The 72,089-nt window shown below is 45.0% G+C and overlaps 1 protein-coding gene across 1 annotated transcript; it reads right to left on the bottom strand.

Annotated features, from left to right (window-relative positions):
• Positions 1–29,487: 29,487 nt before the first annotated feature.
• On the bottom strand, positions 29,488–55,558 carry LOC309393792 (cytochrome P450 2J5-like; the record flags this gene model as incomplete). The annotated part of the gene is made up of 9 exons (XM_081956289.1): positions 29,488–29,776; positions 33,371–33,512; positions 38,716–38,903; positions 42,569–42,710; positions 45,465–45,641; positions 46,981–47,141; positions 49,878–50,027; positions 51,478–51,640; positions 55,541–55,558. 9 exons carry the CDS (start codon positions 55,556–55,558, stop codon positions 29,586–29,588), a joined length of 1,332 nt encoding a protein of 443 aa, XP_081812415.1. The 3' UTR covers positions 29,488–29,585.
• Between the last annotated feature and the right edge of the window lie 16,531 nt (positions 55,559–72,089).

Raw genomic sequence — 72,089 nt, 5'->3', positions numbered from 1 at the left:
TGGGGGTGAACAATTGCCCCCGGTGGACAGGGCGCGCAATTTGGGCGTCCTCCTAGATTCCCGGCTGTCGCTGGATGATCATGTGACGGCCGTGGCTAGGGGGGCGTTCCACCAGGTTCGCCTGGTGTGCCAATTGCACCCCCTACTAGAGCGGGACGCCCTTCGCACAGTCACTCATGCCCTGGTGACTTCCCGCCTTGATTACTGCAATGCTCTCTATATGGGGCTCCCCTTGAGATGCACCCGAAGGCTACAGCTGGCTCAGAATGCAGCCATGCAGACAATAATGGGGAGTACTAGGTACTCCCATGCAACACTGCTCCTGCGCGAGCTGCACTGGCTGCCTGTGGCTTTTCGGGTGCGTTTCAAGGTGTTGATTGTCATCTTTAAAGAGCTCCATGGCTCAGGACCTAGTTATCTGCGGGATCGCATCCTACCCCACACATCCCTGCGACCAATCCGCTCTCACAGAGAGGGACTCCTCCGGGTACCATCTGCTAAGCAATGCGGGTGGGCGGTGCCCAGGAGTAGGGCCTTCTCTGTGATGGGCCCAACCCTCTGGAACGACCTCCCCCCCGATATTAGAACTACTGTTGATCTCCGCTCCTTCCGTAAGAAACTCAAGACCCACTTGTTCAAATTAGCTGGCCTGGCCCAATTGTAATTGTAATCAGAAATATAGTATAATCTAATCCTGACCTTCCTGGATGGCATTTTAAATTTTTAAATTTTAGGGTTTTTAATTGGTTTTAATTGGTACTATTTTAACTATCGTTAGTTTGGTTATTGTACAGACTGTGTGTTTAAGTTGGTTTGTCTGGGTTTTGTGTTTTGCTTTGTTGTCCATTGTATATTTATTGTCTGTACACCGCCCCGAGTCCCTTCGGGGAGAGGGGGCGGTTTATAAATTTAATAAACTAAACTAACTAAACTAAACTAAAAAAATGTGAAACCCACCACTGGTACGTGCAATTTATGCATTAAAGAATCCAAACCATTCTACAGAATTTTTATGTAAACAGTTGTCTATGTCTCAAACCCTCAACCCGAATGGGAAAACTGTACTATTAATGACGTAGAAAGCCTCAACTGATATGGAGAAAGTGATGCAACATTTTAAGAGCGTTCTTAACACCTTTTTAAATTCATCAGTGGCTACTGACATCCTTACTCTTTCTTAAGATTCCTCCTTGCATCACATATAACCATGATGGTGAACCTATGGCACACATGCCACAGGTGGCACGCGAGCTGTCAGCCAATTCAGTTCCACCATGCGTGCGCACCTCTCACCGGCCAGCTGATTTTCAGGTCTCTGCCGCTCATGCATGGGTGGGTGGGGGGGTCACACACATGCACGGGGGTAGGGACAGCACAGGGGGTGCAGCTTCCCCCTCCCACCGTCCATTTTTGGCCCCAGGAGGCTTCAGGGAGGCCTGCTGGGCCCAAAACAGGGCATGGGGGGAATTGCGTGCACATAAGCGAGGGTGGTCCCTTTTGGGCCCCAGGAGGCTTCAGGGAGGCCTGCTAGGCCCAAAACGGGGCATGGGGGGAATTGCATGCACATACGCGGGGGTGGGTGGAGCGTTGGGGGTTGCGCACGCATGCACAAGGGAGGGGATTACATTATGGGTGTGGGCATGCACGCAGGCACTGTCACGTGCACACACTCGCTTTCGGCACACGAGGACAAACAGGTTAGCCATCACTGTCACATAATGTATAATAAAAACTTCCAAGATGAAAATCATAATGTTAATTTAAGTTGTGTGGCTGCCTATTTTTGTCCACATTGAGTCAAACCTGCTGAATAGGATGCTGCAACATTTTCCTTGCCTCTAATACAGTTGATAAATACAGGACAATGGCTCTTCTAAAACAACCTCCTCTAATTTCCAGATATTTTAATCCAAGCCTTCTGACTATTGTCACGTTGATTTTGATGGGTAGAACAAGGCTGCGTCAATAATTATCCACCGTTTTGATTATGACTTACCCTTTTCTTTAGTTGCAGTTGAAATGTAAGTTGTGACTGGGCGATCAACAAAAGCTTTGGAATGGTCTATCAGTACTTCTTTCACGGCTTGGTATCCACAGAGAACTATGCAGTGATAACTCCCTGCCCACAAGGAGTAGATATTCCCATATTCCTTTGCCAGCTGAAATTTGGAAGAGAGAAGAGAACAAATATGAGCCAGCCGTGTGGAGCAGCTACCAAAAAAGCCAACACAGTTCTAGGCTGCATCAACAGAGGGATAGAATCAAGATCATGTGAAGTGTTAATACCACTTTATAATGCCTTGGTAAGGCCACACTTGGAATACGGCATCCAGTTTTGGTCTCCACGATGTAGAAAAGATGTGGAGACTCTAGAAAGAGTGCAGAGAAGAGCAACAAAGAGGATTAGGGGACTGGAGGCTAAAACATACGAAAAACACTGGCAGGAACTGGGTATGTCTAGTTTAATAGAAAGAAGGACTAGGGGAGACATGATAGCAGTCTTCCAATATCTCAGGGGCTGCCCCAAACAAGAGGGAGTTAAACTATTCTCCAAAGCACCTGAAGGCAAGACAAGAAGCAATGGGTGGAAACTAATCAAGGGGAGAAGCAACTTAGAACTGAGGAGAAATTTCCTGACAGTGAGAACAATTAATCAGTGGAACAGAAATTGCCTCAAGAAGTTGTGAATGCCCCAACACTGGAAGTCTTTAAGAAGATGTTGGATAGCCATTTGTCTGAAACAGTATAGGGTTTCCTACCTAGGCAGGGGGTTGGACTAGAAGACCTCCAAGGTCCCTTCCAACTCTGCTATTGTATTATTGTATTATTGTAAGTCTATATTAATACACATAGCTGCAGATCCAGTCCAATTGCTTATTTCTTGCCTTCTCATTTTTGCTTTCTATTTGTCAGCCCTGAAGCCATTTTGGGAGCATCTTCAGGATTGCCACAACAAGGGCATTTGGAGCTGTGAGCACATAAGGGAGAAGACACCTATGGTATTATCTAGACAGTGTACTAAAAAGGAGAGACATCACCCTGACAACAAAAGTGCATATATGGTTTTTCCAGTTGCAATATATGGCTGTGAATGTTGGACCGTAAGAAAGGCTGAGCGCCAAAAAATGGAGGTATTTGAACTCTGGTGCTGGAGAAGATTCCTGCCAGTCCCTTGAATTGCAAGGCGATCTAACCGGTCAGTCCTAGAGGAGATCAACCCTGACTGCTCTTTAGAAGACCAGATCCTGAAGAGGAAACTCAAAGACTTTGGCCACCTAATGAGAAGGAAGGACTCCCTGGAGAAGAGCCTCATGCTGGGAACGATGGAGGGCAAAAGAAGAAGGGGACGACAGAGAAGGAGGTGGCTGGATGGAGTCACCGAAGCAGTCGGCGTGAGCTTAAATGGACTCTGGGAGATGATAGAGAACAGGAAGGCCTGGAGGAACGTGGTCCATGGGGTCACAATGGGTTAGACATGACTTCGCAACTAAGAACAACATAGCTGGGGATATGAGCCAAAACAATATTCTTTATCATGGGAGCCAAGGACACTCTATCAGGTGTTGAAGAGGCATGGACCAGATAGTGACTGTGACCTGGTTGGCCCATGATGGACGTGTGACCTGGGGCAAAGGACTTTGGGGTTTTGATTTGGGTGGGGAAAACCTCGGTCCTTCAGAGTCAGTTTTTCTTTAGATGTGCCAATATGACCTGCCTAATAAATCTATACTTTGAAGAATATGTCTGCCTTGGAGTTTTGATTCCATTGGGTGTATTAACTGGAACCCTGACACTATTCTTGCAAAACACCGGTTTGCACCATTATGGGCCATTTAAAAACAAATTCATGCAAACCCCCACCCCACCCCCCAGCATCTTTTTGATTTCTTAATTTTCATCAGTGTGGGTAACAGTAAGAGTAGAACAATATTAGGACCAGGTTCATTTTTTATCAACAGGAGACAGTTGGGATAAAATGATCCACCAGAAAAGGCGCAGCCTTGGGATTTACCCAAACACCCTGGGTTTGCCAAGTAAACTAAAAGCCATCTACAGGTAGCCTTTGACTTACAACAGTTCATTTACTAGCTGTTTGAAGTTACAAGAGCACTGAAAAAAGTGACTTACAACCATTTTTCACAACTGTTGCAGCATCCCCCTAGTCTAGTGGTCAACAACTTGTGGCTCTGGAGCCGCATGTGGCTCTTTCATCTCTCTGCTGTTGCTCCCTATCACTGGTCAATGCCACAATTTTGAGAGGAGCTTCCGGTTTGGGGGGAGGAAGTACAGCGCACCAGGAGGAGGGGCGGGTTTTCCAGTTGGCTCCACAATTGATACGGCTTTTGGTTAGGATAGGTAGAGGAAAAAGGATGCCGCATTAGGAAGAGACTATGGTGGGGGAACCGGACTTCCAGTCAGCTCCAGAATTGAACAGGGGGCTTCCGGTTAGGTCCTTTGTGGCTCTTTGAGTGTTTAAGGTTCCCGACCCCTGCCCTAGTCACATGATCAAAATTCAGATGCTTGGCAACTGACTCCTATTTATGACTATTGCAGTGTCCCAGGATCATGTAATCACCTTGCAGCCATTTGTCCATTTTCAGGATCAAAATATCTTTCCGTTTTTGTCCATAGACTAGTCTTGCTACCATCAACATCAATGGTGCAATTGAGCCGGTTTTATCCGGTTCGGGTGAACTGGTAGCGGTGGTGGTGAGAGGCTCCGCCCACCCACCCGGATGTCATCACTTCCCGTTTTGCTGCTCTGCGCATGCGCGTGCTCACATTTGCAAGCCGGTAGTGAAGGTAAGTTGATATCACCCCTGATCGACATGTATAGCATCAAAGTTCCAATTTTTCCCCCATGTCTTTTTCCATTAAGCCCAAAAGAAAAGACATTAGTTTTATCTTTATATTCACTTTAAGAATTACAATTTAAAAGAAAATTTCTATGATGTGCCATTGGTATTTAACTCCAGACAAGTTATCAAAAATGTATAAATGTATTTCAAATGAATGTGGAAAATGTAAATGTAAAAAGAGGAGTTTTTAACATTTATGGTAGACATGTGACAAAGCAAAGAAATATTGGAGTAGAATTCTGTATTTTAATACAGAAAATGTGATATCTTAACTTCTACACTAAAATGGCTTTGATGTAGAAAACCCCAAATATATTGAGAACATTGTCATTCTCATGGATTGGACAAATAAGAACAGAAATATGAAACGCAAATTTTAGTTGCGTTATTATGTCTTCTTCTTTCCCCAAGAAATGATTCTTAACAAAACTCTTCTCACATGAGAATTTCAAAACTGGCTCTGGAAGTTCCCTGTAAAGGTAAAGATTCCCCTCGCACATATTTGCTAGTTGTTCGTGACTCTAGGGGGCAGTACTCATCTACGTTTCTAAGCCGAAGAGCCATCACTGTCCGAAGACATCTCCGTGGTCATGTGGCTGGCATGACTAAATTCCAAAGGTGCATGGAAGGATGTTACCTTCCTATCAAAAGTGGTTCCTATTTTTCAACTTGCATGTTTACATGCTTTCGAACTGCTAGGTTGGCAGAAGCAACGGGAGTTCACTCCATTATATGGCGCTAGGGATTCAAACTGCCAAACTGCCAACCTTTCTGATTGACAATCTCACCGTCTTAGCCACTGAGCCACCGCATCCCTCTGGATATGGGTATGAGGCAAATGGGCAGGGACCCAATACTTAACCAATGGTTCTTGAATTATGGCTTGTCCTCACAGAATAGATTGCCTTGCTCCTACACTGCTTCTGCTTAAGCATTATACCTATATTCACAGCATCATCATGGCACATAGTATAGAAGAACGATTTGTACCAGAGATCAGCACACAGAGTCACTGAAACACAACTTGTTTGCTTCAGTACTAAAGAACCAAGAGTAAAGAGGCAAGATTAACCCAGATATTGCATTTGGGTTAATCGATGGTGCAACCATGGGGAGGAAGATCTTACTTTATTGCTAGAAACAACCTTTGGATTCCTGTTCATAGGCAAAATAGAAACAAGGACAAAAGAAAGAGATGGGTTTTAAGTAGGCGTAAGAGGGTGTGACAGGAGAACATGTTCTTTTATCATAATCTCTTAAAAACTATTCGTAATGCTGAAGCATGGATACTTTGAGAACAGTACAGCCAGCAAAAACAAAAACATTTTGTGCATGTCCAGACCTTTTTAGGTTTGGCATGCGTGCGAGCAAAAAATTCTGGGCGCTGAACCAGCAGTAATGTTGGCAGCTGCCCACACCTGGCTGAAAGTGATGGGACAAGTCATAAAAGAAAAATCAACACACCAACTTCAGGTATGTTTTATGACAGTGATGGCTAACCTTTTCCGGATCGAGTGCCCAAAGCGTGCATGCGAATGCATGCACATATTCATGGCCCAACCGCCCCCAAATGCAACGCAGGCACACCCCTGTGCATGCACACACACACACACACACACACGCAAATCTTATTTTTTGACAGCACGGTAGCTCGGTGGTTAAGTCACGGGGCTTGTTGGTTGGAAATCTGACAGTCCAGATTTCCAACCAACAGTCCACACAAAGGGGCGAGCTCCTAGACATTTGAAAGCAAGAAGAGACCTGAAGACCAGCTGTCCAGCGGGAGGCATGCGTGCCTGCACGGCAGAGCTGAAGTGGGGTGACGGCTCGCGTACCATCAGAGAAGGCTCTGCTTGCCACCTCTGGCATGCTTGCGATAAGTTCACCGTCATGGTTTTAATGACTTCCTCTTCCTTCCCAACAATTAATTCTGACAAAGGACTCAGAAACTCTTTTCTCCATGTCAGCCTGAAAATTGGGGGGCTCCCTGGGTATCCCAGCACTGGATTAAAAGCAATATGCAAGGGCTCAATTCTTAGTAATGCACTACCCTCACCAAAGAGATAGGATGGTTCCTATCTTTGCTTGCTCTTTAACAAACCATCTCCTCCTGCAGCCGAGCCGCCCTATGGTGCCCTTCCACCATGGCCGTACAATGATTCCCAGCTGCCCGGGGATTTGGTTTCTCTGGACGCCGCCTCCCGGCCGTCCATGTTGGAGGACTCCCACCTCAGTGGGCGGGTTCCTCCTGGTTTTCCTTCACCTTTGGCCTTCCCCGAGTCAGGCCAACCTTACCCGGGGAGTTGTTCTCCATGCCCCGTCTCAAGCCCGCCTTCGGCCACGCCCCCTCGGCCCTGCCTACCTGTTGCGGAGATTCCACCTTCTGCAACAGGCCTTCAAGATGGCGCCCGGAGCTCCACTCCCTTGCAGGAGGAGCTTCCACGGGCACCTCCTTCCCCGCCGGCGACTCCAGCAACTCTGAGGCATTCTGGGTGGGTCCAGCGCTGCCCAGCTTACTTGCGTGAGTACGCATGTGCTACGTCCGCACATGCGCCCTCACTGGGGGGGAAGGAGTGTAGTGTCCTGGCAATGACGTCGGGAGTTTTCCCCGAGTCAGCCAGCAACAGCAACAGCCAGGTCGCGTCTGATTGGTTAAGACGCGGCCTGGCTAAACGCGGGCATCTCTCTGTTACTTGATTGGCTATCCTGCCTGACAGCTCCATATAAATAGCTGTCAGGCAGGATTAGCCGCTGATTCTCTCCTGTATTTGACAGCTGTTACTTCTGTTAAATAAACCAGTTGAATTTGCCTCACGGCGTCAGTCTGCGTTCTTGCCAACTTAACAATCTACTGTTCTCCTATGGTTGATTAATGTTTTGCTTGGAGTAAACACCCAAACCGGTCAGTCCTAGACTGCTCTTTAGAAGATGAAACTCATGAGAAGGAAGGACTCACCAGAGAAGAGCCTAATGCTGGGAAAGATGGAGGGCAAAAGAAAAAGAAGGAGATGACAGAGAAGGAGGTGGCTGGATAGAATCACCGAAGCAGTCGGCGTGAGTTTAAATGGACTCTAGGGGATGGTAGAGGACAGGAAATCCTGATGGAACGTTGTCCATGGGGTTGCGATGGGTCGGACACAACTTCGCAACTAACAACAACCAACACCCAAATGTGCTTTTTCAGGAGGCAACTGGATTTTCTTGTTTTTTTCTTTTGAAGACATTTCGCTTCTCATCCAAGAAGCTTCTCCAGCTCTCACAGATAATGGGGAATGGAAGGATTATCCTGTCAGAGCAGGATAAAAACCAGAGTATGGTTTTTCTAAAGGGCAAACACCTTTTGTTAAGAGACTGTTGAACTCTGATGAAAAACTAATTAAGAAGGTATATAACAGTGATGGCTATCCTTTTTTGGCTCGGGTGCCGAAAGCACACACGCGTGTGCAAATAGAGTGTGCATGGGTGCCTGCACTCATAATTCAATCCCCTCTGCATGCCCCTCTGCCTTCCTGCATGACCCCCCCACTGATACCCCCCCCACTGCGCATACATGCACGACTGTCCCCCACCCCATTTTGGGCCTAGCCGCCTCACTGCAGCCTCCGGAAGCTACAAACAACCCGCAGTAGGCCTGGTAGGCCCGTTTTTTACCCTCCCCAGGCTTCGGAGCCTTTCCTGAAGCCTGGGGAGGGTAAAAACGGCCTCCCCCGGCCCTCCGAAGGCTTTTCGAAGGCCGAAAATCAGTTGGCCAGTGCGTACATGTGCACTGCAGCTAATCTATGGCAACGGCTCACATGCCCTCAGAGATGGCTCCATGTGCCACCTGTGGCATGCAAGCCATAGGTTCGCCATCACGAGTATATAACTAAATTTAAAAATGGAGGATGAACAAATGAAAGATACAATAGTACAATGGGGGGGGGGAACCTTTGGCTACAACATAGAACTAGAGAAATGGCAAATTTTATGGGAAAGAAACCATAGATTAACAATGGCAACTTCTTCTAAAGAAAAGTTATATGAAATGTTTTATAGAGGGCATTTACCTCCTGCTAGGCTAGCTAAAATATTTAAAAAGAAGTCTAGCAAATATTGGAAATGTAATTGAAAAAGATGGGCACATTTTATCATTTGCAGTGGACTTATGTTAAAGCAAAAAAAAAAAAAATGTGGGCAAAAATACACGGATGGATAGAAAAGATAATAGGAAAACATGTAGATTTCAAACCTGAACTGTTTTTATTAAGGATGATATCAGAAAAAATTGAAAAGATAAGTATCTATTTAAAATTACATGCTTTAACAGCAGCGAGGATTAACTTTGCACAATATTGGAAAAATGAAGAAAACACCGCAAGGCGAAGAGATAATTAAGAAGATATTAGATAGTGCAGAAACGGATCGACTCCCATTGAAAACCAAACAGAAAGAAGACACAGAATATTATCAAACATAGAACTTATTTTACCAGCGGTTGGGGAGGGAGGGAAAGAGGGTGGAGAGTAAAATGGCATCTGTATTGTTAAGCAAATTAAATACCCAGATTAATGATGTTTATTAAGCACTAAGAAATGTAATAAATAGAAAATTAATATAAAATGTATTTTTAAAAAGAAAAGAAAGTCCTGTTGCCTCCTGAAAAAACAGCTTTGGAACAACCATGACCTCGATGACTAAGAATCGCTATAGACTCTTGGGGTAAACAGGACACTCCAAGATGACCCAACAGATATCATGCTAGAGAAATGCAACTATACCTTTGGTTTTTCTGCCTAAGCCTTGCTTTTCTCCACATTAAATTTCATGCTGTTGGATTTGGGTCGATTGTTCAAGCCTGCCAAGATCTTTTTGGATCTTGAGCTTGTCTTCTGGGGTATTGGCTATTCCTGTCAGCTTAGTATCATCTGCAAATTGGATCAGTTCCCCTCATCCAAATTCAATGGTGAAAAGAGTAAGGTTCTACATTTAGGCAACAAAAACGGAATGCAAAGGTACAATATAGGTGGTACCGTGCTCAATAGTAGTAACTGTGAGAGGGATCTTGGAGTCCTAGTGGACAACCATTTAAATATGAGCCAGCCGTGTGCAGCAGCTGCCAAAAAAGCCAACACAGTTCTAGGCTGCATCAACAGAGGGATAGAATCAAGATCACGTGAAGTGTTAATACCACTTTATAATGCCTTGGTATGGCCACACGTGGAATATTTTCATTCAGTTTTGGTCGCCACGATGTAGAAAAGATGTGGAGACTCTAGAAAGAGTGCAGAGAAGAGCAACAAAGAGGATTAGGGGACTGGAGACTAAAACATATGAAGAACGGTTGCAGGAACTAGGTATGTCTAGCTTAAGAGAAAGAAGGACTAGGGGAGACATGATAGCAGTGTTCCAATATCTCAGGGGTTGCCACAAAGAAGAGGGAGTCAAGCTGTTCTCCAAGGCACCTGAGGACAGAACAAGAAGCAATGGGTGGAAACTAATCAAGGAGAGAAGCAACTTAGAACTGAGGAGAAACTTCCTGACAGTTAGAACAATTAATCAGTGGAACAGCTTGCCTCCAGAAGTTGTGAATGCCCCAACACTGGAAGTCTTTAAGAAGATGTTGGATAGCCATTTGTCTGGAATGGTATAAGGTTTCCTGCCTAGGCAGGGGATTGGACTAGAAGACCTCCAAGGTCCCTTCCAAGTCTACTATTGTATTGTATTGTATTGTAAATCATTTATGAAGATATTGAAGAGGTCCAGGCAAGATGTTTTCCTAAGAGTCAATCCAAGCATCGTTTGATATGCAGCCCCCTCCTTCTTCCAGCTGGGTGACCTTAAGGCAGCGTCTCGAGGGGATACAGCACTTACTTTCGGTTCCCTGAAGCTTTTCCCCCTCCACACAGTTCATAGCCGTCACCACAAAGCAGTGAAGCACAAACAAGCATAAGGTGGCAACTAGTGGTGGGTTCCTGGTCTCATTTCAACTGGTACGGTTGTAACGGGGCCCGGCTTCCTCCCAGCGCGCACATGCGTCTAACCACCCAGCGACGCCTCTGCAAGCCTCCGCGATGCTCCAGCTGCTCGACGGAGCGTTGCGCAGGCGCTGTATACGCTATGCACCGGCACGGAAGCGCCAAAGGGTTTAAAGACAGGTAAGGAGCATGGGCAGGCGTGTGGGCCCTCCAGAGCACCATACCGGAACGATACCCGGTGCTCTGGGCAGGTCCGGTACGCCCATACCGGGGTGTACCGCCTGAAACCCACCACTGGTGGCAGCTGACACCTTGCTTCTCATTGGATTAAATAGCGCAAAAGACATACCTTTCTGAAAGTCATCTCCGTTATGGAAGTATCAAATTGCCGCCACATGCTTCCTATTACAGGAAGTGGAAAAGGCCCTGGTGGGTAGCGTTTCAGTGACCAGATCTGTTTCAGATAGGAAAGAATCCGGCGTGGAATCCAAAGGATCAGACGAATCAGAAACTTCAACATCCTTCTGCCTTCCCCTCTCCAGCCCTATCATCCGCTGTAGAGCTTGGGTCTGGAATGCTTTTCCCTGTCGGTCCGTCAACTTCAGAGACGGTAGTTCTTATATTTTTGCTACCAACTTTTCTGTATTCTCTCCTAGTTAAGAATCCTCCGCTGTGTGAGTCAAACTGACTTCTGGAACAGGCTTTTCATTTCTTTATGAAGCAAATAGAACACGGTATGTTAATAGAACAATAAAAGGGTTAGTCTTAAAAGTCACAATTGCTCAATACTAAATTTGCAGAGGAGTATCTAATTAGGGATGTGTTGCGGCAGACTGTGACAGGAAACCTCAGTCAGCCAAACATAGGACGCGAGACCACAAGGTAAAAGAGAAACAGGTTTTTTTAATGATGCATCAGAGTTCAGAGCGTTTAACACTGCAAAGTCTGAACTGTCCTGGGTAGGCCAGGACAGAACTTTAATACCCCTTCAGACATTTTGGGGGTTCCATAGGCGTGTTTGTCCAAAGGGAAAAAGGAAGGTTAAGGGGAGGTACATTCGGTCAAGGGGAGGTACATTTTAGATTCATCATCATCACAACCTTTACAGTAAAATGTTACAAATATGCTCCTTGACATTTAACAAAAACAGAAGTGAATTTGTTGACTGCAAGAAAAGAGAAGTTGAAAATGCTAACATTATACAGAAAAACAGAAAAACAGAAATAATGTGTTAGCCTAGGCGATCTCTACATAAAGGTGAGTAAAATGCTAAATGCCACTTCCTTATTTCTTATCTTACCACATCTGTTTTTCTCTGTGCCCTTCCATAAAGCGTTTCTTAAGCTATGTGTCACTAAGATGTGTAATATTTCCTATGCCAGCTACAGAAGTCCTTTTAATATGCAGACTTAATTAATGTTTTTATGAAGAAGTTCTATCAAGGAGTCTAGGGGCTCCTATACCCTTTAAATGAGGGGGTTATTTACCTGCTGCCTCATTCCCCCCTGTTGAAACTTCACCTGTATGTGATAGCTTACTGGGGAGTTTCATAAGCACCGTTGGGATCATCCCAAGTACGCCAGAGAGGGGGCTCCTCCTTTTCTTGCCGGAGCAAGGTGACATACTCACCTTCCAAGTCACACAGAGCTAAGGCCTTTACAGAGGCCCTTTTATCGACCAGAAGTGAGAGACTGTTACTAATGGTTCTCACAAAAATGGGGAGAATGCAAGGCAGAATAACACATCCAGCAGCAATTAGGCCAATCAAAGCCACTATTGCCTGCAGTCCAGGGAGTTTGGGAAACCAAGATCCAAAAGCTGAGGAGAAATCAAACCCTTTCCAATCCTGCCCCTCAAAGTGGGTGAGCTGCCTCATTTCAGTAGTCAATTGCTTTATAACTGAGCCAGTTTCATCTATTTGGAGACAACAGTTGGTCAGGTTAAATTTTCCACACACCCCACCTTCTTTAGCCAGCAGATAGTCCAGGGCCAGCCGGTTCTGATATACAGCGGTCCTTAGTTTATCTGCTGTCGAGGCCAAAATGTTAAGTGACTTATCAATCCTTTCACCTGCTAGGTCTAACACTGCCTGGAGCCTAATGATGCGATTCAGCATATATATAGGAGTGCGATACCCCCAGGACCCATCCTCAGCCCAAGTGGCCTTCCCATAGGTGCAAACAATACGTTCCAAATCCCAGAATGTTTGTTCTTCATATTGGGCCAATTCTTTACAAGGGAAGTTGGAGAATGCATGTTCGGAGTCCCTCTTCTTCCTTTGAAGCCCTATGTGTTCATATAGGGGGACCCCTAAAACTTGGCGTTTTTGGATGGGGAGTAGGAAAAAAGAAGGTTTTATCCACCCCAGAACACATGACCCAGACCAATATGATGGCAAGACCTCATAGGCAGTGTTGCCACAAATCCAATACATATTTGCAGGGGCAACCCATGGGCCTGGGAACTTAGGGTTGGAGGTAATGAAAGGAAGGAAAGTGTTGTTGAACTTTGGAGGGGCTGGCAAATCGGATGGCGATGTCCATTTGGTATAATTGACATCCCACGTACCTAGGCATATCAGATGGCCCACCGGGAATGACCCATTCCGGACAAAGCAATTTCGTCCCACCAGGTTTGTGGTGAGCGTCCAGACTATGCCCGATGGATCAGTTCTGATGGTAATATTGCCATCCCGACTCATGTTGTTATATACTTCGGGGCTAGTTTCCAAAGCTTCCCATGGCCACTGTTCTCCCATGTTAGTTCCACCACACACAAAGCAGTTTTGAACTGCGAGGGACTTTGCCACAACCTCAGCCATTTCCACAAACAAATTGACTGCCTTAGTACTTAGAGGGAGAGGTTCTTCCAACTCTCGAAGGCTGTCATAAACTGACCATCCAAGAGACTTTATTTCCCCATCATTCTTAGTCTGGAGGCGAATGGTGATATAGGTAACAGGATCCCTCCCTGACCCCTCAATCCCAATACCATAACTAACCTGAGGGGGATGGTCTCGAGACACCTGGATCGATACCAAATTACTACCGGGGATCCTTTCAAACTTGACAATGTGCGGACAACCAGAATGTGTTCCCTGGCCTGTGTATTTGCATACACAATCCCAACCTGTACATACCATTCGGTTGTCACAAGGGCTGAAGTCATCAGGATTGCCCTTGTGCGGGTCCAAATTTCGTGGACATAGGTATTTGTGTGCAGATTGATAGACATTTCTCCAGCTACTGTCCCCACAGGTAATATGGACCGCTTTGTCCATGGCAGCACACACATCAAAGACAACAGTCAGGGGTTGCGTTCCTTGCTTCAGGGCTACTGTAGAGTTTAGGTAATAGAGCCATGAGTGTTCCTGAGAGGTAAGGCCGAGGCCTGCCCAAACAGAAACATTCATCCGCACAGGGAGTTCTGGATTATAGCACACCAAATCAGTTCCCTGCAAACAGTAACTGTACATGGTGCCATTGGAGGTGCACCCTGTGGCCTGGGGTACACAATGTGGAGGGGCCTCAGTGTGGTAGATCAGGGTTTCAATGGTGCGAGCCCCTACCCATGCCTTTTTCATGCAAGGTGTGCAGCTGTCCAAACCTTGGGATTTTGGAAGGTAGCAGATGATACCAGTGGAGCCCTGGCATCTTTTGTATACCTGGGGCTTTAGGGGGACCTGAGTACAGTTTCTAATGCCAGCCCGACCCCTACATATTTTTACCTGAGGGTGATCCTTCCCAAAGGTGCAGTCCGGCAGTGAAGCAGTTTCAGGTGAAGTACTGCACTCTTGGGGCAGGCCCAATTTAAACTTAAAAATGTTTTTTCCTTGGCCCGTCATGCATGAAATGCACTGAGGGAGCTCCTTGGGTATTACTGTTAGATTTGAGTTAGCCCAAGCTTTCTTGACCTCATCAAGTGAGGCCCTGTCTGGTGGACCTGCATGTTCCCCCTCCGTCTCTTGCACGTGGTTGCTCATGAAATTGGTCAACCAGGCTGACATGTGTTTCTGAAGGGTGTGGGGGTCCTTTTTAGTGGATTTCTTACTAGTAGGTGTGACTTTGGCTCGTTTGTGTCTGGTATGTCTGATACCAGAAATTGGTACCTGAGTGGGCCTTAGCAAGTGGCACATAATGGATGAGTTGTAAATATCATTGGGGGCCCATTTTGTACCATTGGGGTCTATTCTGCATTGCCAAAAGTTAGTCTTTTCATACTCACAAGGGGAGAGCCCTTCTTCCTTATGGCATTCGGGGAACCAAGAATCACTATGAAGGAACTGTTTTCCCCCTGGACCGTACACAAAACACTCCTCACAGGGTGGAAAGGGGCCCGGCCCCATAGTTTTGTATACGGGGCGTGTCCCATTCCCCCCTGTTGGAGGGTCAACTGACTCGGGGAAGCCCTCCGGCAGAACCAGAGGAGGGTCCTGGGCACGCAAAAGTCGGTACAAATACATAGAGTTAATTACAATAGAAATAAGAAGAAGAACGACTACCACCCAGACGGTGGGCATAAGGCCTCGTCTGATCCAGGCCGTTTGGCGCAGGCGCTGGGTGGCCTCCATCGAGCTATTTGGAACGTCGGGATGAGCGAAGAGTCCATGGGAGACGTCGTAAGTTGCCCGTGCGATGGGTGATCACGCCTGGTAGACCACCTGCAGGGGGTGGAGAGCGTTGGTCACCTGTCCGTGGAGAGACAGCGTCCCGAGTGTCGTCAGGAGAGGTGACAGTCCTCAGGTCGGGGTCCCGATGACGACGCAGAGTGAGCTTCAAGGGATCGTGTGGGTTGCTGGCAGCGTGCCACTGGGAAGTTGCTGCCAACTTAACTCGCGACCAATGGATCCACGACTTGATTTCAGCAACCTTAACAGCAAGGGGAGAACATATGACAACAGTATATGGTCCTTTCCACTTGGGGCCCAATGGTTCCTTTTTCCAGTCCTTGACCCAGACCTCCTGGCCAGGGTGGAAGAAGTGGACCGGAGTGGTAACAACATGTGGCCGACAGGTCAATACATATTTTTGCAATTGGAGGACTATGGCATTCAGGGCTTGCAATTGTTTAATTTTAATGGAGTCAGCTATCTGAGCGGTCGGGTGCAAATTAGGGGCCAAGAGGTTGGGGACCCGCCCATACAACAGCTCGAAGGGTGAGAGACCAAGACCCTTGCTTGGAGCACAGCGAACCACCAAGAGAGCCATAGGCAGGGCATCTGGCCACTTAAGGTGGGTTTCTTGGCAAATTTTAGCGACCTTGTCCTTAATAGTGCGGTTCCGTCTTTCGATAAAACCGCCAGATTCAGGATGGAACGACGAATGCAGCTTCCAGGTGATCCCTAAGATAGAAGCCACCTGTTGCGTGGCCTTATGAATAAATTCCGGGCCATTGTCAGAAGAAATACGAGACGGGAGGCCATAACGAGGGATTATAAGACACATGAGGGCGCGTGTTACCTCGAAGGCCTTCTTCGTCCTAGTGGGGACACATTCAGGCCAGCCAGTATAAGTGCATGCTAAGACTAACATGGCATTGTATGGACCTGACCTAGGCATGTCTGTAAAGTCAATCATTAAGGAATCAAAAGGATAGGATCCCCTTGGTTGGTGTCCCTGGGGAAGAGAAGGACCTTGTCGAGGATTGTTGGCAGCACAAATTTGACATCTGGCACACACACTAGCTGCCATACTAGGAAGGTGCTCAATGTAGACTTCTCTGGCCAAGGCATTTTGTAGGGCAGTCTTCCCCAGATGTAGGTTCCTATGAAGGGAGGCAACTGCTTCCCATGCCAAATGTTGAGGAACAAAAACTCTGTTATCAGGTAAGACCCACCATCCTTCCTGAAGATGGGCTCCTATGGCTATGGCCTGTTGGATTTCTTGGTTCGAATATGAAGGTGGATGGGATGAGTCTGGGGTCCACAAGGTAAGGCATGTAGCTTGTAAGTTCAGAGGGCGAAGAGCAGCGGCACGGGCCGTGCGGTCAGCTTTATTGTTGCCTCGCTCAGTGTCCGTGGTGCCTTTCTGATGTCCCCTTACATGCATAACGGCCACTTCCTTAGGTGCCCAGACACTGTCCAATAACCTCAGAATCTGTGGGCCATATTTAATATCTTTTCCTCCTGCCCTGATAAGCCCCCTTTCTTTGTAAAGGGCCCCATGGACCTGTACAGTGAGGAAGGCATATTTGGAGTCTGTGTAAATGTTGACTCGGAGGCCTTGAGCTAATTCCAGAGCCCGTGTGAGAGCATGTAGCTCAGCCAATTGAGCGCTGGTGCCTGGGGGAAGGGGCTCTGCTTCCCATACCTCCTCGAGAGTGACAATTGCATAGGCAGCCTTGCGGGTTCCCTCATGGAGAAAACTGGTGCCATCTGTGTACAGAGAAGCATCGGGGCGAAGGAGGGGCTCATCCTTCAAGTCGGGGCGACTGGCATAGGTCTCAGCAATGGTTTGTAAACAATCATGGGTAGTTTGGGCATCAGGTTCAGGTAGAAGAGTAGCTGGGTTGAGGGTGTGGGATTGGATCAATGTAACAGCAGGATTGTGAGTAATCAGGCCTTGGTATTTGAGCATCCGTGGATTTGTGAGCCATTGATGGCCTTTTCGGTCCAAGACAGCCTTAAGGGCATGTGGGGTATATATATTCAGGTCCTGGCCAAAAGTCAATTTATTAGCCTCGTGGGTAAGGAGGGCCGTGCCAGCAACAGCTTTAAGGCAAGCAGGCCATCCTTTTGCTACAGGGTCCAACTGTTTGGACAGATAGGCCACAGGACGATGCCAGGTACCAAATTTCTGAGTTAACACTCCCACAGCCATGTTCTGTTTTGTGTCCACAAACAAATGAAAAGGCTTGTCCAAATCCGGAAGGCCCAAGCTGGGTGCTTGGGTAAGAGCTTGCTTAAGCTGCAAGAAGCTGGCCTGTTCCTCTTTTCCCCATTGCATAGGTTCTTTTTCATGTCCTCTTGTGGCATCATACAATGACTTAGCTAATAGGGCAAAATTAGGGATCCAAATACGACAGAAGCCTGCTGCCCCCAGAAAGCCTCTCAGCTCCTTGCGATTCTTGGGGATTGGTAATTGGCAAATAGCCTCTTTCCGTTCATGCCCCAATGCCCTTTGGCCTTGTTGTATATCATAACCCAAATATCTGACCTCTGTCTGGACTAACTGAGCCTTCTTCCTAGAAGCCTTGTATCCCCTCTCCATTAACAAATTCAACAGAGCTGATGTGTTTTTGTGACAGTGCTCCTGGTTGTGTCCGGTGACTAATAAGTCGTCTACATACTGAAGCAATACATCAGGCCGAGGGATTTGTAATGACTCAAGGTCTTTTGCCAGGGCTTCTCCAAACAGAGTGGGGGAGTTCTTAAAACCTTGTGGGAGACGAGTCCAGGTGTACTGTTGCTTGCGACCCGTGACAGGGCTTTCCCACTCAAAGGCAAACAAGTGCCTACTCTTGCGATGTATGGGGATGGAAAAGAAGGCATCTTTCAGATCAATGACGGAGAACCACTTAGCAGTTGGAGGAATCAGACCCAACAGTACATATGGGTTTGGAACAGTCGGATGTATGGTAACTGTAGCTAAGTTGACGGGGCGTAGATCTTGCGCCATGCGAAAGCGACCCTCACCCTTAGGGATAGGCAGAATCGGGGTGTTCCATTTGGAATCAGTAGGAACCAGAATATGGTTGTCCAAATACAGATCAATGACTTCTTGGATGGCTGCCACTATGGGTCTGGGGTAGGGTCTTTGACGAATCCTGACAGGGTTTTTAAAGGGGAGCTCTTCCACTATGATAGGTGGGTGATGGGCTGCAAAGCCAGGGGGGTTGTCCTCTGCCCATAATTCGGGGACCTTGAATTCGCGCCACTTTTCTCCTGGTACTTGCATGATGGTCATAATTCTCCAAGCCTCCTCCCGGGGCACTTCCAAATTCACCCGCCCATATTTAAGATCCATCTCCCCATCTTCAGTAAAGAAGATCTGAGCACGTAGTTTGCAAAGTAAGTCTCGGCCCAACAAGGGGAGTGGGCATTCGGGCAAATACACAAATTGATGAAGAATGGACTTTCCTCCCGTTTTACAAAGCAGGGGCTGTAGGAGTGAACGCTTCTGAGGGCCACCTGTGGCCCCTTGGATGTTGATAGATTGATTAGAGAGGGGGCCCAAGGGTTTGGTAAGCACGGAGCGGGTAGCCCCTGTGTCAACAAGGAAGGGAATTTCTGTGCCCCCAATTTTAATACGGACCATAGGTTCAGGGAGGCTGCTGGAACCCGGTCGGTTTCAATCTTCCTCTTCTAAGTGGCCCAACTGCATAAGGGGGGCAGGGGGAAAGAAGCCTCTTCTGCCTCCGCGCCCCCAGTTAGTGGGGCGGAGACGAGGGTCTCTGGGTGGTCTGGGTCGTCCAGATCCTCTTGCTGGCCCCTCTGCGCCGTCCCTAGCCTTTTGGGGGCACTCCTCCCTCCAGTGTCCATATTGATGACAGTAAGCACATTGATTGCGTCCCAAGGACCCTCCACTCTCCCTTCCTCTCATTCTTCCCTCTCCTGGTGGCAGCGTCATAAAGGCAGCTGCCAGAAGTTCAGCTTTACGTTGCATTTTGGACTCTTTCTTCTTCTCCTCCACAGCTTCTCTGTTGACAAACACCTTGCGGGCCACTTCCACTAGCTCACTCATGGGCTTGCCCAAGGCACCTTCTAGCTTTTGAAGCTTCCAACGGATGTCTGAGGCGCTTTGGGAAATGTAAGCCATAGCCAACATGCGAGCATTTTCAGGGGAAGTGGGGTCTATGGGAGTATACATTTGGTAGGCATCAATGAGTCTGGTATAGAATGCCTCGGGGCTTTCATTTGGTTCCTGATGAACGAGGGAGGGCTTTGACATGTTGGTAGTTGGTTTGCCAGCCATTCAGATGGCCCTGACAATTAGCTGCTGGAGTTGACGCAATTCAGCCATCTGGCGGGGCTCATAAGGGTCCCAATGGGGATCCTGAGATGGAAAACGTCTCTCAATAAACTGGGCCAAAGTGGTCTGAGCAGGGACATCAGGCTTTAAAATCTGGCCAATTGCTATTTGAATCTTTTCCCTTTCTTCTGGGTTGAACAAAGTGGCAAGCAGTTGTTGGAGATCCCTCCAGTTTGGGTTGTGGGTGTCCATGATAGTTTTAAACAGATCAGCTACATCATTTGGCTTTTCACTAAAGGGTCCATAATGGAGCTTCCAATTAAGGAGGTCTGATGTAGAAAAAGGAACGTGCTGAAACAGAGGACTGGTCAGCACTTTGGTAGGATCCTCTCGATCCACTAAGAGTTGATCCACCCTTCTCAAGGGGGCCGTAAGGGCTGTTTCAGTTTTTCTTGCCCTGGTACGGGTAGAAATGGGGGGATCCTGACTTTCCCTCATGGGTATGCCTCCACTTGCTTCCATCCCTTCCCCCTCTTCTTCTTCTTCTTTTGCTTCTGGGGATACTGGTCTTTCAGAGGGAGCCAGATCCTGGGAGCCTTTGAAAGAGCTGGTGGCTGAGAGTAGGGGGGCTAGGTCATCCAGCCTTTCTTCCATCCATGTAACCCCCGAGGTTCCGCTTGAGCTTATGCTGCGTGGACGGGCACCTGAATGGTGCACTTGGGGTACTAACGCAGGCACCGGGGGTGGCCTGGCCACAGCCAATCGAGGTGCCTCCACCTGAGAGACTTCATAAGGTGGGGGATGGGGCACTTCTTCTGGAGCACTGGCCACTATGGGAGGAACCACTTTTATTTTCGGGCGTTTCAGCGTCAGTGTACGAGACAGCATAACATTGACTGCTTTGGCTTGGTATTTTTTCATCCAGGGAGGGGGTCTTCGCACCAGGAAATACCACACATCTATGTAAGGAGCCTGGTCAGGGTGGCCTAATTCGGGGTGAAACACCAGCTGATGGACTTTTAGAGTAATTTGGGGATCAAATGTGCCTGTGGCTGGCCAATCAAAGCCAAAAGTGGGCCATTCAGAAGTGCAAAATACCCTGAGTTTGTGCCTACTCCACCTGATGCCATAGTCCTGAGACATAAATTCAGCCTTAAAATGGTCTAACATACATTGGAGGGGGGTCTGGGGTGTACTTTCACTGCCACCCATGGTCCTCCCGGGGCCCCAGACAAAACAAATCGCTTTCACTCACACGTCCGACCCACGGTCCCGGTTCACCACGGCCACCAATGGGAACTGCGAACGTAACACCTTTACACACACACAAACAATCGTCCGACCCAGGGAGCCCGATCACCAGGGTCACCGTAGGGAACTGCGGACGCTCATGCACCTGCTACTGGCCCAGGGTGCCCGATCAACAGGGTCACCATAGGGAACCGCAATAGCCTCAGAAAAACACTTATGCTTAGACAATCCACCCAGAGGTACCTGTTCAGTTAGCATCGGGGGATCAGCCCGCGCCTCCGGTTCACTAAGGAATCCGGGGTTCTGGTCCGGCTCTCTAACGAGTCCGGGTCAACTTCAGGGGAGAGGGGTCCCGCAATACTTGCCTGTCTGAATCCCCTTGTCCCAGCCGGCCAGCGTCTGTGAGCTCCTGGTCTCTGGTCCTTTTCACGTGGTTCTTGGAGTCGTCAGCCGCAGGTGCCGCGCCCCCCCCAGTCCTCTGGAAAGCCCCTCGGAACAAAGGTCCGTTGGCGCCAGGGGGAAGTCCCTAGGAGCAGCCGGGCGAGCGGCACCGGGGCCGACACACCAGAGGGTTCCAAAACCCCTCACAGTCCCGGCTTGGAGTCGCCAGAAATGTTGCGGCAGACTGTGACAGGAAACCTCAGTCAGCCAAACATAGGACGCGAGACCACAAGGTAAAAGAGAAACAGGTTTTTTTAATGATGCATCAGAGTTCAGAGCGTTTAACACTGCAAAGTCTGAACTGTCCTGGGTAGGCCAGGACAGAACTTTAATACCCCTTCAGACGTTTTGGGGGTTCCATAGGCGTGTTTGTCCAAAGGGAAAAAGGAAGGTCAAGGGGAGGTACATTCGGTCAAGGGGAGGTACATTTTAGATTCATCATCATCACAACCTTTACAGTAAAATGTTACAAATATGCTCCTTGACATTTAACAAAAACAGAAGTGAATTTGTTGACTGCAAGAAAAGAGAAGTTGAAAATGCTAACATTATACAGAAAAACAGAAAAACAGAAATAATGTGTTAGCCTAGGCGATCTCTACATAAAGGTGAGTAAAATGCTAAATGCCACTTCCTTATTTCTTATCTTACCACATCTGTTTTTCTCTGTGCCCTTCCATAAAGCGTTTCTTAAGCTATGTGTCACTAAGATGTGTAATATTTCCTATGCCAGCTACAGAAGTCCTTTTAATATGCAGACTTAATTAATGTTTTTATGAAGAAGTTCTATCAAGGAGTCTAGGGGCTCCTATACCCTTTAAATGAGGGGGTTATTTACCTGCTGCCTCAGATGTATTATATTATAGATCTCTTTATGGCCAGAATCTTCCAGAGTTCATCATCCCAATGCAAAGGCATCTTGATTTAATACCTCAATTTGGGGGGGGGGGGAAGACAGGGAATAACTTCCGCAGCTGTTTATTCCCTCCTGCCATCAACTCCTAATGAATTTGTCTTTGCATTAATTTAGTAAAAAACAGCAGCTCGTAATATTTTCTTCTTTGAAATGTAATTTCCTACATTTCTGCAAAAGTTAAAAGGCAAATAAAAAAAGAACAAGAAATAATATTTGAAAAGGAAAACACAGAGAAGAGAAAGGTGCAAAAACAAAGGGGGGGGGAGAAAAAAAATAGAAAAGGGGCAACTTCCAACTTTCTCCAGTACAGTTGCAATATGAATTATATTAAGCTAAATATTTGACCTAAAATTCAATTTTGCACGGTGTTTCTGTCATCGTTAATTCTAATCATCAGATCCCCAGATCAACAGAGTTGGAAGGGACCTTGTAGGTCATCTAGTCCAACCCCCCAACCCAAGCAGGAGACCCTACACCATTTTTGACAAATAGCAGTCCAATCTTTTCTTAAAAGCCTCCAGGGATGAAACTCCCACAACTTCCGAAGGTAACTTCCGTTCCATTGGTTGATTGTTAATTAAGGCAACACCTTCTTTTGGTTTTCAGCAAAAAAATAATAATCCAAAAGTGGTTTTTACGGAGCTAGAAAAAGTATTTTCTTTAATAAGATCCTTAATTTTGCCATTTTAGCCAATTTCATTAACCAACATCCGTTCTTCCATTGTGGGAATCTGTCAGTCTTTCCACCTCTGTGCATTATAGAAGTCTCCTTGCAGTTATTTTATTGCATTTTTATTTTATTTATTTGTATCCCAGATAACATGCCTAAAGAGGCAGGTGCAAATGATGATGAAGAAAACCTCACTTTATCACAAGTAATGATCATTTAATTTGTGGAAGGGATGGATTTTAGTGGGTGTGAGAAGGTGTGAGAGCACATCTTGTTCTTTTATAATAATCTCTTAAAAGCTAGTTAGAATGCCAAAGGACAGAGATTGTGAGAACAGCACAATAAGCAAGGACTGCGTATGCTGACACAAAAGAACATTTGCATACCAGGTATGTATTTATGACCTCCTTTGCCCTCCCCGATAAAGTGGCACAATGACTCAGTGGTTAAGACACTGGGCTTCTCAGCTGGAGAGCCGGCAGCCCAGCTTCAAGACCCAAGCGCTACATGATGGCGTGAGCTCCCGTCCTCGCCCCAGCTCCTGCCAAACTAGCAGTTTGAAAACATGAAAATGTAAGTAGATAAATAGATACCACTTCATTGGGAAGTTAACAATGCTCCAAGATGTCATGCTGACCACATGACCACGGAAATGTCTTCAGACAGTGCTGGCTCAATGTCCTTGAAATGGAGATGAGCACTGCTCCTCAGAGTTGGCAATGACTAGCAAAATAACCGTGGGAGGCGGTGGCTCAGTAGCTAAGACGCTGAGCTTGTCAATCAAAAAGGTCGACAGTTTGGCGGTTCGAATCCCTAGCACCACGTAATGGAGTGAGATCCCGTGACTTGTCCCAGCTTCTGCCAATCTAGCAGTTCGAAAACATGTTTTAAAAAATGCAAGTAGAAAATAGGAACCACTTTTGGTGGGAAGGTAACAGCGTTCCGTGCCCCTTTGACATTTAGTCTTGCTGGCCACATGATCACGGAGACATCTTCGGACAGTGCTGGCTCTTTGGCTTTGAAACAGAGATGAGCACCGTCCCCTAGAGTCATGAATGACTAGTATATATGTGCGAGGGGAACCTTTACCTTAGCAGAATAAAATCTGCAGGGACTTTACCTTTTCCCATCCCAATATTAATTCTGAGAAGAGCCAGCAGTCAACTAAACACTTTTTCTCCTATGAGAACCTGAGGATTAGCCCGTTTTCTGGCTGTTTTTTATAAAAATGGGGGCATTTTTGCCTTACCCCAGGCCTGCTGAAGCCTGCAGAGTGCTCCTGGGGGCCGGGGAGAACAAAAACTCTTTTTTTCTTACCTCTTCAAAATCTTGGTGCATCTTATACACCGGTGTGTCTTATAGTCCGAAAAATATGGTAAATATTTCATAAACAGTGTATTTTCTGGGTCATTTTACATATACATAGTTCTAATAATGATAATATTCTTGACTTGTGTATAATAATGTTCTTCCATCATCTAATTTCTACCTTTATTATCTAACCATTGATAAAGCAAATCCCAAGTTAAAAAATATTCTGTATCTTCTTTGTCCTTTATCTTTAATAGACAGACAGACAGACAAGACAGACAGACAGACAGATAGAATTCTTTATTGGCCAAGTGTGATTGGACACACAAGGAATTTGACTTTGGTGCATATGCTCTCAGAAAGAAGAAAAGAAAAGATACATTCATCACGAATCATAAGGGACAACACTTAATGATAGTCATAGGGTACAAATAAGCAATCAAATCATACCAGGAAACAATCAATATAAATCATAAGGATACAAGCAACAAAGTTACAGTCATGCAATCATAAGTGGGAGGAGATTGGTGATAGGATCAATGTGAAGAGTAATTGTAATAATAATGCAGACTTAGCAAATAGTTTGACAGTGTTGTGGGGATTAGTTGTTTAGCAGAGTGATGGCGTTCAGGAAAAAACTGTTCTTGTGTCTAGTTGTTCTGGTGTGCAGTGCTCTATGGTGTCATTTTGAGGGTAGGAGTTGAAAGAATTTATGTCCAAGATGCGAAGGGTCTGTAGGTATTTTCACAGCCCTCTTTTTGACTCATCAGTGTACAGATCCTCAATGTAAGGCAGGTTGGCAGTATTTGTTTTTTCTGCAGTTCTGATTATCCTCTGAAGTCTGTGTCTCTCTTGTTGGGTTGCAGAACCAAACCAGACAGTTATGGAGGTGCAGATGACAGACTCAATAATTCCTCTATAGAACTGAATCAGCAGCTCCTTGGGCAGTTTGAGTTTTTGATGTTAGGTGTCTGTTGTGGCCCAGCAGGATCCGATTGAGCTGCTGATGGACTCGGATAATGAGGAACCATATGAGTCTGCCCTGGACGATGTGGAGGACCCTGTGCAGGGAACAGAGAGGCTGGTTTGCCACCAGGAGGCGCCTGAGGCATGGAGCAATGGGGAGGATCAAAGGCAGTTTGTCCCTGATGCTAGATTGAGAAGGGCTGAGAAAGGGAAGCAGCAACTCCGTTGGAAGACTCACAGAAGATGATTAAGCACAGGTGGTTGTGGATGGGTCCCTCCCAAGAGAGATTATAGGTGAGACGTTGGGAGGGGACATTTGCAGGAAACAACCGTTCGAATTAGTAGTTAAGAAAATCTATCTGTGTATTCTAGCCATGTCTGTTCATTTGAATTATCTGGGTTGCTACAGAGCTACTCTATTGAACGTGAGTTGTCTGGGCCCTCAGCCAAAGGATTCGTTATCTCAGTAATTAAACAGTGGTAAACAGCCAAGCCTGTGTTCTGGTTTATTCACAGGCATGGGGGGTGTGGGTGTCAGAACAGGTGTCCATTTTAGGTCTTGAGATATGATAGAACCTAGAAATTTGAAAGTCTCTACTGTTGATACTGTGTTGTCTAGTATTGTAAGAGGTGGTAGTATGGGAGGGTTTCTCCTAAAGCCCACCATTTCTACGGTTTTGAGTGTGTTCAGTTCCAGATTGTTCCAGTCACACCACAAGGCTAGTTGTTCAACCTCCCGTCTGTATGCGGATTCATCGTTGTCTCGAATAACTATTGTATCATTTGCAAACATCAGTAGTTTAACAGATGGATCGTTTGAGATGCCGCCATTGGTATATAGAGAGAAGTGGAGAGAGCACACAGCCCTGGCGGGCTGCTGTGCTAATTAAATTATACAGTTATCTGATATGATTCTGCTTCATTTCACCTGCTGCTCCCTGTCTGTTAAGAAGGTTATGATTCACTTACAAGTGTGTTCAGGTACCACTAGCTGATTTAGTTCAGTTAGAAGAATATCTGGAATGATGATATCGAATGCTGAGCTGAAGTCTACAAAGAGGACCCTTGCGTAGGTCTTTGGAGATTCAAGATATTGTAGGATGTAGTCCAGAGCCATATTAACAGCATCATCTGTCAATCTATTTGCTCAGTATGCAGATTGAAGGGGGGTCTAACAGTGGATCTGTGATGGTTTTGAGGTGGGACAACACAAGACTTCCAAAGATTTTCATAACTACAGATGTTAGAGCAACTGGTCTGACATCTTGATGGAGAGCTTGTTCGGCACTAGGATGATAGTAGAGCATTTGAAGCAAGAAGGAACATAACACATCTCTAATGATTTATTGAAGATTCGGGTGAACATGGAAGCCAATTGTCAGCACAGACTTTTGAGCAAGAAGGAGTTACCTTGTCTGGACCTAGTACTTTTCCAGGCTTTTGTCTGTGAAATAGATTTTGCACTTCCTTTTCTGTGGGTTCTCATCAGCTAGCCATACCCTTACTCGGCAAAAGGGAAGCAGTATGCTCCCTCCCATATTTGGGCATACCAGGTGCTTTGACATAACACTTGTGTGTGTGTGTGTGTGTGTGTGTGTGTGTGTGCGTGCAATATTTTAATGAGAAATAAATAAATAAAAATTTTAAAGAAATGTTTGGCTCAATTGTGGTTGTAGGTTGAGGACTCCTTGCATTAATCTGCTTTAACATAACACTTAATCATTTCCTTGGCTCAGCTGATAAGGGAGGAGAGCTTGTGGCTTAGAGGTTAATATAACTTCCTAATATGTAAAAAAAGAGCCCAGGTTCGAATCCCAATAAGGGTATGGCTAGCTGATGAGAGCTAAATAGTCTCCCTTCATTTATTTTCTGCCTGGAAGGCTCCTAGGGTGGAGCTGAAAGGAAAAAGGGAAGCAGTATGCTCCCTCCCAAATTTGGGCATATCAGATGCTTTGACATAACACTTTATATGTGTGTGTGTGTGTATCTCCAATATTTTAATGAGAAATAAATAAATAAAAATTTTAAAGAAATGTTTGGCGCAATTGTGGTTGTAAATTGAGGACTACCTGCTATAAGAGGTAAGCCCAAATCTTTCACCAGGAACTGCCTAGTATCCCATCACCCCCACAATAGGATTGTTCTGGCAAGGTTTTGTTATATCATTAGCCCTTTTTCATTGCTCAGGTAGGCACCAGTAGCCAATAGAAATAGGAATAGAAACAGGAACAGGAACAAAACAGAGTTGGAAGGGACCTTGGAGGTCTTCTACTCCAACCTCCTGCCCAAGCCTACACCATTTCAGATAAGTGGCCCAGTCTCTTCTTGAAAACCTCCAGTGTTGAAGCACCCACAACTTCTGAAATAACCATTCCACTGGTTAATTGTTCTCATTGTTAGGAAGTTTCTCCTTAATTCCAGGTTGGTTCTCTCCTTGATTAGTTTCCATCCATTGTTTCTTGTCCTGCCTTCTGGTGCTTGACTGCACTACAGAGTGTGAGAGATTTAGGTTTCTTGCTTCCGGGGATGGACAGAAGCTGACCAATCTGCCTCAGCTACCTTCCCAAGAAAGTAAAACTCTTGAAACCGTTTGCATTTCAAAAGAGACTTTTACTGAGAGAAAGTGACAAGAAAGAGAAAGTCAGGTGGAGTCTGACATTCAGGCGCAAAGCATTAGGCTAACTTTTCTCCCTTCACCCTTCCACCTGGATACCCCATTTCCATCCGTAGCCAATAATATGCCACGAAGGTGTTTTGGAAATCGCCAAGTCTGGATCGAAACACTGCAAGCGTGGATACCCGGCCCGAACTGGTTCATAGGGAGTCACTGCAGATGGTGTGAACTCCACCTCCCTTTAAGCCAGGGGAGTCAAACTCAATTTCATTGAGGACCACATCAGGGTTGTGTTTGACCTAGGGTGGAGGGAGAGGGTAGGCGTGGCCAGCTTGACATCACTCATGTCAGGAGACGCCTTTGGTGGCCCGAGCGCTCTGCCAGAGAAAATGGGCTCCCAAGCTCCGTTTTCAGCTGCGACAGCCTCCTGCAAGCCTCTGTCAGTGAAAAGGGATTCCCAAGCTCCATTTTTGGCTGAAATGGCTTCCTGCAACCCTCTGCCAGTGAAAGCATATACGGGAGGGCTACATGCCTGAAGAAGAGTGGGGAAAGACGAGGCTTGACACAAAGAGGAACGTCCAACTCTATTTTATTCACAAGAAGCAATGACAAGTAATACAGGAGAGAATCTCCGTTCCTTAGCCTGACAGCTATTTATACAAAGAGCTGTCAGGCCGAAGGACCAATCAGAGAAGCGGATCAGCCCGCCTTCAGCCATGCTGCGCCTGATTGGCTAAGGCGCAGCATGGCTGTTGCTGGCTGACAACAGAGGGAATCCCCGGTCGTATGTCGGGGAGGAAAGGAATATAACACTCAAGCACTCAAAGCGCTCCAAAAATCCCATCCATCCCTCTCCATCGGTTCCGAAGGGAGCGAACGGGGGAAGCGAAGACATTGCGGCTTGAAGTTGTGCGGCTCGGGGAGCTAAACTCAAGCGGCTGTGTGAAGAGGTCGGGTTCCGTCAGGGTCGTCGCCTCAGGAGTATCCCACCTTCGTCGCCAGTGAAGAAGAGTGGGGAAAGACGAGGCTTGACACAAAGAGGAACGTCCAACTCTATTTTATTCACAAGAAGCAATGACAAGTAATACAGGAGAGAATCTCCGTTCCTTAGCCTGACAGCTATTTATACAAAGAGCTGTCAGGCCGAAGGACCAATCAGAGAAGCGGATCAGCCCGCCTTCAGCCATGCTGCGCCTGATTGGCTAAGGCGCAGCATGGCTGTTGCTGGCTGACAACAGAGGGAATCCCCGGTCGTATGTCGGGGAGGAAAGGAATATAACAATGCCCTCCCGAGCTCCATTTTTGCTGGCAGAGGCACTGCGGGCCGGTCCTTCACTGTTTCCACGGCAGTCCTGAAGGCCAGATCTAAGCACCCCGCAGCCCAAATCCAGCCTGCAGGCCTTGAGTTTGACACCCCTGCTTTAAGCTCCCCAGCTACAGCAAAGTGAAAGCATGCAAACTATGCGGCCCACGATGCCTCCCCCCTCCCAGAATGGCAGCATTCCGATATGGACCTGACACCAATCCTGAGAGATGCTGAGAGGAGTTTTTCAGCAAGGTCTGAAGATTGATGGATTGATTCAACTATTGGTTCATTCAGGAAGATCTCGAAGGTGACTGATCCTACAAACGTATTGAACAAAGGAGAGATCATAACATGTAACAAATGATAACTCTCTTGATATTTGTCCATATTATGGTGTCTTGACACGAGGAAGAGCACAAATCTTATAAGGAGCGGGATGCACAGACACGCCTATGGTAGATTTTTCACTCAGTTTTTCCACACCTTCTGGTGGCTCCAACCTAAATTGCCTCAGCAGCCTGGTAAAAATGTTGAAGAATTCAGTCTTTGCCAGGAGTTTCCCCAAGCAGGCCCGAGCTCCTGGACAAAAAGAAAGAAATGAATCAGCAATAATCCATTTTGCCTATCCATTAACTACTGTATTTTTCGGAGTACAAGACGCACCTTTTTCCCTCAAAAAAGAGGCTGAAAATCTGGGTGCATCTTATATACTGAATACAGCATTTTCTGCCTGCTGAAACCCCACCCCCTTCACCAAAATGGCTGTGCAGAGCCTTTAGGAGCCTTATAGAGTGCTCCTGGGGGCTGGGGAGGGCAGAAATGAGCGAAAAAATGGGCCGTTTTGCTCTATTTTGCCCATCCCCTCAGGAGCACTCTATAAGCCTCCTAAAGGCTATGCATGCCCTTTTTTTGACAAAAAAACCTGGCCCATTTTCGTGAAAAACAGGCCAATTTTTTGCTCATTTTTGCCCCCACCCCACCCCCCAGGAGCACTCTACAAGCCTCCTAAAGGCTATTCACGCCATTTTGTGAAGAAAAACGAGCCCGTTTTTGTGGGAAATGGGCCATTTTTGGGAGGTCTACAGAGTGCAAAAACTTTTTTTTTAATTTGCCTCTTCAAAATCTTGGTGCATCTTGACTTCAAAATATTCTGATTCCCCTTTATTTTTAAGTTCAAGAGTGAGCCTATCTGCTTCTGCACAGGCAACACTTTTCTGATTATATCTAGCTCTGATGGTGTATTTTCTTTTTTCCAATATTGTGCATAAGTTATGCACGCCGCAGTTAGTACATGTATAATTAGATAAAGTGTATCTTTCTTAAACCCCTCCGGTATTATACCTAGGAGAAAGTTTTCTGGTTTAAACAAGATTTGGTCTCCCACCATTTGTTCTAACCATGATTGAATCATTTTCCAATATTTTTTTGCCTCATTGCATGTCCACCACATATGATAAAAAGTGCCTGGTGTTTTTTTACACTTCCAACAATTTGGAGCCAGATTTTTAAACATTTTGGAGAGCCGTGCTGGGGGGAGATGCCATCTGTAGAACATCTTATAAAGATTTTCTTTATACGCCATAGCCATTGTTCGTTTTTGATTAAGTATCCAAAGTTTTTCCCACTTAGCCAATTCCACATTATAACCGAAATTTTTCGCCCAGGCGACCATAGTTTCTTTGACATGTTCCTCCTCTAGCTTATATTCCAACAAAAATCTATACAATACTTTGATCAGCCTGTTTTCTGTCTGTATCAAAAGTTTATCTAATATTGTGTAATATTTGGCAATACCTTCCTTCTTCCTATCCTGTGGAAACCTTGATTGTATCTGTAAGTAGAACCACCATTCTACTTGTACCCCTTGTGATGCCAATTCTAATCTAGTTTTGATCTCCCCCTGTCAGTTCAATCACTCTTTATATGTAACTATATTTTCCATATTAATTAAATTTGGGTGTATGTATGCTTCCATAGTAGATAGCCAAATGGGTGTTTTATGATTGGTATAAGACAAGGTGACAAGACTGGAACAAACTGTATATATTGTGATTGGACAGAAGGATAGACAATGTATTAAGTAGGGTAATAGTTAATGGTTGAGACTAGCTGTATATAATGTGAATGTATGGTCATTTCGACTTTGCGGTACTGCATCGGTGCAGCTTATACGCTGAAAAATATGGTATTTGCTCCACTTTGCAATGTTTGTGTGAATTTGAATTATTTTTTAATAATTCAAGTGTGTGTGTGTGTGTGTGTGTGTGTGTGTGTATGTGTGTTACAACCCCTGGTATGCCCAGGTTCAAATCCCAGTAAGGGTATGGCTAGCTGATGAGAGCTAAATAGCTTGAAATAGATCTATACTAGTCTCCCTTTATTTATTTATCAGCACAAATACAACACACACACACACACACACACACACACACACACACACACACATACCCCTGGTATGCCCAACCCAGGTTCAAATCCCAGTAAGGGTATGGCTAGCTGATGAGAGCTAAATAGCTTGAAATACATCTATACTATTTATTTATCAGCACAAATGCAAAACACACACACACACACACACACACACATATATATATATAAAAGAATTTGATGAATCTCTGCCCCTAAACTCATTTTTTCATACCAAGTTTGTCTTCCTATTGTACCTCCTACCCTATTTCACCTGAGTGAACTGGCCATGATTAGAAATATTAGCTCAGTAGGTGCATTGCAGAATCTCTCTGTTTTATTGACTTCAGCTGACATCTGCTGGTAACTGTTTATAACTACAATCCCCTTTTTCTGCCTAGCTCTTTTTTTTTTTTTTTTTACTTTCTAATGACTGCACGTAAATTCCGAGGAGAGAAACTAGGACAGGTATTTTTATAACTAGGAAAGTATTTTTTCCAAAAAAAATAAAGGAGTCAGCTAAAGAGAGTGTAGTCCAAATATAAGGTGCAAGGAAACACACTGCCAGAGAGGAAAAGATGGCATAGGAATGAGAAAAGCAGTTTAAAAAAAGAAAGAGTCGCAAATGGTGCCCCAGCCTCTCAGCCAGTGGTGGGTGCCTACCAGAAATGGCGACTAGTAGGGATGCAGAACCGGTACGGACAGCATGCGCACCATGCTCCCGAACCAGTTCCCCAGTCGCTGCACCATCTTTTTAAAAACATTTTTAATGTTCTTTTTACAGGCCATTGCGCACTGCACAAATTGCATGCGCACCGAACCGGCAGTAATGCCAGCAGAAGCCCACCACTGCTCCCAGTTGATCACGGCCTGTGGCTTTGCTGCCTCCCGGGTGATTGGCTGGGTCTTTTTTTGTTGCCCTGCACAGGAGAACAGAGCTTGGAAAACAGGTTAGTGAGGGAAATGAGTTTGCTCTGGGATGGAGTGGGAATGGGGATGTTTGCATGATCCTTACTCTGGAGTGGGGTGGGAATGGGGATTTTGTATTAAGATTGCTCCTAAGTAAGTAGGAATACCTTCATGCTGAATAATACTTTCATTGTTCTTATGTAAGTATTTGTGTACCTCTTTTATTGTTTTGTGTAGCTCTTTTATTGTTTATATTTAAGTATTAAATGCCCGAAATAATAAACTACCTTTTTGTATATCTTTTTTTTTTTAGGCAACGAAGTGATGTCGAGTTAGCCATGCCCACCCAGTCACATGACCATCCAGCCATGCCAACCCAGCCAGTCATTAGGGCAGAGAACCGGTTGTTAAAAAATTTGAAGTCCACCGCTGGTCATAAGGGTGAACAACTGTGAGGGCATTACAGTAGTCATAACTTTGAAACCAGGTCATAACTAGCTCTTGGGCAGTCCTGTAGGAGATAACTAGGCTAAGCCTAAAGGCGGGGTCAAATGCATCATCTGTTTGGAGACCCTGTGCCCTCAAAAGAGTCCACACACACACCCTGAAGTCTATTGACTCTCATCTGGTGCCAATTTGCATTGATTGTTAGTAGTTCAGATTTTTGTATATAGGTTGCATGGAATAAACTTGCAATGCGTTTGAACTCTATTCTGGCTCCTGTGTTTTTGTGCCTGAAACGTCCACTGTAAATTCAAATGGTTGCAAAGTGAGCAGGTATAACATTTCCTTCTCAATATAGCCCTCTTCGTAAGTTAAGCATCATTTGGCAATCGCAATTACTTTTCTAAGAATTACCTGCTCCAAAGGGAAGAAATGCTTCATTTTCCACAAAATGTCCTTCCTTGTCCAGAAAATGATTTGGATTGAACTCTCCAGGTGTTTCCCAGTGTTCAGGATCCAAAAGAACGGAACGTAAGTCTGGAAAAATGACAGCACCCTGTAAAGAACAAATTAACATACTGAAACATCTAGACAAACCCAACTGTTTCTGGTGTTGGAAGAAATTTCCTCCCTTTTCAGACATTGAGAAGAAATGGATACAGAAGCCAGCTGCCAGAAAGTGGAATTCTTTTAATGTAGGAAGGTAAGAAGAAAAATGTGACACAGCTCAAGTGTTCCTGGCTTGCAAACAAGATTGGGATTGGGATTCTGAGACTTTTATGCTTAATTCCCCTTTGAAGCTCCTGCAGCTTAATGGGTTTTGTTGTGTTTCTGATTGCTCAGGGTTTTTGTTTCCCTACTTTAAGGGGTTAATCCTATCCGGACTTTTGTGTTTTCTTGTCTTAAGTGTTAATTCTGTCAGGGGGCAGGAAGAGGGAGTTTTGGTTTTGCCTTGGTGAGTTATTTTTAGCCTGATTCCTTAAATATTTTCAGGGTCTGCTTTGTTATTTCTTTTTTTTTCAAGACAAACACAACATATCCTCCTTTACATACTGTAGAAAGTGTATCAGTTGGTTTCCACAAAGCTTATGTGCATCTCTTCCACAGTCAACAAACATACTTCATATTAATTCAAATATTTTAACTCAGATATTTATACATGTTACCATCATCATACCTCCATTTTCATTTGACTATAATTGTTTAAACGTCCTTCATCATAGAATATACCAAGATTTAATGCATAACCACATACTGGCATTTCATTTACTATTTCTAAAATCCTCCAATAACACTGAATCTTTATATCCTATTCTAGCTAAACATCCATAATATTCAATAACAAAATTTTCTAATCCTTCTTTCCAAATCATTATTTGCAATTTACATCCAATTTCCTTATGTTGTACCCATACCTCTATATATGTTATTATCATTATCCCTCCTTTATTTAACTATATCCTGTATCATAACATTTTCCCCCTAATATTCAAAACTTGATTATATCTAACTTAGTTCTTTTTTATTAACCTTTATATACAATCCAAAAGGATTTCTAATCTTCCTTTCATGGGTACCATTCAACATTCATATCCAATTATTACTTATCATAACACTACACATTTTATACATTATTATCATCATCAATTATTTATTTAACTATATCTATTGTCACTAAATTTCACTAAGTTTAGCTATTTTTAAGTTATACTCTTCCATCTATCAACCTGTATCTTTCCAGTAACAAAACAGTCTCATATCTTCTGCTATTTGTGGTATCAGTCCTCTAATCATCTCTTTAATCAACTTTGTATGGACTCCTCTTAGCAACTCTTTGCTTATGAAATCTCTCATGTAATTTCGATGCCCTTCTTCTGTTTCCTTAATCAGTTTATCTTTGATTGTCGGTGGTGTTATCAAAACTATTGCTAATAAGATTTATCTCTTTAAATCCATACATTCTTTTATTTTTTCTTCTTCTGTATCTTGCCATCTGGGGTAGGTTTCCCCTCCATTTAATTCCTCTTTCAGTATTCTACTCTTTCCATTTTCAGAGACAAACCAATCACCATAAATATCAGCAATTTTAATTTCGTTATATTCATTTTTCTCTTTGATTTTTTGAATTTTAACTGCCACTTTATCCATTTGATGAACATCTTCAAATTCTCCATCATATCTTGCTGTTAAATGCACTAAGTCATCCAACTTCTTCTCTATCCTCTCACGTGTATTTGATACTTTCTGTATTTCTGATAATATCTTTTGCAGACTTAAAACTTCTTTCTCCTGTTGAAATTGCACCATTATCTCCAGCTAATAAACACTGCTCTTCTAGCTTAGAAGGTTTTAACAAAGATTAAATATCGATTCACAATAATCATTTCATTTTCACCTTTCTCTGGTTAGAAATACTTCAAAGGAACATCTATGTGCTTTTCTTCTTATCACTCTCTATAATCAAGCAGTAAGACCTTGAAGTGTCAAGCCAAGATAATCAGTGAAAGAAAATAAAGTGTTTTGTTTCCAATACACAAAGCTCTAGCCTCCGAAGTAGCAGTGTTATTGTTACAATGTTGCAGTTTTTTTAAATATCTTTTTTGTATTTCAAGTTGAAAAGAAAGTCCAATTCTTAAATGAGTTAGAAAAACACCCACAGTAATGAAAGAGAAGAATTTTCGACCATAGGTTACAAAGAGTAATGAAAAAAAAAAAATAGAATAAGGCTTAATCCATTCATCTTAAAAGTCTTACATAAACTCCATCCATGAAGATAGCATTAAAAAAAAAGATAACCCACTGTCAAAAACCATTCCAAATTTAACTCCGCTGCTTATTTATTCTGTTCTCCAATTTGAATTTATTTTAAGTTTTTTATAGGCAGTCACTTTTAACACGGTAAAAATTCCTCACCAGCTGGAAACACTTTCTCTTTCCATATCCTTCTGTTTTGGGAGCCTCCCCGACTTCATCAGCCTTGGCTGGATTTTTTGTCACCAGCTTGAAGACCTTCTCTTGGATCGATCAGGGACTTTGCAATGTCCCTGAGATCAGCAAGACATATTCTTCCTGTTCACCATCTCTGAGGGATGGTTTTGGTCCATTTGGACCACCCAGTGGCAAAAGTGTCGACTGTGATCTCAGAGCATTGAGATCGCACGTCATGTCGTCGCAACTTTGGCTCCTCCCTCTGCTTTGTTATTTCTAATAATAGCTTTTGACAGTCTGCCCAGACTTGCAATTATCTCCTGAGTACTTGCCTCAGGGTCTTTCTCTCTTTAAGGAAAAAAGGCTGTTTTTATTTTCTGTACTGTTTTAGGGGTTCTTAACACTGTCTGTTTGGGGTATACTTCCCACACTGGCTATCCCATTTTTGTTCCTTATGTTATTGAACTTCATATACATTTAATTTCGAACACAGTAGATCAGAAGATATAGTAGATTTTGGAATTAACAAATGTAACCTGTTCAGATTCAATCCCTTTGTAGCAGATGCATCTACTAAATGTAGATTCAGTAGAAACAAGTTAAATAATATGCCTTGTTATATAATTATGCAAAAGAGATCAATTTAGATTTGGCAAATGTAACTAGTTAATTAAGCATACATTATTGCATTATTTTCGTGTTGTTCATTTCTATTTTAAATCCATTTTTTTTCCCGATGTGATTTCCTTTACCCTTAGGACTAAAAGTATTTATATAAACATTTAATTTATAATTACATTCATTTAACTGTTTGTACTTGCTTAAGTATACATTTATTTAATTACATGCTTATACTTAAGTATATATTTATACCAGTGACGTGCGGTTAGGTTTATGACTAGTGAGGCTGGTGACGTCATCAAACCACGTGGTTGCTCCGATCGCACGGGCACAGCCCAAACGGAGAAGTTTCTTTTCTCAGAAATGTCAGAAAGGGACAGACAGGCTGCCGCAGCTCCACTGAAAAGACATTTCTGAAAAGAGAAACTTCTCCTTTCTCCTCCTTTCCCCCCCCCCCTTCTAGCACTGATGATGTTACCTAGGCATTTTTTGCATCGGGCGAGCCCGGAATCCTTGCAAGGGGAATGGGACCACGTGTGCAGGCAGCTCCTCAGCAGCTCAGAGCCTCAGATTAGCACAGCCGCGATCCCCTTCCCCTGCACAAGTGGTCCCATTCCCCTCCTTCCTAACCCAACATGAAGGGGATCGCGGCTGCGCTGATCTGAGGCTGGCATTGAGAAGCCACCTGCACACGTGGTCCCATTCCCTTTGCAAGGATCCCAGGCTCGCCCGATGCAAAAAAATGCCTAGGTAACATCATCAGTGCTAGAAGGGAATGGGCAGGGAGAAGGAGGAGAAAGGAGAAGTTTCTCTTCTCAGAAATGTCAGAAAGGGGCAGGCAGGCTGCCGCAGCTCCACTAAAAAGACATTTCTGAGAAGAGAAACTTCTCCTTTCTCCTCCTTCTCCCTGCCCATTCCCTTCTAGCACTGATGATGTTACCTAGGCATTTTTTGCATCGGGCGAGCCCGGGATCCTTGCAAGGGGAATGGGACCACATGTGCAGGGGAAGGGGATCGCTGCTGTGCTAATCTGAGGTTCTGCGCTGCTGAGGAGCCGCCTGCACACGTGGTCCCATTCCCCTTGCAAGGATCCCGGGCTCTCCCGATGCAAAAAATGCCTAGGTAACATCATCAGTGCTAGAAGGGGGGGAAGGAGGAGAAAGGAGAAGTTTCTCTTCTCAGAAATGTCAGAAAGGGACAGACAGGCTGCCGCAGCTCCACTCAGAAGACATTTCTGAGAAGAGAAACTTCTCCTTTCTCCTCCTTCCCCCACCCCTTCTAGCACTGATGATGTTACCTAGGCGTTTTTTACATCGGGCGAGCCCGGGATCCTTGCAAGGGGAATGGGACCACGTGTGCAGGTGGCTCCTCAGCACACAGCCTCAGATTAGCACAGCCTCGATCCCCTTCCCCTGCACACGTGGTCCCATTCCCCTCCTTCCTGAGCCAACATGAAGGGGACCGCGGCTGCGCTGATTGAGGCTGGAGCTAAGGAGCCTCCTGCACACGTGGTCCCATTCCCCTTGCAAGGATCCCGGGCTTGCCCGATGCAAAAAATGGTGAGATCAGCACACTTGGGGCTGCTGCTGAGATGTCCAGGGAGGCTAAACCAAGCTGCGTGCCACTCCCAGCCACTTTCACGGCTTCCCGGAGTATTTTTTTTTTTATTTTCATGATGAGAGCGGTGAGGCTCTGCCTCCCCTGCTTCCCCTGACTGCACGTCACTGATTTATACCATTTCACTTTCTTTCTCCAAACTAGGGAAGGATCTTTTGAAGTTTCTCATTAAGGCTCATCACGTACAGATAATTTTTTTTTTTTTGAAGGATCGTAATTCACTCTGACAAGGGATGCAGTGGCTCAGTGGCTAAGACGCTGAGCTTGTCAATCAGAATTGGCGGTTTGAATCCCTAGCGCCACATAACGGAGGGAGCTCCCGTTACTTGTCCCAGCTTCTGTCAACCTATCAGTTCGAAAGCACGTAAAAAATGCAAATAGAAAAATAGGAACCACCTCCCTTAGATAGCCTCACTGCTATCTAGCAATGCCCACCCATGCCAGCAAAAGGGGCATACTGACTTAGGGTTCATACAACGCACTAAGCCCAAAGTAAATAAATCAGAAAATGGGAGCTCAGTCATAGAATTCCTGCATGGGAATAGAGCTCATACCCTGCAGATCCAGCCATTCAGAAAATCTAAAATCTATACCTTGGGAATGAGAAAACCATTCAGCTCAACATTCTGTATACATTGCCTGGGAAGACCAAATAGGAAGGGATATTTTTTTCGCATGATCTCGTGAATGACTGCATTGGTGAAAGGCACTTCTTTCTGGTCTTGGTAAGAGATTGAGGGCAAAGAACCAAAAACTTCATCCATCTCCTTGTGAACTTTATCTGAAGAAAAAAAAAGGTGAAAACATGAATTTTATTTCACATCCATTCTGTTTACTTCCAAAAAGAAATAACATGAAGATTGAGAGATACTAATCCATATATGACTTGGTATGATTGCCATTCTGAATAAGGGGGAAACCTGAATATTAATTGACCTATAGTGTAAAATAAATAAAGATTCAACAATTGAATTGACCCCCGATTTAGAGGCAAGACAAGTCTTGGACTTAGATTCTATTTCATTTTAGCTTGTTTTGAGATCATAGATGATAGATATAAAGAGATAGATGGTAGATAATAGAGATAGATAGATAGATAGATAGATAGATAGATAGATAGATAGATAGATAGATAGATAGAATGAGAGAGAGATGGGTGGGTGGGTGGGTGGGTGGATGGGATGGGATAGGATAGAATAGGATAGAGTTAGATGATAGATGATAGATGATAGATGATAGATGATAGATGATAGATGATAGATGATAGATGGTAGATGGTAGATGGTAGATGATAGATGGTAGATGATAGATGATAGATGATAGATGATAGATGATAGATGATAGATGATAGATGGTAGATGGTAGATGGTAGATGGTAGATGGTAGATGGTAGATGATAGATGATAGATGCAGTGACATGCGGTGAGCTTTATGGCTGGTGAGGCTGGTGACGTCATCAGCGTGAGCCGCGGTCCCCTTCATGTTGACTCAGGAAGGAGGGGAATGGGACCACGTCAGCCTCCCTCCTGCGCACGTCCCATTCCCCGCCTTCCTGAGTCAACATGAAGGGGACCACGGAGCGCTCCCATTCCCAACCACGTGTGCAGAAGGCTCCTCAGCGCCTTTTCCCTTTTCCCTTTTTTTTTAATTTTCATGATGAGAGTGGTGCGGCTCTGCCTCCCCTGCCTCCCCTGACCGCACGTCCCTGGATAGATGATAGATGTTAGATGATAGATGATAGCTAGAGATGAAAGAGGTAGAAGGAGGGAGAGAGAGAGTTTGAATGGACCTTGGAGGTCTTCTAGTTCAATCCCCTGCTCAAGCAGGATAATTTATACCATTTCAGACAAATGACCATCCAATCTCTTGTGGTTGCTAAGATAGATACTAGTAGTTGCTAAGTCATGATGTGACATGACATTCTTTCTCCATATTTTTATATTTATATATCAGGATATATATCTTTGCCTGTATCGTTGTGCTTCTTTTCTTTCCACTTCCTTTGAGTTCTCTGTTTCTTTTTTTCCTTTTTTAATTAAAGTTTTTATTTCATTTTAATATAAATAATCCATCTTCCATTAAACAGTGTGTCATTATTTTGTGCAAATAATTAAAATTTGCAATCATATTCATTATTTAATCTATTCCTAGCTTAATTCCAATACCTTAAATGTCTAATATTATAACAATCCTCTTCATGATGTATTTAACTCTATTAATTATGTTAACTCTATCGGTACATTTTCTATATTTTACACAACTCCTTTTACTTCTAATTCTTATATTTATTCTCTAACCATCAATAAAATGATTCCCATATAGTCTAATAACCAGTTTTTTCTTTCTCTTTAATTGCCGGTGTTAATCCGTTCATTTCTGCACATTCTAATATTTTCCTGATCACCTTCTCCTCTGTAAGCATCTCTTCATTTTTCCTGTTTCTCCATCTTTCTTCAAAAATATCAGGATATGTAGCTTGTGAACCATTTTTCTTTTCGCTCTGCTCTTTTTAAGGTAAGGAAGATGCTCTGCAGTTTTTTTCCCCCAGTTTTGAGGGCAAGCTTTTGTTGTATTTCTTATTAGAGAGAGGGAAAACAATTATTTAAGCCGCATTTTTTTATTTGATGTGACTCGTGCTGTCATTGGGACAACTTCTACTCCACAGCTGGAATTGTCCTTTTTTCTGTTTAACTTTGCCCAGTGGTCACTCGGGGGGGGGGGGATGATCTACAATTGAGCCAAGAGAAAACAGATTATCTAGATTGCTTTTTAATAAGCATTAGTCCATAGGACTATCAATTAATGTGGATTTTGGAACATTAACAAAGAATTAAGGGTCCAGATGGATTTGGAATTATAATTTTTAATTAATTAGAAGAATCTTTCTGTTTAAAATGGTAATTGGTGGAGAAGGGGAGACCATTATGAATGTGAGAATGAGATATCAAAGATTTGACACTAGAGGGAGACAGAAGATAATCAATCCTTACATTATAATAATAAATTCTAATAAATCCTTAATACCAATTGAGACAAATGGTTGTCCAATCTCTTCTTGAAAACCTCCAGTGTTGGAGCATTCACAACTTATGGAGGCAACTTCTGTTCCACTGATTCATTGTTCTAACTATCAGGAAATTTCTCCTCAGTTCTAAGTTGCTTCTCTCCTTGATTAGTTTCCACCCATTGCTTCTTCTGCTGCCCTCAGGTGCCTTGGAGAATAGCTTGACTCCCTCTTCTTTGTGGCAACCTCTGAGATATTGGAATAATGCTATCATGTCTCCCCTAGTCCTTCTTTCTCTTAAGCTAAACATACCCAGTTCCTGCAACCGTTCTTCATATGTTTTAGTCTCCAGTCCCCTAATCCTCTTTGTTGCTCTTCTCTGTACCCTTTCTAGAGTCTCCACATCTTTTCTACATCGTGGTGACCAAAACTGAATGCAGTATTCCAAGTGTGGCCTTACCAAAGCATTATAAAGTGGTATTAACACTTCACGTGATCTTGATTCTCTCCCTCTGTTGATGCAGCCTAGAACAATGTTGGCTTTTTTGGCAGCTGCTGCACACGGCTGGCTCCTATTTAAATGGTTGTCCACTAGGACTCCAAGGTCCCTTTCACAGTTACTCCTATTGAGCCAGGTACCACCTATATTGTACCTGTGCATTTCATTTTTCTTGCCTAAATGTAGAACCTTACCCTTTTCACCATTGAATTTCATTTTATTAGATAGTTCCCAATGTTCAAGTTCGTCAAGATCCTTCTGTATCTTTAGCCTACCTTCTGGAGTGTTGAATAGGTTGACCCTCTCTTTCTGCAGTCAAAGGTGATCAACGGAATTGCCATTTTCTTGCGGCTGTGTTCTGTTACTCCCCACGGTGCAATGGGGCCGGGCGTCCACCACATGCATGCGCGCATGCGTACTTACCACCCACGATGCTCTAACTACTCGGCGGAGTGTCATGCAGGCGCCGTATGCTCTGTGTGCATGCGCGGAAGCCCCAATCGGCTCAAATACAGGAAAGGAGGGCGGGCGGAAGGGTGGGGCCTCCAAAGCACCATACCGGAACAGTACCTGGTGCTTCCAGCAGGCACCGGTACGCCCGTACCGGGGTGTACCGGGGCATACCGGTCATATCCCACCACCGCTGCCCACCCTAATACCCAATTCATTACTGATCTGTGTTGCGCCGTAGCTGGCAAGATCTGCTGTTGCAGCCAATCATGTAAAAAGAATATTTTTCTTAGGTGGAGGCAGTCTAGATGTAAATCCTCTGAGAAAGAAAGCTGCTCTATTTCAGGGGTCTCCGACCTTGGCAACTTTGACTTCAACTCTGGGAGTTAAAGTCCTCCAGGCTTAAAGTTGTCAAGGTCAGAGACCCCGGCTCTATTTCATTCCACAACTAATAAACCCTGTTCATTTCCACTAGTGCTGCCATTTGTCTTACCTTGTATCTCCAAATTGTTTGCCATGAGAAGCATTGCCCATATCAGGGAGGCGTAAGTTGTGTCTGTCCCAGCAATAAAGAGGTCAGTGATGCAGTGAGCCAAGTTATCTTCATTGTAAGTGGAATTGGGATCATCCTTCCTCTATAGTTATTAATAAGAAGAAGGAAATGTCATTTATAGGCATTTTCCTACAGCTACCAAAGCCACTTCAAACAAGCCTGTTCCTATATTAGTTCATGAACCCTCTTGCCTGGGGAGAATGAGGCAGTAGTCCACACTATCAGGATGCCACAAGGTTGCAAAGGGTAAATATAAAAAGTGGGACCTGATTATTGAGCGAATACCCTATTGCAGTGACCACCAACCTTTTGAGCGTCCAGGGACTGGAGCTGTGGAGAGAGACTCTTCCATGGACTTGATGGGCCATGGTTTCATATGCTATGCCTGCATCCCACAGATGGGATTTCATTTGTTTGCACAGCCTGGTTTCTGGCATGCTGAGGCCCAGTGCCAGTCCGTGGACCAGGAGTTGAGGTCCATGGTCCTGCTTTGGGAAAGTTTGTTTCCTTACCTTTCCAGCTTGATGGACTGGCAGTGAGGGCAATGGGGGTTAAATGGGATATATTTCATGCGCACTCTGCCACCACTTCTGTGGCCAGTTCTGAATGGGCTGCGGAGCAGGGATTGAGGACCCCTGCTCTACAATAGTGCTTCCCAAACTTGGCCCCTTATGGATCAGTGGACTTCAATTCCCAGAATTCCCCAGTAAAGCTGGGGAAGAAGAAACACTTCTTTCTTCCATCCATTGAGAAAACCGGTGTGGTGCTACAGATTGACACCCCCCCCCCCCCCCCAAAGTGCTGCAAGCCACAGAGAATTTCAGACAGAGAAACTACGGTAGAGTTAAGCTCCCATGAATTCAGACAACAAAGGGGAAAGAGGCAACAAATTCGGAGTGCATGGGTACATTTAGGAGGGCATGCTGTTTTCAAGTCTGGCTTATCTGTATTTCCTAGTAAAGTACATGGAAAAATCCCACTGGCAGGAATATCAGTTTAGGGTTAGGGATAGGCCTGCATGAATTAAGATAGCAAAATGGCCATTGCCACTAAATTCAGAGCATCACTATGCTTAGGAGGTCACTGACTTTTCGAGTCTGCCTTATCTGTATTTCCTAGTAAAGTACATGGGAAAATCCCATTGGTGGGAAAATCCACTTAGGGTTATGGTTAGGCCTCCATGAATTTGGACAGAAAAATGGATGTCGGCAATGAATTCAGAGTGCATGGGTATGTTTAGGAGGGCACTGACTTTTTGATTCTGGCTTATCTGTATTTCCTGGTAAAATATGTGGAAAAATCCCATTGGCAGGTAAATCCACTTAGGGTTAGTGTTAGGCCTCCATGAATTGGGGTAGCAAATTGGACATCACAATGAGTTCAGAGCCCATGGATAAGTTTACGAGGGCAAAATCCCATTTTTCACACTGCAATATCCCTTTGATCAGGTGATCAAAATTCAGACGTTTGACCGCTGACCCATATTTGTGACAGTTGCAGTGTCCCAGGGTCATTTCTTCGACAAGCAAAGCCAATGGGGAAGCCCGTTTAACAACCATGTTACTAACAATACCTGCAGTGATTCACTTAGTAACTGTGGCTAGAAAGATCGTAAAGTAGGGCAAAACTCAATTAACAAATGTTTCGCTTAGCAATAGAAATGTGTGGCTCAACTGGGACTCCTCAAAGGAGATACATCTAACAAGACTCAGAAGAAGGGCCTTCTCCATGGTGGCTCCCTCCAGAACATCACATCTCCGAAGATTAGACCATCTCCCACTCTAACACTCTTTGGGAAGGCCCTGAAGATGTGACTCTGCCAGCAGGCCTGGGGAACTCGGAGCGGATTGGATCCCATTAAATGGTTGTTATGAATGTGTGTTGTCGCCGTTGTGGGGAGGTTATTTATTTTATTGTTTTTCTTTTTATTTCACATTGTCCTTTTAAGTCTCTGTAAGCTACCTAGTGATGTAATTGCTCAGTGGCTAAGATGCTGAGCTTATCGATCAGAAAGGTCAGCAGTTCGGAGGTTCGAATCCCTAAAGCCACGTAAGGGAGTGAGCTCCCGCGACTTGTCCCAGCTTCTGGCAACTTAGCAGTTCGAAAGCATGTTTAGAAATGCGAATAAAGAAATAGGAACCACCTTTGGTGGGAAGGTCACAGCGTTCCGTGCGCCTTCGGCATTGAGTCATGCCGGCCACATGACCACGGAGACATCTTCAGACAGCGCTGGCTCTTCGGCTTTGAAACGGAGAGGAGCACCGCCCCCTAGAGTCGGGAACGACTAGCATATATATGCGAGGGGAACCTTTACCTTTACCTTAAGCTGCCCTGAGTCGCCCTGTGCGAGCAAGCGGCAATATACATTTTCTAAAGAAATTGTGGTCAAAGACTACCTGTAACAACCCCTACAGAAGATACGCTCTATAACCGTGAGGGCAAACCTATGGCACATGTTCACACACACAGTTGCCAGCTGCTCTTCTAGTTTCCAGTGCACACATGCATGCCGGCTGCCGCAGCTCCATAAAACAGCCTGAAAACGGTCAGAAAAATAGTCCCCAAAAAAGATCCAAAAAACTAGCCTGAAAACATGTGCCAGCCAGCTGGTCTGGTGCTCCGGTGTGCGTGAAGTCCAGCTGGCCAGTATGCATGCGAGTGCTGGAAACTCAAAGACCAGCTGGCTGGTACGCGCATGTGCACCAGCCCTCTGGCCTTCAGGTTTCAGGCGCTCTGGCACACACGCATGCACACACGTTCCAGTTTGGGCACTCAGCGCCGAAAAGGTTTGTCATCACGGCTCTATAATGAGTAGGAGCGGTGTAGCAAGACTCACTTTCTCCATTTGCAACAGATAAAAATCAATGAAATCCTGTGGTTCGTGCAAGTTCTGGTTCTCCTTATGCAATGCGATCTCCTTCCTGGCAAAGGATACGATACTCTCCAGAGCAGACAGGGCAGTCTGGTGAGGGCCTGGCAGATGCTTCATGATGTGCGGGAAACCCTCATAGAGCTATCAAAGAGAAACAGAGTAAGCGAGAGAGAGAGAGAGAGAGAGAGAGAGATGTCCATGGAGATTTTCCATCATTTAGGTCATTGCTGTCCCCAAGAGGCAACTGATCTTTCTTGGTTTTTTTTCCTTTTGCAAACGTTTTGCTTCTCATCCAAGAAGCTCCTTCGGCTCTGACTGTAAGGTGGGGAGTGAAAAGATTGATACTCTTTGCAGACAGCTGGCTGATCTTTTAAAGACGGGAATGTCCACATTTTGGACAGAGAGGACTTCAGATTGGAAAGAGAGGTCAAATAAATGGTGTAGGGTTTCAAGTCTGGGGAGGGAAGGTCTGGCCACCAGCAAAGGACTTCCACAGACTTGCTTTGCTGAGCACGGGGCGACGGGCGGTAGTTTGCGGGGCGGCGCCGCCAGCAAAGGACTTCCCCGGACTTACTTTACTGAGCATGGGGCGACGGGCGCTAGTTTCCTGCCTAAGCAGGGGGTTGGACTCCAAGATTCCTTCCAACTATTCTATTCTATTCTATTCTAGCCATCTATATCAAAACAGAACAGCCCTCTGTCAACAGAGGGGGAGGGATACAACATCATCTATCTCCAATCAAAACAGTCCTTTCAACAGTTCCCAGAAGGCTCCACACCCATTTGCACCAATCAGGTGACCCTGAGGACACAGATCAACCTCCAGGTGGCCTCAGCGACCCTCTAAAAAGGATGCAAATGACCAGATGCGTGCAAGGAATATAAATCCTTCCATTCCCCACCATCCAGTCATAGCAGAAGAAGAGGCTTGATCTGAAGAGGCCCAGTGCTATTATATCTTCTTTTAAATAGCAGAGAATAACGTATACTTCCAGAAAGCACATCAATTTTAACAGCATCTATACAAGTATAGTCTGAAATATAACACTACAAACAGTGTACATTGTCTGTACTGTTTGCTGTTTGTTGCAAGGAGGCAACTTGCTGGGAGGCAGAAGCAGATTTTTTCCCCCTTGTTTTCCTCCACAAAAGCTAGGTGCGTTTTATACTTCGGAGCGTCTTATTTGCTGAAAAATACAGTAGGTCTTTGACGGAAGGCAGATTACTAGCAATTGTTTTTTCTGCAATTCTAATTATCCATTGAAGTCTATGTTTGTCTTGTTTGGCTGCAGAGCAATCAAACCAAAAGTAAGGATCAACTTACTTCAACTGGTACAATATTACTGTTTATTATCATTCAAGAATGGCCCATATTTAACTGAGATGGGTTTCTTTTAAAACACCATCATTGTTCTAGAAAATCGGAAATTAAGTAACTCAGATGGGTAGGAGAAGGAAAAGCAAGGATACTACAACTTACTATGTAGAAGAGACTCCCTCCAAATTTTAAGGCGATCGAAATGGCTTCCATCAGCTCCAGGAAGTCCTTATCGTCGATAGAGAAACGATGTCCGAAAGCTACAGCACAAATCACACTGCACACCAATCTCATGATGGGTAGCGATGGGTCAAATGGCTGGCCTGAAAACAAAAGAATTTGTGTTTATATTCACATTAATTCTGCCTTTCCGGGTTATATCAAATACAGGTAGTCTTCAACTTACGACCATAAGGGAGCCCCAAATTTCTGTTGCTAAGCGAGACATTTGTTAACTGAGTTCTGCCCCATTTGGCAACCTTTCTTGCCACTGTTGTTAAGGGAATCGCTGTGGTTGTTAAGCAAGTAACATGGTTGTTAAGTGAATCCAGCTTTCCGATTGACTTTACTTATTAGAAAGTCACAAAAAGCTGATTCTGGGATGTGCAGCCATCATAAATATTTTGAGGGGGCAAATAATCCTTATCTAGGCCTTCGCTTCTTGATTGGTGCCTACTGAGCTGTTATTTCTGGGCAAGCTGTATTGTATTAATCTATTTAAGATTAATCTATTTAAAATCATTGTGTTGAATACTAATGTGTCTTTCAAAAATTGCAACCTGCAAGTCTGTTGAAATAGTATTTTGCAAGGATGTCTCAACACTGCTGTTAGCCGAGTTTGCATGCAGTGAACTAAGATCATGAGAAAAGAGAAATTATAAGGTTGTAACGCAAGTAAAAATACCAATGTTGTGACACTGTGGCTAGAGGAAGAGAGAACTGCCTCAGTTGCTGGGACAATGTGGCAGATTTTTGAGAATCATGGGCTTTGTGGTTTTAAGGTATATAATAGCATGTTGGACAGTGAGTGGGGGGCCAAGGCCTCAAGCTGTTGTTGTTGACTGCTTGACTAATTGACCCTCATTACAATGTGATGTAAGTGTTTATTGATTGATATCAGTGGTGAGTTGCAGGCGGTACGCCCCTGTACGGGGGTACCGGACCCTGCCCGGAGCACGGGATACTGTTTCAGTATGGTGCTCCAAAGGGCCGACCCACTTACCTGAGCTCCTTACCGGTCTTTTAAGTCTTTGGCGCTTCCGCGCACATGCACGGTGCATACAGCACCTGCACAACACTCCACTGAGCAGCTGGAGCATCGCAGAGGCTCGCGGAAGCAATAAGATGCATGCATGTGCTGTGCGTGTGTGCGCACGCATTGTGCGCATCCATGTGGATGCCGCCGGGCCTGAACCCACCACTGGTTGATATGCTCCAAATTTAAATAAAACTCTGAATCTTAAAGTGAGATGATTGCTGTGTCCTATCTTTTCAATTTATAATAATTGCAGCTATGTGTTGTGGCCCGCCAGCAGAGCTGGCAGCAGATTCGGACAGTGAGGAGGGTTGGGGAGGAACATGGGCCAGTCCTGGAGTCTGGGGAAAGCTCTGAGGAGGCCTCTGTGTCAGAGGCAGAGAGGGGGTCAGGGCCATCTGACAGTTATCAGCTGCCTTCAGAGTCAGACATCAGTGAGGCAGACAAACAGCTGCAGCTTTTCCCAGTGTGTGCATGCGCAGAGTTGCCAGACGAAGGGAACAGCTAAAGAACAGGGGTTGACTTGGGAGTAAAGCCACAGGTGGACGATGGATGGCCCCTCCCAGAGGAAATAAAAGAGGGACAAAAGGGGAGTGGAGTTTGCAGGAGACCATTAGTTCGCTTCATTGGTTCGTGACTCTCCGAGGCTCCTTGCCAGGTTCTGCAGAGATCGGCCTGGCAGCCCTCCAAGCCAGATAAGGTCTGTGACTGTAAATCCTCCCTCGAAAGACTTTGCTGGATGTGAATGAGCAGAATTCACAGTCAATGAATAAAAGGGAGGTTTGTCGGGACAAGGAGTTTGCTTCATGCTCTTGGGAAGCCTAGTTCAGAATACTATGCTCATAATCAGATTTTTTCCCTGATAATATGAACCAGTTGCCAAGCGTTCAAATTTTGATGACGTAACCTTGGAGATACTGCAATGATCATAAATATGAAAAACAATCATGTCATTTTTTTAATGCCATTATAAAGTTGAATGGTCACTAAACTAACAGGTGTTACCTCGGGGACTTCATGTAAAGAAGAAAATTTAGTATCTTTACTTATAATTATTAGCTAAGTTAAACTTGCTGTTGAGAGTAGAGAAGTCATGAACTCTAGCATAAGTGATTTACAACCATTTTTCACACTTACAACCATTGCAGCATCCCGATGGCCACATAATCAAAATTCAGATGCTCGGCAACTGACTCATACTTACGACGGTTGCAGTCTCCCAGGCCACATGATCGTCTTTTGCGACCTTCTCACCACCAAAGTCAACGAGGAAGCCAGATTGACTTAACAACTATGTTACTAATTTAACAGCTGCAGTGATTCGCTTAAAAACTATGGCAATAAATGCTGTAAAATGGGGGAAACCCTGTTAACAGATGTCTCACTTAGCTATGAAAAATTGGGGTTGCCAGCAATTTGGAGTGGCGAGGAGTTGTGGGGCACCAAGTTGTCCCCACGTCAAGTTAGCTGATGAGACTTGTTTCATCCCGACCCAACCATTCAGAGTAAGCCACACCCAGTGAGTGCCGTTGAGTTGGCCATGCCCACAGCATATCCACCATGCCACACCCACCCAGCCATTCCCACCTGTCCATTGTGAGTTGTCATAGTTTTACATGCAGCTGGCCCTTTGAGGGCTGATGCAGCCCTCAATGAGATTGAGTTTGACACCCCTGGTGTAGGGTCTCCTGCTTGAGCAGGGGGTTGGACTAGAAGACCTCCAAGGTCCCTTCCTATTCTCTTACACTGTTATTCTGTCCGTGCAGTTATACTCAAGTCAACATCACCTCAGATTGTCACATACCCTTTGTCTCAGCAAAGAATTCCATAAGCTGTTGAGCCTCCTCTTGGATCTGCGATTCCATGCCTTTATTCCCCACTCCCAATTTCCTCATGGTAACAATACCGAACTGTCTTTGCTGCTCCCAGGTGTGACCATTTGAAAAGACAATACCTGATACCACCGAGACAGAAAGAGATATTAGCGTTCACAAAAATGTAAAATTAATCAGACTGACAGCCTTCCAAATGTCTCTCGGTACTCAATGGCTTAGAAACTCGTTGAATTTGCTACTCGATGCATTTTGATGTGAAAAGTTTGCCATGGTATTCCTCGTTTGTCTGGTATGCCATGCACAAGCTAGAACCTGTTGGTGTTGGCTGCTTTGTGACTCCCCTACATTTTCCCTTAGGGAAAAAAATTGTTTAGTACTCATTGAGCCTCCCATAACCAATTCATGATGATTACTCAGAGCCAAAAAAGCCAATGCAATCCTAAATTGCATTAACAGAGGGATACCATCAAGATCAAGTGTAAGACCACACTTAGAGTACTGCATCCAGTTTTGGTCACCAGACTATTTACAATTGATGGAAACTGAACAATAAGAGATTCAACCTAGAAATAAGGAAGAACTTTCTGACAGTGAGAACAATCAACCAATGGAACAGAACTTCAGAAGTTGTGGTGGCTGTGACAACCAGCCACTCTCAAACTCCTCCTATTTATTTCCCAGCCAGGGACGGGCTGGCTATCGTCTGTATCTGCCTTTCCCTGAGAGCCAGCTTAGTGCTTTTCTTTGCTCTCCTCTCCTCTCCTCTCCTCCCTACACATACATGCATCTGGGATGGGCCCAGAGGTGATATTAACTTCCCTTCCCTACCGGTTCGCAAATGTGAGCGCATGTATGCACTTTTTTGGGCGCTTTGCCCAAAAAAGGGGCTTAAATGGGATGCCATAGGTGGGTGGGCAGAGCTGCCTGCGATTTCTGCTACCGGTTTGAGTGAACCGATCAGAATCAGCAGAATACCACCTCTGGATGGGCCCCATCTGTTCCTCCCCCTCACTTAGCTCAGGCCCCGAAGGCATCAACATCTCTCCCTGGGGGAGGACAAATGGCCCTGTCTCTGACGCTGTTTCCTTATCAGAGCCTTCCAAAGCCTCCGAAGCTTGCCCAAATTCTCCCTCCACGTCCTCCTCATCCAACGCTGCTGCTTTCTCTGCTGGCAGCTGATGGGCCACAACACAACATTTGATTTATCCTTCTTCTCATGGGAACATCCTATCACCTCCCTTCATCTTTTGGCAGTCTTGCAAAATCTGATAAACAGATGATACAATACTCTGTGCTTCACAAGAGAGTTGGCAAATCCAGAGCAAAGGGTAATCTTGGAGTTGCGGGCAGATAAGAAAAGAGGGTTTATTCCTTGGGAAAAGGAAGGTTCAGTCCTTTCCAACTGCCAGATATTTTAATCCAAACTTTGGACTGTTGGCCACATTGATTTTTGACCCCAATCTTAACAGGACAGCACTTAATGACTCCGCCCCGAGTCCTGTCTAGGAAAGGGCGCGGTTTATAAATAAAAGTTTACTTACTTACTTACTTACTATAGCTATGACTTACCCCTTTTTTGAGTGGAAGCTAAAACAAAAGGGGTGATCGGGCGATCCGCAAAGGCTTCTGAATGGTCAATCAGTCCTTCTTTCACAGCTTGGTATCCAGAGAGGATTATAATATGATAAGGGCCTCCCCACAGAGAATAGATCTTCCCATATCGCTTGGCCAGCTGCAGTTTGGAAGATGGGACAAAAATGGTTTACTGTATACTTTTCTTTTTTTTAAAAAAAAAGGAGAATATATGTTAAGATTAAAGGTGTTTATTGAAATGAAATTACTAATACCATCAACATAAAATGGAGCTTGCTCAGAGGCTGAAATACACCATGTAAGTGAGATGAAGAGTGTGGAAGAGAGGAGAGAGGTAAGGGGAAGAAGAGAGGGATAGGAGAGAGGGCAGAGGGGGAGGAAGAGGGGGAGAGAAAGAAGGAGTGGAAAGAGGAGAGAGGAGAAGGAGAAAGGAAGGGGAAATAGGTAAGGGAAGGATGACAGAGGGAAGAAAGGAGGTAGGGAGGGGGAGGAGAGAGGGAGAAGAAAGTGATGGATAAGGTACAAATATGGTGTATGGAGAGCAAAAGAGCCAATAGTAGTTCTTGGGGGTTGATGGTAAGACAAATTGACATAAATATTTATTACAAAATAGTGTTGGGTAACAGTATACATGTGGCTATTGGTATGAAAATGAAAAAAAAATAAAAAACTTTATTATTTTAAAAAAAAAAACCCATCTTTTTTACATCATTGTGACCAAAACTGAATGCAGTACTGAAAGTGTGGTCTTACTACAGCATTATAAAGTGGTATTAACCCTTCACGTGATCTTGATTCTATCCCTCGGTTGAGGCAGCCTAGAACTGTGTTGGCTTTTTTGTCAGCTGCTGCCCACGGCTGGCTCCTATTTATATGGTTGTCCACTAGGACTCCAAGATCCTTCTCGCAGTTACTACTATTGAACATGGTACCACCTATATTATATCTGTGCATTTGGCATTTCTTACCTAAATGTAGAATGTCATTCTTTTTTTCACCATTGAATTTCATTTTGTTAGGTTGCATCCAATGTTCAAGTCTGTCAAGATCCTTCTGTACCTTAAGCCTAACTTCTGCAGTGTGGCTATTCCTGCCAACTTGGTGTTGTCTGCAAATTTGATGAGTTCCCCATCTACAGAGCCAGTGGTGCAGTGGTTAGAGTGCAGTACTGCAGGCCACTTCTGCTGACTGCCGACTGGCTGCAATTTGGCAGTTCATATCTCACCAGGCTCAAGGCTGACTCAACCTTTCATTCTTCTGAGGTGGGTAAAATGGGGACCCAGATTGTTGGGGACAACAGGCTGACTCTGTAAACCGCTTAGAGAGGCCTGTAAAAGCACTGTGAAGTGGTATATAAGTCTAAGTGCTATTGCTATTGCTACCCCCTCATCCAAATCATTGGTGAAGATGTTGAAGAGTACACGGCCTACAACAGCCTTGGAGTACCCCACTGCATATTTCTCTCCATATAGATATAGTTCCATTGAGGACTACACGTTGAGTGTTATGGTGGTGATGCTGGCTAAGCCACATTTTTCTATCTTATCAAATAGTAAAGTTGTGGTCTAATTTATCAAATGTCTTACTGAAGTCCAAGTAAGTTATAGCCACAGCATTCCTCTGATCCACTAATTTTGTCACTTTGTCAAAGAATGCAATAAGATTTGTCTGGCATGATCTGTTTTTGACAAACCCATGTTGGCTTTTGGTTATGACCTGCGTTTGCTGATTCATTGCTTTAATATCTTTTCCAGAATCTTCTCAGGTATTGAGGTCAGGCTGATAGGTCTGTAGTTTCCTGGGTCTATTCCATTTGCGGATTTCATCCCACCAAGTTTCTGTAATGGCAACAACATCATATATTGGCCCTATTTCTTTAAATTCCTAATTCACCCTGTTTATTCTTCATACTTGGTATATAGACATTAGTGTCCTTTTTAACTAACCCTGTGTTTATTTTCTATATAACCTGTTTTGTGCCAGAGTTGCCCTACTTCATTACCATCTATTTGATTAGTGCAGATGGTATGGCACTCACTATCAAAAGCTTGATTTTCCTTGACAGCAAGTTTGATACTCTTACCTGCACAAACATCTATATTGCATGCACTGATAACCCTATTAGTTTTAGGCTGCTGGGATTAGAAAGGTTCTGTTTCAATTAACTGTCTGTCCCCATTGTTTAATTTAAATCAGGCATGTCCAAAGTCTGGCCCAGGGGCCAATTGCAGTCCGTTTTCAAATTTCGAGCAGCCCGCAGCTTCTTCTCCCTGCCGGCTCAGCTGTCACTCATCCCTGCCAGCCAGCGTTTTTTCCTTCGCCGCACAGCGGTTCCCGCAGCTGTCCCCTGCTTCCCATCCACAGCTGGCTGAGCACCGCCTTCAAGGGTGGTGGTTATATTTCACCAGAAGATGGCGGTGGAGCTGAATCATCATTTTCGTCACATGACCCTTGTGACACAAGGCTTGTGTGCCCATTTCTAAAATGGCGACTGTAACTAAAAAAAAGGAAGGTTGACAGCGAGGGATGCTGCGTGACATCTTGCGCATCAAAACCACTGTTTTTGAGCCAGACCTGGCCCATATAATGGAGTCGAGATCTCAGTATCACCCTTCACATTAGTGCAGTTAAGTTATTTGTTTAGTCTTTCATAAAATAGTTCATTTCAATTTAATACAATACAATACAATAGCAGAGTTGGAAGGGACCTTGGAGGTCTTCTAGTCCACCCCCTGCTTAGGCAGGAAACCTTATACCGTTTCAGACAAATGGCTATCCAACATCTTCTTAAAGACTTCCAGTGTTGGGGCATTCACAACTTCTGGAGGCAATTTCTGTTCCACTGATTAATTGTTCTAACTGTCAGGAAATTCCTCCTCAGTTCTAAGTTGCTTCTCTCCTTGATTAGTTTCCACCCATTGCTCCTTATACAATACAATAAAGACTTCCAGTGTTGGGGCATTCACAACTTTTGGAGGCAACTTCTGTTCCAGTGTTAATGGTTCAAAGAATGTCAGGCTGAATGATCGGCCGCGCACATTTTCACCTCACCAAATCTGGCCCTCCTGGCAAAAAGTTTGGACACCCCTGGTTTAAATGTTTCTCCAGAAAAAATCCATGAATTTAATTTAACTCATTTCCTTTCTCTGATGGAGGCAAGCCATCAGTTTGGACCAGCTGCAGACATCGTGATTAATAACAACCAAAGCCTTCTGCTTTACACCACGCCATACAGATGTAGAACAGCGTGAATATTACAGTCCTTGCTGACATTCTTGGCTATCTTAAAAATACGCCTCTTCTCCCTGCCGGCAGTAGCACCCGGCAGACACCTCTTTCAAAACCTCGGCATCGTTTCCTAACTTGACATCCCTTACCACTGAATCACCAACCAGAAGGTGGCTTCTGTTTTTAGAGACTTTGCTTTTCTTGCATGACTGATGTGTAATACCCAGTTAACACTTTCCCCTATCTGAAACTATGGTAGTTCTTTGTCTCGTACCACCATCTCCTACTCATCTGAGTTATCAAGCTCCCACAAGCTGGGATCTCTCTCCTCGCTCTCTTAAAATTTACATGAAACCTCTGGGTGAGGTCATTCGCCAGAATGGGGTTGGGTGTTGTTGTGTATATAGTTTTCCCTCTGGTCCGCTACGCTAGGGGGCGCTGTGCTAAGCGCTGATTGGCTGACTGCTCTGACAGCGGCATATATAAAGGCTGTCAGAGCAGAGCTCAGCTGTTGCCTGTTAGCAAAGCGCATGTATTGTGAATTGCCGCGTTGGCAACCTGTTAGCAATAAACTGTTAGCATTCTGTTAAGTCCTGGCTCGCCTCCATTTGTCCACCTGCGTTCTCCGCAAGATAGAACATTGGCAACGAGGATGGGATCCTCTGGAGGAGCCCAGGCAGAGCTGTGAGTCACTAACCACGAGCTGAAGTCACTGAGAGCTGATTTCCCTCAGGGAATTACTCGATGAGAGGTCGAGTGAGTCACTGTCCATCGTATACTATTTTGGCTGATAATCAACAGAAGAAGTTACCTCAGAGATGGCATCCATGAATACGTTTGCCGCTTTCAACGCGGCTACAGAGACTTGGGTATCATATATTTCACGTTTTGAATGCTACTTAGAAGCCAACGGCTTCACAGACTTAACTGAGCAGCGAAAAAAGGCTTGTTTTTTAAATTTGTGTAGCACAGAGATGTTTAATTTGGCTGAAACCTTAGTTGCCCCACTCTCTGTCCACGATATAACCTGGGACGCGTTAATGACTAGATTAAAGAATCATTACGCCCCATCGCTCTCCCGCACCACACGAAGATTTGCCTTTTACCGTAGGGTTCAGCGAGAGGGTGAATCTATTAATGATTACGTGGCTGCGTTACGAGCCGCAGCTGTCCATTGTAGGTTTAGAGACCTAGATGAAGTGTTAACAGATCAGATTGTGGGGGGTGTTAGGGACCTCCGGATACAACGCCATCTACTGGCCAAACCCGAACTCGATTTGCAAACGGCCCTTGACGAAGCCAGGGCTGTAGAAATGTCAAACAAATCCACAGACGAACTCCAGAGGTTCTCAAAACCTCTGTCTGCAGAAAAGACTACCGAGGTTCACCATGAAGACACCCTAGAGGACACCGGAGCCGTCGGGAACGATGAAGTGCATCGGCTGCGTGGTGAGCAACAAAAAGGGCGCCAGGGTAAGGCTGTATTCCGTGCAAATTGCCCTGGGTGTGGGGGAAAACATGATAGGGCAGACTGCCGTTTTAAAAACGCTGCCTGCCTCCGTTGCGGGAGAAGGGGCCATTTGGCGAGAGTTTGTAGGGCAGTAGCTCCGTGTGCGAACGCGTTAGAAGGGAACTCTCCCAGCCCTAACCAAAGTTTCAGGAGGCCTGCAAACTCAGGCAGGAACGCTGGTTCTAGGAAACAAGATTCTTGTTTCACAGTTAATGATGACAAAGATGAGTATGCAGTGGATCAGATCATCCATGCACCTAGGGGAAAAATATTCCTCAATGTTAGGATAGAGGGTAAGCCCTGTCAAATGGAGATAGATACTGGCTCAGCCGTGTCTATCATATCATGGGCAGGACTCAGGAGAATTGTGCCAGGTATTTCACAGGCACGCCTATCCCCGTGCCCATTGAAGCTAAGGGATTTCCAAGGGAATTCCATTCCTGTACTGGGAAAGTTTTACTGCAAGGTGTCATTTAAGCAGTTTCAAAAAAGGCTTCCCCTTATCGTTGTCAAGGGCCCCAGGCCAAGTTTATTAGGGCTGGAGTGGTTTGAAGCGTTAGGTCTAGCCATAACTGGTATTGATCAGATCCAGACCACTCCACACCTGGATATTCTGATTAAGGAGTTTCCCGAAGTTTTCGGGGAAGGATTAGGGAAATATACTGGCACACCCATTGTTTTCAATTTAGACCCCCAAGTACCACCACGGCGGCTAAAGCCACGCCGAGTGCCATTCGCGTTGAAATCTAAAGTAGACGCTGAATTGGATAAGTTAATAGCTCAGGGGGTGTTGGAACCTATTGATCATGCCCGTTGGGAGACTCCCATCATCATACCAGTGAAGCATGATGGGTCTGTATGCATCTGTGGGGACTTTAAGTGCACCCTTAATCGCGCATTACAGCAGAGTGCATACCCCGTACCGGTGGTGCAGCATTTGTTGCACTCTCTGGGACAGGGAACAATTTTTGCTAAGCTCGATCTAGCTCAGGCATATCAGCAGTTGCCTGTGGATGAGGCAACTGCTGAAGCCCAGACTATAGTTACACATAGAGGCGCTTTTAAGTGCCACCGATTACAGTTTGGGGTCAGCGTAGCGCCAGGGTTATTTCAGAACTTAATGGAGAGGCTTTTGCAAGGGATACCAGGCGTCGTACCTTATTTTGACGAGGTCCTGGTATCAGCCCGTTCCATGGCGCACCTTATGACCCGTCTACGAACCGTACTTCAGTGTTTCCGCGGTGCTGGTTTAAAGCTAAAAACAACCAAGTGCCAAATTGCTGTCCCACAAGTTGAGTTCTTAGGGTTTTTAATCGATAAGAATGGAATCCGTCCTACGCCTGCTAAGGTGCAGGCGATCACACAAGCCCCCTCACCAACAAACAAAGCCGAGCTTCAAGCGTTTTTAGGGCTGCTCAATTTTTACAATATTTTTCTGCCGCATAAAGCGTCTGTTGTGGAGCCTCTCCATCGATTGCTAGACCGTTCCGCAAAATGGTTTTGGGGAAAGAAAGAGGCCGCTGCTTTTGCCAATATAAAAAAGTTTTTAACTTCTGAGACTGTTTTGCACCAATACAGCGAATCCCTTCCAGTGACTCTGACCTGTGACGCATCTCCCTACGGGGTCGGAGCAGTTTTAAGCCACCGTTTACAGTCTGGCTTAGAGGTACCGGTCGCATTCTTCTCCCGTACCCTGTCTTCGCCCGAAAGAAACTATAGCCAGCTCGACCGGGAAGCTTTGGCTATAGTCGCCGGGGTGAAGCGGTTTCATTCCTATCTGTATGGTCGTCATTTCCATATTGTGACAGATCACAAGCCGCTGTTGGGCATCATCGCTGGGGACAAGCAAACTCCACAGATCTTGTCTCCCCGGTTCACGAGATGGACGGTGTTCCTGGCAGCCTATAACTATACCCTGCTCCATCGCCCACGGAAGCATATCTCACATGCTGACGCGTTAAGCAGATGTCCCCTGCCCATTGCCGTCCAGGATCCTGCTCCTGCCTCCAACGTCCTCTTAATTGACGAGATGCAGTCGCCCATCACGGCAGCAGACGTGGCCACGCACACACGGCGAGACAGACTCCTCTCCAGAGTGCTGGCTTGGACTGAACGCGGCTGGCCAGCCAAACCTCTGGGCACCGAATGGCAACCTTTTGCAACCAGACAACATGAACTCTCTACCCAGCAAGGTTGCCTCCTGTGGGGAAGCCGAGTCATCGTTCCTGCCTCCCTCCAGGAAGCGGTGCTGAACACGCTGCATGAAGGCCACCCCGGCATCGTCAGAATGAAATCACTCGGTCGCAGCTACGCGTGGTGGCCGGGCATGGACCAGGACATTGCACGGTGGGTCTCTGGCTGTGAAAAGTGCCAGGAGTCCCAACCTGCGGATCCCAGAGCTCCCATCCAAAATTGGGAGCAACCCAGAGCTCCATGGTCCCGGATCCACATGGACTTGGCAGGTCCTGTCAAGGGCCAGGTTTTTATTGTAATTGTTGATGCTTATTCTAAGTGGGTGGAAATTGCCTTACTGTCTAGTACTACTGCCCCTGCCATCATTAAGGTACTTAGAAGGGTTTTCGCTACTCATGGGTTGCCTGATCTAGTGGTATCGGATAACGGTCCCCAATTTACTGCTGCCCTGCTCGGCAAATTCCTTACTCAATTGGGAATCCGACAGGCATTTGTAGCACCCTTCAATCTGGCGGCCAATGGCCTAGCGGAACGTGCGGTCAGATCAGCTAAAGAAGCGCTGGCTAGGTTTGGTCCAACTAACTGGCAGGAGGACATAGATACATATCTATTTTGGCAACATGCCACCCCATGCGCCACAACTAATAAAAGCCCTGCTGAATTGTTGATGGGTCACCGAATTAGGACAACACTTGACAGGCTTCACCCCGAATATGCCCCATCTAAGCCTCTTGACTCACACAGTCAGATTAAAGGTTTCTCTATAGACGCTACTGTGTATGCACGAAATTATGCCGGCCACCCACTTTGGGTAAAGGGAATTATTAGAAAAATTACTGGCCCCTGCTCTTATTTGGTCGAAATAGAAGATGGCCGAATATGGAAACGCCATATTAATCAGTTGCGGAACCGGCAAGGGGAGGCAAACACCACAAGGGAGCAACTGGGTAGGGATTCCGAGAACACACAAACAGCAGATTCCAGGCCTACCAGCCCAGAACCATGGGAGCAACAAGGCCTAGACTCCGAAGTCACACAAACACCAAATTCCAGTCCTGCCTCCCCAGAGCCACCCCAGAATAGAATTAGTAAACCTAGGAACCTACCTTGTGTTCACTGTAAGTCTCCAGCAAGGGTAGAGCCGAGTAGACAAAATCCCGGGCCGTTAGAAACCACGGCCACTAACTCGGAAGCAGACGTCACTCTGCGAAGATCAGGGCGGGTTCGTCACCGCCCAAGGTACTTGCAAGATTATGCATGCGCTCTCTAGGTGTAAAGGAGTGTTGTGTATATAGTTTTCCCTCTGGTCCGCTACGCTAGGGGGCGCTGTGCTAAGCGCTGATTGGCTGACTGCTCTGACAGCGGCATATATAAAGGCTGTCAGAGCAGAGCTCAGCTGTTGCCTGTTAGCAAAGCGCGTGTATTGTGAATTGCCGCGTTGGCAACCTGTTAGCAATAAACTGTTAGCATTCTGTTAAGTCCTGGCTCGCCTCCATTTGTCCACCTGTGTTCTCCGCAAGATAGAACAGGTGTCATCGGTATGCTGAAGATACCCAATTGTACAGAACATCTCCACTCCTGGCCAGACAGGTGATGGTATCACAGTGCACGTTCTACAATGCAGCTTGAGGGATTTGCATGACCTAATTTATTGTGTTCTGCAAAGGAAGCCTTCGTTTCTTTGTTCTCCTGCTTGCTACGGAGGAGCAGATGAATTACAAAAAACCACTAAAAACCGAGGATTAACCTGAAAGGCAGCCAGGACATATTATACTGTAATCCAGATGGTGTGATAAAGAGAACAAGGATGCAGAAGCTGCAGTTGCTCCCTCAACTATCTGTTCTCTCCGTGCTTCCAAAGAGATCGACACAGTGTCTTTTATTTATGCATAAATAGGAGGGGTGACAGGAGCCTGCTCTTTTATAATAATCTCCTACAAGTTATTTGGGATAATAAATATGTCTTCTGTTCAATTGTGTCTGATTTTCTGAAGCTGCCTACTCAAGTCCTTGGAAAGGTTTTACAGAAGTAGTTTGCTATGGTCTCCTTTCTAGGACTGCAAAGGCAGGAGCAGAACTCTCTGTCTCTCTGTGTCTCTGTCTGTCTGTCTGTCTGTCTGTCTGTCTGACTGACTGTCTCTCTCTCTCTCTCTCTCTGTGGGTAGGTAGTTAGGTAGGTAGGTAGGTAGGTAGGTAGGTAGGTAGGTATACAGTATACTATATATGTGTGTGTATATATATACACACAGACACACTGCGTGTGTATATGCTGGGGGTGTGCTGTATTTGTGCTGATAAATAAATAAAGGGAGACTAGTATAGATCTATTTCAAGCTATTTAGCTCTCATCAGCTAGCCATACCCTTACTGGGATTCAAACCTGGGCTGTATTACATATTAGGCAGATGTATTAGCCACTAAGCCACAGGCTCTCCTCCTTTATCAGCTAAGCCAGGGAAATAGGTATGTATTGTGTCACAACCTCTGGTATGCCCAAATATGAGAGGGAACACACTGTTTCCCTTTGTCTGTCTTTTGGCTCACTCCAGGAGACCATCCAGGCAGAAAAACATATTTTTAATGTTGCCTTTGTTATATTTGTATTGTATTTGTGCTGATAAATAAATAAAGATAAAGGAGGAGAGCCTGAGGCTTAGTGGCTAATACATCTGCCTAAGGAAATAGGAACCACTTTGGTGGGAAGGTCACAGCGTTCCGTGCCCCTTCGGTGTTTAGTCATGCCAACCACATGATCACAGAGACGTCTTCGGACAGCGCTGGCTCTTTGACTTTAAAATGGAGATGACCACTGTCCCTTAGAGTCAGGAACGACTAGCACATATGTGCAAGGGGAAGCTTTACTAGATAGATATATAGATGATAGATAGATGATAGATAGATAGATGATAGATAGATAGATAGATAGATAGATAGATAGATAGATAGATAGATAGATAGATGATAGATAGATGATAGATAGATAGATGATAGATGATAGATAGATAGATAGATAGATAGATAGATAGATAGATAGATAGATATGTATACACACACACATACACACACAGAGTGTATACAGTGTGCCTGTGTGTATATACACCGTATAATATAATTTATTATTATTAAATACATGCAATTAAGTTAATAAAAATTAAATATTAGAATTGTACATTGCAGTTAAATCTATAAAAGCAAATACAACCTAAAAATAACAAAAAGAAAGGATATCTGTGAGCAATGAACTCAGAAGTTAATTTTAATGATGTTTACTATTGTAGATCGATTATGGGTTAATCATGTTATGGAAGAGAAACAAGACTGAGGTTGATCTGAATGTGGATTTTAAAATGATAAGCTACACAAATGAACTGGCAAACATGAAGTACTAGATATACAAATGAAACTGGACATCTTAATTATTAAAAGGGACATGAAAGTAACCAACCATAAGAGTGACTTGGATAATTTTCCTTTACAAAGATCTGTTAAAGCAGGGGTGTCAAACTGGTAGCCCGGGGCCCAAATGCGTCACAGACAGGCCACACCCACTCCAGCTCCGCGAAGGGGAAAGACGTCACAAAATGTCATGTGACAGCAATGTGAACATTGTTTATTAGAAGGGACAAAGGACAATAAATCATTGTTCAATTGAACATCCTATTGTATTCCTGACCTAGGGTGTTTTGGGGAGGGATGAGTTTCAACTTCAACTGCAATGCTCTCTACATGGGGCTCCCCTTGAGATGCACCCGAAGGCTGCAGCTGGTCCAGAATGCGGCCGCGCGGGCAATTATGGGGAGTACCAGGTACTCCCATGTAACACCTCTCCTGCGCGAGCTGCACTGGCTACCTGTGGCTTTTCGGGTGCGTTTCAAGGTGTTGATTCTCATCTTTAAAGCGCTCCATGGCTCAGGGCCTAGTTATTTGCGGGATCGCATCCTACCCCATACATCCCTGCGACCAATTCGCTCTCACAGAGAGGGACTCCTCCGGGTGCCGTCCGCCAAACAATGCCAGCGGGCGACGCCCAGGAGTAGGGCCTTCTCTGTGATGGGCCCGACCCTCTGGAACGACCTCCCCCCTGACATTAGAATCATTACTGATCTTCGCTCCTTCCGTAAGAAACTCAAGACTCACCTGTTCCAATTAGCTGGCCTGGCCCAATCACATTCATGATCTAATCCCTTGACTTTCCTGGCCGGTTATTTTAAATTTTGGGGTATTTTAATGTGGTTTTAATCACTAATTAATTTTTGCACTATTGTACAGACTTGTGTTTAATTTGTTTTTATGGGGTTTTGTAATTGTTGTATATAATGTTTTTATTCTGTCTGTACACCGCCCCGAGTCCCCTCGGGGAGAGGAAGCGGTTGACAAATCCAATAAATAAATAAATAAATAATAAACTTAAACCAATGGAGAACAAAATGCAGCTGAACTGGGTGTGATGGTGTTGTTGTAGGAGTGAGACGGAAAGTCAGGTGCGCTGTTTTGAAAACTAAAACAGTCTGATGCAGCCTAAGGCAAGTAGAAGAATTATTGCAGGATCCAATCTGGGCTGGCCACCAAGACCAGAGGTTTAGTCTACTGAGTTTTCGGACTCATGCTGGAGCCTATTCCTCAAGGAACTTCTCTCACACCAGAATGGATGCTGTGTGCTAACCACCAGATTGAAAGAACACAAGCAAGCAGTCAGACGAGGAGATCTGAACTCACTGCTATCTTCACATTGCAATGAACGAGGACATACGTTCAATTTTGTAGCCACTAAAATTGTCGGCAGAGCACAGTGGTGGGATTCAGCCAGTTCGCACCTATTCGGGAGAACCGGTTCTTAACTTTTTAAGAGGTTCGGAGAACCGGTTGTTGGAAGAAATATTCTTTTGGTTTTTTTCCACTTTACAGGGCTAATCCTGTAAGGAAGGCAAGAAGGAAACATTCTGGTGTTGTTTCTAGCTTAATCTTTATTGTCCTGCTTACAGAAACTGCCTCTCCGGTGAACCCTTATTACATTGTAGCAGCTAAGGCAAAGCGCCCATCGACCTGAGTGATGTTGAGTTGGCCACGCCCACACGGTCACATGACCACCAAGCCCCGCCTACCCACCTGGTCATTAGGACAGAGAACCGGTTCTTAAATTATTTGAATCCCACCACTGGCAGAGCAGATACAAAAATAGCCAGGGAAATCATTGAAGCCTGGGAGATCGGCTCCCTTTTCACTAAGAAGAGTCCTAAATTACCACTAGTTTATCATGTACTTAGGAACCGAGGACTTGGCAGCATAAGAAAACAACAGCCAACAGCTTAATAGCAATAGCTAGACTTATATACTGCTTTACAGTGCTTTACGGCCTTCTCTAGGCACTTAACAGAGTCAACATATTGCCCTCAACAATTTGGGTCCTTGTTTTACCCACCTCGGAAGGATGGAAGGCTGAATCAACCTTGAGCCTGGTGAGATTCGAACTGCCAAATTGCAAGCATCCGGCAGTCAGCAGAAGTAGTCTGCAGTACTGCACTCTAACCACTGCGCCACCAATGTTCCCTCTAAGCTGCGCAGGTGCGCAGCTGCGCAGGTGGCAACAAAACACAGCGCAGCAGTTTCCAGCTGCCGCGTGGGGATCTTTAGCATGATGGACTTTTAGCTGCAGGCGGCTAGGAGGCTTCTGTCAGCTGGGCGGGGATATTATAGTGCCTGGACACACCCAGAGGAGGGCGGGCCTTTGGCCAACAGAAATGTGGCCGCCTAGGGTTATGATTGGGCCCCCTCTACTGGCACGTGGCTGATTGACAGGGAGGCCGTTCCCTCCTGGATCAAAGTTACTGAGGGGGGAAGCAGCGGCAACAGCAAACTCTCCGCGGGACGTGGGAAGCATGGTTCCATCGCGGTTTGTCGGCTAAGCCCCCATGGCTGGGCTTCCTGCTATTGGCTCCGCTTCCGAGATGCGGATGTGTGGGAGGCACTTGCCACGCAAGCAAATGGAAACCCACGCCGGGTGGGCACATGTCTGAATCTAGCCTCTATTGCTTTTTTGGCCTCTATTCCTTCTCTTCTCTCCTCTTTTCTTTCTTCCTTTTTTCTTTCTTTTTTCTTTCCTTCCTTCTTTCTTCCTTTCCTCTTTCTCTCTCTTTCTTCTGCCTCTTTTTCTTATCCTCCCTCCTTCCTCTCCCCTTTCTTTTTCTCTTTCTCCTCTTTCCTTTTTTGTCTCTCTGTCTGTGTGTGTGTGGGGGGGTGTCTCCCTTCCTTCGTTCCTCCCCCTCCCTCCTCTCCCCTCTTCATTTGTTTCTTTATGTGCCCCAATTGCTAATCTACATCAATTGGTAATTTATTCATAACTTGCTAATATCACTGCAGACTATTGGATAGTAAGGGGGAAAGCATAAAGCATATAAAGTAATTCATAGTATGGAAAATGTGGATAGAGGGAAGTTTTGAGCCTTTTCCCATAGAGAGTCATCCACTGAACTTGAATACAAGTAGTCCTCAACTTACAACAGTTCACTTAATGACTAAAGTTACATCAGCACTGAAAAAAGTGACTTACGGCTGTTCTTCACAATTATGATCATTGCAGCATCCCCATGGCCACATGATCAAAATTTGGATCTTTGGCAACTGCCTCATATTGATGATGGTTGCAGTGTCCTGGGGTCACCTTTTGCAACCTTCTGCCAAGCAAAGCAGTAGGAAGGTCAGATTGACTTTACAACCAGGTTACTGATTTAATCGCAGTGATTCACTTAACTGTATGTAGCAAGAAAGGTTGCAAAATGGGGCAAAACTCACTTAACAAATGTCTCACTTAGCAGTAGAAACTTTGGGCTCAATTAGGGTCGTAGATTGAGGACTACCTGTATAGGGAGATTTCTTTACTTAATGGATATTTAACATGGTAGAATTGAATTTCAAATAACACTGATTTCGTTGTTGTCTTGGGTGACATCTATGAAAAAAATCAGGTGCTCAGGCATGAAAATGTGCTGCTCAAACACTATATTTTTCCGCTCACACTGAAAAGAAATTAGAGGGAACATTGTGTGCCACCATGGCTTAATAGCAGCCATCACCACCCCAATCGACAACTAAAAAGCCACATGCAATCAGGCATCCTACAGAATAGCCCAAAGAACATATTCTGTTGAGAGCAAAGTTCCCCAGGGATGGGCTCCAGTATGAGTCCAAAAGCTTGGAAGACCAACCCATATTGGTTCTTGAAATATTATCCTGGGACGTGTACATTCATCTTCATTCATGAGAAGAGTTATTGTTCTCCAGAAATAAGACTCATGAAGAGATGTAGTGGAAGAACAGGAGTTATACAATACAATAGAATAGAATACAATACAATAGTAGAGTTGGAAGGGACCTTGGAGGTCTTCTAGTCCAACCCCCTGCCTAGGCAGGAAACCCTATACCGTTTGTTGTATTAGACTTGGAGAAGAGTGGCATAGTAAACATGGAGTACTGGCTTTGAGTATTTGTAGGTGTGTTATCTAGAGGTCAGGTAACACACCTGTTTCTCTCTGTAAATTTTGGAGCCCTGTATATACAACAAAAACCCAGTGAGAGACAAAATATGAAAACAGTGATAACTGCCAGGTTTCACATAAACTCCCTTAATATAGTTCATTAAAGCACAATAGATGCATCCACACAACTTAATGCACCAGTTGGCTTTTTACTGTGTTTTGATATGTTAAAGTCTGTGCTGCCACACTGTTTAAATGCACACTTGTTAACCAGGTTCTGGGCATTGTGTGAACCCAGCTCCAGGAGCCCTTGAACTGGTACTGCTTCAGACGAGACAAGATTATGTTTTTCAAGTGGTTCACTAAGTGATAAGGAGCATTCAACTGGATCCGTGTGGGATTTTCATTCTCTCTATTGTTGAGAAGCCATGTGGTGTAATGGTTAAAGTGCTTAATTAGGAGCCAAAAGACACTACGTGACCCACAGCTTTGGAACTGCAACAAATAGAATAGAATAGAATAGAATAGAATAGAATAGAATAGAATAGAATAGAATAGAATAGAATAGAATAGAATAGAATAGGAAGGGACCTTGGAGGTCTTCTAGTCCAGCCCCCTGCCTAGGCAGGAACCCTACACCACTTCAGACAAATGGCTATTCAACATCTTCTTAAAATCTTCCAGTGTTGGAGCATTTAAGACTTTTGGAGGCAATTTCTGTTCCACTGGTTAATTGTTCTAACTGTCAGGAAATTTCTCCTCAGTTCTAAGTTGCTTCTCTCCTTGATTAATTTCCACCCATTGCTTCTTGTTCTGCCCTCAGGTGCTTTGGAGAATAGTTTGACTCCCTCTTCTTTGTGGCAAACCCTGAGATATTGGAATACTGCTATGTCTCCCCTAGTCAAATGACTTGTTCCAAACATTCTTTCTTTGCCCACCTACCCCAAAAAGTTTGGGGGGAGATCAAAAGAAAAAGAATCGAGCTGCTTTACAACTTCCCCTTGCTCCTGATTGGATGAAATAGTGCAAAAGACATACCTTTCTGAAAGTCGCCTCTGAAATACCAATCCCAAGCAGCCGCCACATACTTCCCACCACAGGAAGTGGAAAGGGTCCTGGCGGGTACCGTTTGCGTGACCAGATCTGTTTCAGACAGGAAAGAAGCTGACGTGGAATCCAAAGGATCAGAAGTAACAGTAGCTTCAACATCCTCCTGCCTTGTCTCTCTCCAGCCCTATCATCCGTTGTAGGACTTGTGCCAGGTACGCTTTTCTCTGAAGACTCTTTTCTCTCTGCAGAGATGTTTGTTGTTTTTATGTCTATGCTACCACACCCTTCTATAACCTCTCCTACTTAAATTCTTTTTGAGATCAGGACCAGATTGTTTTTGGCTGCGATGATCCATGGATGTTCAAGCTCTTGTTTTAAATAACTTCTGCGGCTCTTTATTTACCCCTGCCTGCTATCAACTTCTAAATTTGCTTTTATAGCAATAGCACTTAGAATTGTATACTGCTTTCACAGTGCTTTATAGCCCCCTCTAACCCCTTAACAGAGTCAGCCTATTTCCCCCAACAATCTGGGTCCTCATTTTACCCACCTTGGAAGGATGGAAAGCTGAGTCAACCTTGAGCCTGGTGAGATTCGAACTGCTGAACTGCTGGCAGTCAGCAGAAGTAGCTGCTTGTGTGTTCTAGCCACTGCCTCACCACAGCTCTTTACATTTAAAAACTCATAAAACTGATTTTGTCATTCTCAACATTGAGATTAAGATATGTCTGTGGGTCAGCAGTAGTAGTTCTTTCTGTGACTTTTTTTCTTGTTTTTTACATGTTGAAAGGAGTTTTCTTTGTTATTTTTTACTTTTGCAGCAAGCCTTAGTTCAATTTGGGGCTTAGCATTCTTCATTTCATTTTTGCAGACTCGGGCTAATTGCTGTTATTATTCCTTAGTTATGTGCATTGAGACATCTGCAGATCTGTATATTGGCGAAACAAAACAACCACTTCATAAATGCATGGCACAACACAGGCGAACAAACCCATCAAGACTAGATTCAGCAGTCCATCTACATTTATAAGACAAATGCCACTTTTTTGAAGACAGCAAAATCCACATTTTGGACAGAGAGGACCGCTGGTTTGACAGAAGGGTCAAAGAGGCAATCTATGTCAAATTGAACAGCCCTCTCTCAACAGAGGGGGGAGGGGGTTATAACATCATCCATCTCCAATCTACAACACAGTCCCTTCAGCAGTTCCAAGAAGGATCCACACCCATTTGCACCGCACAGATGACCCTTAGGACACAGATCAATCTCCAAGTGGCCTCTGTTACTCTCTAAAATAATGTAAATGACCAGCAGTCTGCAAGGAGTATAAATCCTTCCATTCTCACCATCCAGTCAGAGCTGAAGAAGCTTCCTGGATGAGAAGCAAAACATCTTCAAAGAAAAACCAGAAAGTCCAGTTGCCTCTATAAAAAGCACCTTCAGGACAATTAGTTCTGGGTTGCTTCTCTCCTTGGTTAGTTTCCATCCATTGCTTCTTGTCTTGCCTTCGGATGCTCTGGAGAATAGAATACCCCCTCTTAGGCTAAGGTGGCCTCTTAAATATTGGAACACTGCTATCATGTCTCCCCTAATCCTTATTTTCATTAGACTGGACATACCCAATTCCTGTAACCATTCTTCGTATGTTTTAGCCTCCAGTTTTCTGCTCAGTCCACTTCATGCAACCTACAAGCTCCTGGCTCCACCCTTCTTCCTATTTTTTCCTGAGTAACCCCATTTTTTCTGATTACTGTACATTTCTGTCTTTCTCCAAAGATCCTGCACAAAGAGGTGAGGGAAACCACCCCTGCTAGAAGAATGAAATATTTTGAGAAATATTAAAAAGGCAGGGTAAAATATTTCCCCTAGAAGAGAAATTAAAATCCTAAGGGAGACAGAAAGTCTAAGCTCCAGCAGATATATGGTGCCCATTAAGAAAAACTGGGCCAGCCTATCGACAAGACAAAAGGCCTTCAGCCTCAGGGTGATGGGATTAGCCCTCACTCAAGATCCAAACCAGGACAAAGCCATTAAGACACAGTAGGAATTGCCCAATACCCTTTCAGAGCACAAGCTCCTTCATTGCATCACCACCCAGCACGCGTCAACCAAGCCTGGGACCTCAGACAACCTCAGCTATGACCCTTGTATAGTCCCACGAGGATCTGACAGCAGCCAATAAAATACATGTGTCAGGGTTCCAAAGAGCATCCAAAATTAATTCAGAGTCCAAGGCAATGTATTGCTCAAAGTTCCAATTTATTGAAAGAACCATGTTGGCACATCCCGAATCTGAAAGCTTCCCAGTTTTCTCCACCCAATTGAAAGTTCACGATCTTGCCCCCACACCCACAAGCCCATCCCATGGCCCAATCTCCTACTGCCATGCTGGCAGTTCCATCCATCCAGTTCCAGTCAGAAGCAGAGGTACAAAAACAAAGGATGACCTTGGCTTTCTATAAGGAATTTTGCTTTGGCTACATAGCATCTAACTCCGTACAATCCCCCCCCCTCCAATTTTCCCACAATAGAAAAGGCATAATAGAATAATAGAAAGTGTGGCAGGCCAAAGATCCAAAAGGAATATGGCTGCAGGCCTGACAACATGTTCTTGCACAAGAACAGGAAGCTCAAGTGCAAAGCCCAAAGCCCCCCACTCTCAACTCCATGTGGTCAGCTACCCAGAACTCGTGTGCTTTGTGGTTTTGCTTCATCCATAAATGATTTTATGGTGAAGCATAAATGATGAATCACAAATTATTCATCGTACCAATCAACCTCCATGTTTCTAGTGATTTTCTCCCAGCTTGGAACTGAACCAGATGGATATTTCTCCCAACAGAGGAAAGAAGGAAGACGGAGCAAAGATGGCTGTGTCAGGCCTGTAGTTATGTTTCTTTTAGGATCTTTGCCCTGCCACACTTTCTATTATATTCCTATGCTGTTTCATTAGTGTAGTAGTTGGGAGGGGGGAATACAAAGAAGTAGAATTGTGGAATGTGTTGTTGTGATTCTTTTCTAGAAGCCAAGGTCATCTTTTGTCTCCACACCTCGACATTTGACCGGAAGAAGCTGGGTGGAGATGCCAGCGTGGAAGAAAAGGATTGGACCATGTGATGGGATTATGGGTGTGGGGATAGATGATGAACTTTCAACTGGGTGGAATCCCAGGAAACTCTTCAGATTTGGGATTCCACAGATGTGCCAACATGCCTGTATGATTAAATTGGAACTTTAAGGATGATTCTGCCTTGGACTCTGGTTAATTTCATGCATGGTATTTAGAACGCTGACATTATCCCAAATCTGACTTTAAAATAAAACACCAGCACCCCCCCTCGCACGGGGGGGGGAGATGGTGAAGGGGTGCTGAATTTCCAATGCTGACCGGGACAGCGTAAAATATCAGCGAACAATTATGAGTAAGCTTTTGAAGATAAGAAGCTGAGATGAGACGCTTCTCTGCAAATCTTCAAAGGCAAAGGAATTTCTGCTTCAAGATTTATTGCATCTGGCAAGAGGCACAGCCTGAGGGGGATGGAACGGAGGGGGCTGGAAAGACTTTTTCTACACCTGACTAGAGGATGGCCAGAAGATCTGAGGAATGGAGATCCCAATCATCCCCACGTAGTCATCTTGGATGGGCTTCCTGGACCATTTCGGACAACTAAACGTGAGTGCGTGCTCCCCCTCCTTCCCCCCAGCTTGAAAGCAAGGCTTGGGGGAAAAACTGGAGTGGAGATTTTGACTCCTTCCAGACAGCGATAAATGAAATGTCTTATTACCCTGCAACTGAACTGAAGACAGATTCCCTATCAAAATGGGTATTTCAACCCAGACAGCAAGAAGGGATTTGACCAGCATCTTTCACTTGCCAGCCACCGGAAATTGGGCAGCTTGTGAATGAAGCACCACCAGATTGGGTTTTTTCCCCAGAGTATGGATGGATAAGATGCCACTGGGCACCTTCTTTGCCATCAAGATGGGAAAATCCTCCAAGCCAGCAGAGGGCACCTACTTGGCCCATAACTCCTCCAAGCCAGCAGAAGGGTCCTTAGTACATAACCCCCCCCCCTAGCCAGCCATCATTGATTGAGCTGCAACCTGTGAATCAGGCAACCCCAGGATGGGTCTTAACCCCAGGTCATGGATGGGAGGAATGCCAGTGGGCACCTGCCCTCCCTCAGCAGATGGCACCATGGCAGAAAACTGGGCAGTGGCCAACCGAGGGATTGACCTCCCCACCGGTTCCAGTCTCCCCTGCAATGCCCCAAAAGGTTCTTACCCCACCTTCCTACAGAGAGGCAATCTCCAAAATGGAAGAAGGGATTACCAAAGGGAGGCCTGCAGGATGGGAAGCGGGACAAGGTGCACCTGCAATGCCCCAACAGGTTCTTACCCCACCTTCCTACAAAGAAGGAATCTCCACCTCGGAAGAAGGGATTACCAAAGGGAGGCCTGCAGGATGGGAAGCGGGCCAAGGTGCATCTGCAATGCCCCAACAGGTTCTTACCCCACCTTCCTACAGAGAAGCAATCTCCACCATGGAAGAAAGGATTACCAAATGGAGGCCTGCAGGATGGGAAGCAGGACAAGGTGCACCTTCAATGCCCCAACAGGTTCTTACCCCACCTTCCTACAGAGAAGCAATCTCCACAATGGAAGAAGGGTTTACTAAGGAGAAAACTGCAAGATGAATAGCAGTCCAATGTGATGGAGTGGTTCCTAAGTTTAGAGGTGTAACTAGGTTCCTTTCCTCATGGGGGCCAATAAAATGCCACCATTGCTGTCAACTTGGCCACAGAACATCAGAGTGCTTGGCTCCAGCCCCAATGCCACAAACGTGTGCACCAACTGCCACAGCGGTAAGAAGAAGGCCCCAGATGCCACCACAGAAGAGTCATCTGGGCCAACAAACTCTGGAAGAAGATCCCCAACTTAAGGTGACAAAGAGTCCTACCAAAGGGGAGGCCTCGGAGAGGGAAAAGCCCAAACGGCCACTGGAAGAGGATCCCCAACTTAAGGTGACAAAAAGTCCTACCAAAGGGGAGGCCTTGAAGGAGGGAATTGCTGAAGAACAAACGTGTGTACCAATCGTGACGATGGTAAAGAGAGGGCCCCAGATGCCACCACA

Source organism: Natrix helvetica, assembly GCF_964273705.1.
Source record: "Natrix helvetica genome assembly, chromosome: 5".
In the NCBI taxonomy this organism is placed as follows: domain Eukaryota; kingdom Metazoa; phylum Chordata; class Lepidosauria; order Squamata; family Natricidae; genus Natrix; species Natrix helvetica.
The sequence above is the reverse complement of the archived record's forward strand: the minus strand, read 5'-3'. Positions and strand labels throughout refer to the sequence as shown.